Raw genomic sequence first — 72089 nt, forward strand, 5'->3', positions numbered from 1 at the left:
TAGCTAAATCCATTAGAGGTTAGGTCTGAGATGATTCGTTGTAACCCTAATTGAGATATTATGTTGTGAAACTCTATTTATTGTGAATGATATTCTAGTCTTTATTCAATTCAATTGTTCTTAATGCTTTTTATATCCTGATCAAATATAAATATGATTTTGTGAGAATGAATGACTACTGACCATAGCTTTCTACTTAGACCTATTGAATTGTTCTAATAAACATGGTTAGTCTAGGAATGGATAATCGTTTATTAGTGATATTAGGTTAACGTGCTTTAAACCTTCAAAGATTATTAGACCACCTAAGGGATTAGGGGCTGTAGTTTAAGAAGAGGGTCCTAACTCAAGGGATTGATTAGGACTATTTTGTTAACTATCGTGGGATTAGAAGATCATTCATACGAATAGGTGCAACATAACAATTAGGGGAACATAGATGATTCGAAAGACCTAAACTCATCTCTCTCTTATTCTTGAAAACCAATTTATTTTTAGCAATTACTTTTATGCAATCAAACCAATCTACTGCCTAGTGGCAAATCAAAATAACCTTTATACATCCTAAAATACAACGTAGTTGAATTATTGAGATTAAAAACAGTCCTCGTGGGATCGATATTTTTACTACTTCGATAGTATTTGGTGCACTTGCCAGAGATCTATCATCCTTCATGAGTTAAGTATATATACTACTCTCTAATTGGGCTAGGTTTGTTTACAATGGGCCTAAAACTCTTACTAACAAATTCTAAAAAATTACTACTCATTTATTCGCCAAAACACCGATTACTTATCATATCTAAATAATTACCTCAACTCACCAGTAACTTGGTAAAAATAACTATTCTCACAAAAACACCAAAAATAAATTTCTCAAATAAAATTCTAATTTACCCTTACTCACCAAATGACCAAAATACCCCTTAGTCTAAAAATGACTAAAATATCCTTCTAGGCCAAAATCCACTAATCCCATATCAAATACACACAAAGACGATAAGCACATATAACCACACACAAATACATAAAATAAGTAATTAAAATATCTCTAGATAAAAACGGGTTGTTACACTAAGTATTAAAATTTATATTGTGGCTTGGTTTGATTTTGAAAAAGTCATCTGAAATTCGATCCATACGATTTTTACAAAACAACACTCAAACGAATCCAAAAAAATTCGGTATTTTATAGTTTTCAATATTTTTGGATCAGTTTGCAGTTTTATTTTAAATCAGTTTTTATTTCAACGTGTCTAGTCACAACCCCAAATTTAAATAATTTGGGCACTCAAACAACTTGAAAAAGGTAAAGTAGAAAATAATTTAATAATGTGAGGTTTTTTTTTACAAGAGTAATGTAAGTTTTTTAAATAATTAAATGAAATATATTAATATGTGTGCGTCTAAATGATTTTTTGCCTTTGATTTGCTAAAAATATGTATTGGACAAAACAACACAAGACAGAATAGCACAACATAAGTTAGAACAACACGCGATAAACTTTTATGATATTGAATAATTTTTAGTTTTATACGATTTTTGGTCGACATATAGCTATTTTTGTATTTTAGATAACTTGTACGAGGAACAAAAAGTTGTGTTGTGGTTAAGCGAGGGACAAAAATTTATGTTTTTGTCCTATCCCTTGCCTCTAGTTTGTCATATTCCTTAAACAGTTTTACGAATTAAACACGGTACAACTGAAGTTGTCATGTCCTTCATTTTTTAGCAAATCAAGCGCACTGTCACATAAAAGTATTTGAGTATTACTTTTCCCACCCTATGGCCTCCTCGCGCACCCTGTAAAAATTCCAAAAATACCCCTGGTTCGGATTACATATTCCGAACCATATTGTTAGTGTTTCCGGATTATACAATCCGGACCAATTCGATATGCATATTTTGTGTCTTTCTTTGATGTCAAGGGTCTCTGTTGGCCGTTATACGACCCCTGCATAAGCTGCAAAGCAATTGCAGGGGTCGTATGAGCGGTCAACAATGACCATGACACCACAAACTCTCGTAAAAAACTAAATACATACGAAGAAAATTGAAGAAAAGTGGTGAAGTGTTTTCCGGAAAACTTAATCCGGACCAGATGATATACACTTTTTTGTGTCTTTCTTTGATGTCAAAGGTCTCTGTTGACCGTTATATGAACCCCACACAAGTTGCAATGCAATTGCAGGGTTCATAGGAACGGTCAACAATGACCATGACACCACAAACACTCCTACAAAACTAAAAATTTTTTGAAGAGAATGGAAGAAAATAGGTGAAGTGAAGAATGATGGTGTTTGTTGAAGATGGAAGCCTATTTATAGCCTTAAACAAGTCCTAGGTCATTAATACAGTCAATGAAAACGTGGTAGTAGTTGTAACCGTCCAACCACTAATTGATGGCACTCTTTGAAAAGAAGCCAAGCACTCTTTCAAAAGAAGCCAATGCTGAAGCATTCCGGATTATACATTCCGGAATGTCCTTAGCCCTACAAAGAAGTTCAAACGTTCCCCTCGTTCACCATAAGAGAACCATAATCGCACTAATCCGGAAAATATATTCCGGAATTTAAAGGTTCATTCCGGAACTCCTCGGTGCCATGGCCGGTGGTCTGCACCACACACATTTGTCGGTGGTCAAGTCAAAAAAACGTGTTTTACCACGTTTTTTGACTGCATTAATGGTTTCCCAACCATTTTTCACCCACCCCTCCCTATAAATACCCTTCCAAACCCCACCATTTCTCACACCATCCCTCTCCTCCTCTTCTTCCTTCTACAACCATGGCTTTCCATCGTTGGCCTTTCATAGATAAGGGCCTCGTTGAAAACTTTCAAGGTTTGTATGAACGGTCAATGAGGATGGAACCGCGCTGCAACGAAGGGCGGTTCATCTGAGGGTCGTGTGGGTCAGTGTGGTTATTAGCTTCGCTTGTCGGGGCGTAAGTCTGAGCACCCCCCACCTCCCTCAAAGGCATTGGTTTCTTCTTCCCGCCCTCCTTTTCCCCCCTCCTCCGGTTTTCCTCCAATAGCCAAGCTACTGCTATGTCCGATCACATAGCAGTGGTTAGGCTCTTAGGAGATTAGAATTAGGCTCTTAGGAGATTAGAAATATATTTAGGATGTTATGTAATAAGCTTAAAAAGCTTGAAAATTATTGTAATGTATTGTTCATATATTAATAAAATGAGTTGTTTTTATGTTTGTGTCTTTTTATTTATGTTTTTTATTTTATTCGCATTTTATTTTACGAATTGTAGAGCTTAAAATTGCAAAAGTTCTGTTAAAATACTATTCTGGATTTTAAAATTTGGAACTATCTGAAGAATACTAACAATAAGTTCCGGAAAACAAAATCCGGACTAGGGGTAAAATTGGAAAAAAAAAATAGGGCGCGCGAGGAAAGGCATGGGGTGGGAAAAGTAATACTCAAAGTATTTTCCATTCCAACAACTATTTTTCAAAAGTCGTGACTACTGTTTGATTCCCTTCTTGAAAACAAATTTTTTGTTTTTTTAAATTTTTTTTTGACAAATTTTAAAATTTAAAATTTAAAAACTTGTTTGACAATTCAATTTTACAAGAGTGTTTTTGGAAACTGTTTTTCATTTATTGGTTTTTAAAATGAAAAAGCAAAACAGGTTAAAGGTGTTTTGCTTCTTAATTTTTCAGTTTTTTTTTTGACAGAAATTTTTCAGTTTTTGAAACAAAAAAACACGGAAAAGAGCGCAATTTTCATTAATGACATTTCTATAATATTGTACAACCTGAAAATATAAGATGAAAAAGTTGATTTTGCTCTATGAATAAAAAAAAAAAATAGAATTCTGTAATTTGTGTTCTAGCTGCCTCGTGCTATGTACAATGAGTCGGCTACAAAACCATTTTTTAAAAAAATAGAAATTTCTTTTTTTATTACGCAAAAAAAAAAATCCTTGTTCCATTTATTTTTTGAAAACTTGTTCCATTTCTAAATTGAACTTTTTTATTTACATTTATTTCTAACTTGTACTTTTTTATTTACATTTTAAAAAAAATGACTTCCTATTCTTGGTTAAAATTTTAACCCGTCAAAGAGTGACTTAATTGGTAAAGATTTGACTCATCCGTAAAGTCGTGAATTTAACTCCCGCTGCTTATGTGAAGACCTCTTTGATGGATGATTTGTAAATGTTCTTTGAGTCTTGAGGCCTATATTATCCCTAGTGAGCCTCCAAATTTCATTTTCAATCACTATAAAAAAATTTATGTTTTAATTCCTTTAAAATTTCTATGGAATAAAAATGCCGACGAAATTGTTTTTCGGGGCTAAAAATGCTAATGAAAAATTCTAGAGGAACTGAAAAAATTGGTAGAAAATATTACAAGAAATAAAAAAATACGATTTTTTTTAAGGATTAAAAATGAAATTCGGGATGTTTATAGCGACATTTGTTTAATTAACCAAAAAAAACTAATTAATATCTCATGTTTTGATAATATAATAACTCAATTACACCTCTAAAAAAACTTAATTACAGTTTGATCCTTTATTTCTAGTCGTGGAATTCAATTGAGTGAGTTATTCAATTTAAGGAACTAAAATGAGATATAAAAACTGAAACATGTATTCAACATCATTTTGTAGTTTTCAAAAGATATTTTAAAAAGGCTTAATTAATACTTTGGTCCCTTAACTTATTTTTGGATTTCAATTTGGTCCCCTAACTTTAAACTGTCTCAAAGTGGTCGCTTAAGTATACATCCGTTTACTATAGTGGTCCCTTCCGTTAGTTTTTGTCAAAAAACTATTAACCTTTGCCACGTGTCAGTTTTGATTGGTGATCAATGGTTGAATTTGAAAAGCACACATGGCATACGGTGGACTCACAACATATGATAATTCTTATTCACCATCACCATTTCTTCACCACTATTTCTTCATCAACAACAATTTCTTCACCATCAACAACTATTTCTTCATCACCATCAACAACAACAACCTTTTCAACAACCACAAACATCTCGATCTCAATTTCAACAACAATTATTGTTGCTGCTGCTGTTGTATTCATCCATCTAAAAAGGAAGAAAAGGAAGAATTATTGTTGCTGTTGTATTCATCCATCAAAATCGTGAAGAAGAAAAGGAAGAATTTTTTTTTTTGATTGAATCCTTCACTAAAATCTCAAATTAATTGGATCCATCATCATCTTCACGACCCATATCCAGATCTCAATTCTCTCTTCCACAAAACCATCTCCACGTTTAATCCCATCACTCAAATCATCACCAACCTCACAATCCTTCTTTTTTCCCTCCAAAGTTTCAACCTTTAACCTTTTCTCAAAACCCCATTTCCCAATTCATGCTAATCAAATCCACCATTTCCAATTTCCATTTTCCAGCCTGAATCCGAATTCAAAGAGAAAAAGGGTAGAAGAGAGTCAAAGAGAAAAAGGGTTGAATTTGAATCTCTCTATTATGGTCTGTCAAAAATTCAGATAAGCCACACAAGCTTGAAACCAATAAGAGTGGGCTCAAGAAATGTGGAAGGAAAGTTGAAGCTAAAGAAGTTTCTGTTACTGTTAGTCCTACTACAAGTGCTGAAGAAAATATGGATGTTCGGTCCACTGATGATGATTTGATTGAAGTCATGTAACAAGTTGCAGTTCTGAATTTTGTCATTCTCAAACTTTGTTTGGATGAGTATTGATGACTGAAAAATGAATGAAATGAAGATGATGATGATTATGATTCTTGTTTTGGGTAGTAATTTCTTTTAAGAATGTTAAGGAAAATGAAAGGAAGATGGCGATGGTGTGTTTGTAATTTTCAGGTTTTTTTTAAGAAAAAATTAAAATTGTTTTATTATAATAATAATAATAATAATAATAATAATAATAATAATAATAATAATAATAATAATAATAAGAATTATCATATGTTGTGAGTCCACCGTATGCCATGTGTGCTTTTTAAATTCAACCATTGATCACCAATCAAAACTGACACGTGGCAAAGGTTAACAGTTTTTTGACAAAAACTAACAGAAGGGACCACTATAGTAAACAGATGTATACTTAAGGGACCACTTTGAGACAGTTTAAAGTTAGGGGACCAAATTGAAATCCAAAAATAAGTTAAGGGACCAAAGGTTTAATTAAGCCTTTTAAAAATAAGGAAAATGATAACAAGTGCCCTTGGGACATTGTTAAAACATCTTTTTTTTACAAGGTTTAAGCATAAAAAATTAGTACTGTACTAGTTTTTACCTTGAAAATTATGTAATTATGACTTTTATATATGTTTGACTTGTATTTTCAAGACAAACTTTCTTTTTGTAAATTCCTTAAACAATATCCTTAGGACACTTGTTAGCAAGACAAACAAGTTTTATCAATCTTTAGTCTCAAACTGTTTTCAAAACTATGATTGCAGACAACTTTTATTTTTCATTTTCTTCTTAAAAACAGTTTTTGAAATTGATTTATAAAATAGATATTAAAAACTAAAAATCAAAACACATTCAAACTTTTAAAAAAAATATAAAGTCGTGAATAATTATTTAAAATTTTCTTATAGCTTCGTGCCCGGCACATTTGTGAAGTCAAACTTCTTTCATGTGCATTTCTATCAATCCAAGATTTTCTACCAATAAACCTGGATCGAAACTTTTTTGAAGTATATTTATTGCTTGCATTTCTTGGATCATGTGCTATAATTATAGTTTATTCACCACTTGACTTAGTTGACCACTTTGAGTGTTCTATAATCCTCTTTTTTGACATAAGTTTTCTGTAATATTACATCTCATTTGTGTATACATTTTTCATTCAATTCAATGAAGCAGTTCTTCAACAGCAATTACTCTAATGAAGCAAGGAGCATCGTCTTGTCCTTTCTATTTCACTAGAAGAGAATTCGTTCGTGTTTCTTTTACGGTATGATGCACTCCTACTATTTTTCATTTCCTTCAATTGTTTGCTCCTAGTTTTTTATGTATTCGCAACCACAAGACGACTTCAATCTAATTTGCATCCTTCAAATTTGACGGTAATATCAAAAATCGCGATATAATGGGGAGGTCATGTCTTCCCAAATGCAAACCTGCAAGAGTGATGGGTTGGCTACAAATTATTTTGGGAGGGTTAGTAATCTTAGTAAGTATATTAAGCCTAACTAGATTCTACTATGCTGGTTTTTTCTTTCACAATGAAGAAATATGCCAACATTTCTTTACTATAAGAGATGTAAATGATGGTTTTGATGCCAAAGCACTCTCTGATAGAGTTGGAGAAGTATTGGATATGTTGGAATCTTTGCAGGGAAAACTTGAGTTAAAAGAACAAGAAATGGAGAAAAACAAGAGCATAACTTTAGATAAGAAATATTTAGAGGATGAAATAGTTAGGCCTCTTCATAGTGCTAATGTTGCTTTAAGACAGATTAGACTTCCAAAGTTTGAAGAAAGAGGGAACTCCACAGTAAAAGAGGATCCTTTGATTAATTTTTTTGTCACTGAGGAGATTAGAAAGTATATAACCCCAAAGGAGAATAGAGTTAGTAGGATTAATCTATATGGGTCAGACAAGGTTTATAACACAATTGGGCATGCATGTGTTTTGCATAAGAAAGAGCTAGAACAGTACATGGACTATGACATTGGTTCATACTGTGATGATGATTGGAATTTAGCTCAAAAGCTTATGCTTAATGGGTGTGATCCTTTGCCTAGAAGAAGATGTTTGACAAGAGCTTCAAAAGTTTACAGTAAACCTTACCCAATCAATGAGTCACTCTGGAGATTACCAGATGAAAGAAATGTGAGATGGGGGAATTACCAATGTAGAAATTTTGAGTGCTTATCAAGCAAGAATCCAAAGAAGGGCTATTCAAAATGTACAGGATGTTTTGAAATGGAAAAGGAAAAGCTGAAATGGGTTACTAATAGCTCACTTTCTGCAGACTTTTTGATCAGTGATGTTTTGGCTATTAAACCTGGAGAGATAAGGATTGGACTAGACTACGGAATCGGCACCGGCACGTTTGCTGCAAGGATGAGGGAAAAGAATGTAACAATTGTTTCAACAGCTTTGAACATTGGTGCTCCTTTCAATGAGATGATAGCTCTAAGGGGTTTGGTTCCTTTATATGTTACATTAAATCAAAGGCTTCCATTCTTTGATAACATTATGGATTTGGTTCATACAACTGGCTTTATGGATGGTTGGATTGATCTGCTATTATTGGATTTCATATTGTATGATTGGGATAGAATTTTAAGACCAGGAGGTTTACTATGGATTGATAGGTTCTTTTGTAAAAGAAAGGATTTAGATGATTATATGTACATGTTTCTTCAACTAAGGTACAAGAAACACAAGTGGGTTATTTCTCCAAAGTCAAAGGATGAAATATATCTCTCTGCATTGCTCGAAAAACCTCCAAGAGCCATATGAACACAATCAATTTCTTCTTTCTTTTCTTGTATTTCTGCTAATGGTGAATTTTAAAGTATAGATCGACATTTCATAATTATGTCACAATCATAGATTAATTTAGTAAGATTTACTTCCACATACGTGGCTTTGCCCGTAGTGAACAATTGCCTAATGTATTTTCTCTATAATATTACCTCAAATGATGTAAACGAGATCGGATACTTACGTTCTGAAGCTTGTTCTTAAATTGAAAAATGATTCAAGCTATTAGAATTTAAGTATACCTTCCATGTCTTTAAATTTTCTTTAAACATTTAGCAATTTATGTCTCCAGTTAAAACTTTTGTCTTTTCACACTCTACTTTTGAAAGGAATCTGTCAACAACATCAAATCAATGTTAAGTTTGAGATTTTTTAACAAATTAAGACGTTGTCTGTGAAAGAAAAATCGAGAAGAGACTTCTAACCACGCTTCACTGTCGTAAAGTCGAGTAGATCTGCAGATCCACACAAAATTCTAGCCACTTTCATCCTTTTCATGTGATCTTACTTCTGATAATGAAGGCGATTGATTTTAAAACCTTGTAGCTTGAGCGAAACCATAAATCCCCAAATGGGGTCTTAACTCTAGAAGTCGTGGATACCGGCGCATATCAGTTCTATTCAGAATCACATTTTTCCTCATAGCTCTCACTGTTCTCCAACACGATATTTGTCTTCACAATGGCGGTTGTCTCACTTTTTCGTCTTCTGTCATCACCGGCAGGTATTCGTTTTGGTTGCTTAGTTTTAGCAGGCTTGGTGCAGTTTGGACTTTCTGTTCTGTTATGGAGTTCTATTTTTCTCCTCCTTATATTGCCATGGCTGCCCCCGGTAAAGGACGATTGTTACCCCTTCCTTGGTCCTTTTTCTTTCTCTCTAATTCGATTTTGGCTAAGATCACTATCAAACCAATAGCTGGTCTAATCCACCCTCAACAAGGTGATTTTCTCCTCTATGAAAGGACCTAATACACTAATGAGTATTTTCAATGCTACCTCTCCAAACACCCTGAGTATTCATACATTGCCTTTCTCTGCTGAGTATAATTAGACAACCTCTCCATACCAAGTATTCTCTAAGCCTCTCCAGGCCGAGTATCTTCAAATCCTCTCCAAATAACCTTTCAACAAAGGTTGTTGGCAACTAATGGGCATATAGGAGAAGTGAGTTTGTATTTGATCAATAGTTCATACAAAGAGTCGTTACGGACTTGTAATATGTTCTAGTGATAACACCTCCAATGATTGTACCAAATGTACATAAGAGACATCTCATAGATTCCAACAGAGATATTCATATTATATTGTTGCTTCAAATCTTGTATATTCTACCTTTCGCGTAGTCATGTCTTAAATCTTCAAATGACTTTCAGCTCCTTTGTTAACCACTTAATCCAGAATAATTAACATCAAAGAGCAAGATGATTCATGCTTGAGCTTAATGACATGATAATTCAATAATGGACATGGATGGATGACGATAGTAGTGGATGTGGACGGATGCAGTGGTTATGCATAAATGTATTAGTTTGCGGATTAGATGCAAATGAATTTGATCTTTAAACTAATATTTTGTTAAAGGATGATTATGTTGATGGATGTATCCTTTGAGCTTGATCCATATGAGGTGTTCCGATCTGTGTACTGGATGGTCTTCTTGAGTGTTGATCCATATGAAATATCATGCCGTCCTTTTAGATGATCCTCTTGAACCTTCATCTAGATGGCAGATTCAATATGATCTTTTTGAACTCTATCCAGATGAATTGTCTTCAACACTAACCCACACGTACAATTTTCTTCCAAATGATGAGTTGATTCTTCTTATCCTCACTTCCAAGCACACACTTTTCTACCTTAAACACCTCCCACATTCGATGAATCATAGCTTGATAGCCGATGTGTTTGCAGGTTAGCCACCCCTCTTCAGAAAGAAGGAAATTGTTATTTACACTATGTTTGGTTGGGAGAAGAAGTTGTGAAGAGAGAAAGAGGTGAGAGAGAGTAAGAGAAGAGAGAAAATGATGAGAAATAGAGAAGATTTGATGTGTTGTTTGGTAAAAGAGAAAGAAGAGAGAAATAGAAGAGAAAGAGATGTTATTATGTTTTAAAAAGACAAAAATATCCTTGAGTTAAAGCCAACATACAATTTATGGTTTAATAAATAAATTGAAAGGTTTAATATAATTTAATTAAATTTTTAACAAACTTGTTTTATTTAATTTATTATCTATTTAATTGATTAATAATTCAATTTAATGACTCAATTGAATTTTTCTGATGGAACGACTCAATTGAATTAGTTCATGGTTAGTATTTTTAGCATCAGCAATATACTTCTTTAAAATAAAATATCTGCAATATAGTTATCAATAAAAAAAATACCAAGTATATTTCTACAATTTAGCATTGGCCAACAAAAAAAACACTAGAACTGGAAAGTCGATGCATGGTACTAATTAGGTAACAATTGTTTCACATTCTTTAAAAAATAAATAAAAAATGTTGCACATAATCAAGGGCAAAGGTGGAAATAGGAAAAAGTGCAGCCTTTCTTAGCTCTTTCTTCGCATCTTTGGGGAGAAGAATAAAGTGTGTGGGTCCCACGCTTTATATCTCTCTCTCCCCTATTTCTATTCAATCCAAACAAGAGAAATTCAACATTTCTCTTCATACTCTCTCTCTTCAACTTCTCTCTCCCCTATTTCACCCCTACCAAACATAGTGTTAAAGTATGGCGACTGAATGCTTCTACACTCGTCACAAGGTCGTTGATCTCTGGTCCCTATGGATCATATGGCGACTTCAATAACAGATGAACTTAGAATACCACTTTCATTCAACGAGATCTAATGGTCAGCACTCGATTCTTATCGATAGCAAGCTCCATTGTTGGCCACACCCTGCCCCAAAAGATGGACGGGACCAAAACTTCCTCGTCTCCTTCAGACCAAAATCAGAATCAACTCTACGATGGAACTATGATGGTACCCCCTCCCCCTTTGTCACGTCTTATCCTAGTCGTCGCGGCCCTTAACTCATTGAGTGTTTGCTCTTTTGTGTTCTTTGAGGTAAAAATCAAAGATTTATGTAATTTAGTGATGATATCTAACTTCGATGAGTAATGGAAACTAGTATTGATAGTAGAATCCTATCAATAAGTTTTCTCAAGAGCTGAAGTTATTGTATGATGTTCAAATTCGATGGAAAAGGCTCTGATTGTCATTCTGAAAGGCATTTATAGGAAGAGAGCTAGCTCTTTTTTTATTTTTCTTTTTTTAAGAAGTCAAACTAGCCCATTGAAATTGACACTAGGGAGAATCAAACTTGAGATCGTGAGAGGAGCACACTCCAAGGTCTAAAACTAACACCACCATGTCAACCCCAAGTGGGTTGAGCGGAGTTGACACTTCATCGTACGACCATACTGGGCGATCCACAACAATACATCTCCAGACATGCTCCCAACTCTGCATCTTCATACATCTCCGACCTCATATCTCATGCTATATCTTCTTGGATTTCCAGAACAAATATTTAAGCTGCTCCACAAAACAACAAAACGAGCATTACTCGTTCAAAATGACTAATTAACCATAAAATCTAATTAAACTCTTAATTTACTAAATAGTTACTAATTAGACGATATAGGCCATGCAACCACTCTATTTCTAATAGATTATGGGGAATAAGTGCAACGAAATAACCAATAATTTTGACAATTATCAATCCCATATTATTTTATAGTTAAAATCAGAATCAAAATCTTGATGCTAAATTCAAAAAGTTTGTCATCATAAAAAAATGAAGAGATTGTTGAGATAAATCACAAAATCCTTCTTATGTTGATATTTTAATGATAACAAACTTTATTGTATTAAAAAAATCAATATGATTCTGATATGTGTTTGATCTAACAAGTTTATTTGAGTGTTCTTTAGACCAAGATATTACAAATGTACATATATCCAAGAAACGTGAATCTTGACAACACAATGTGCTACTTCAGAATGATCAGAAGTACTTCAAAATGAGATCAAAAGCTGATCCATGTCAATTTCATGAATAAAATTCATTAATAAAAAATAAATTCACTAAAGACATCAGAAACACTTCATATTGCTGATCAGGAGATCAAATAGACACATTAGAAGCACTTTAAAATGGCTAAGCTAAAGAAGTTCTGAATTGGTTCTCACCAACGAATTTTCATTCAAGAGTTTGGATCATAGCTTTTGAAGAAAGGAATGAAGATCAAATGTACTTGAGGTTCGAGATCAGGTAGATTAGAATTGCAAGTTAAGGGATACATGAGATTGAAACTCCAAAGATCAGAAGCATATTAGACATGACTTCAGAATGAAAAATTCAAAAAACACCAAAACGAATGTTGACAAAAACATAACCAAAGGTGCACAAGAAGATCAAGAGTTGAGAAACATTGCACAATGACTAGGTTCAATACTTTCTTGGTCATCAAGGCAAAACACAAAAGAACAAAATAACGAGACTAGTTTTGTAACGGCTAGTTTCTTGTATGATCACCAAGATTAAAGCTCTATATATGGCAACATCATTCAAATGAAAACACATCTCTCAACTTTTTGATTTACTCCTTCTAAAATTTTCCTTCGACTTTAGTCTCTATAAAATTTTCAATCACCACCTTTGATCCATGTTTTTAAGTCAACTCATGTGTAGACTTTGTTATTTTTTAATGAAATTATGCAGACATGTGTACAATATTATAAAAATCTCTCACAATTTTTTTTAACAAATCATGAATTAAATATGGATTTTTATCTGCCAAAAATATAAAAATACGTATTTAATTCATGTTTTTGTTAAAAATTCTATTTTTTTGGAAGAGATTCTTATGATATTATAATCTTCTTTGCAAAAATTTATTAAAAAATATGAATTCTACATATTAGTTTACATTAAAGGAGAGACCTAAAGTGAAGATAGAAAACTTTTAGAGATTAAAAATCAAAGAATTTTTTTAGATGAATTAAAATAAAAAGTTGATATATTTACATGGATAAAAAACAAATTTCTTGCATAAGGGTAGGTATATTGAGGAAATTTCATTTCTGCCACTGTCTGTCTGTGTTGTTTTGGCTTGCTATAAAACCCTCTCTCCAACTCTCGGGCAAGAATCTTCCTAATTCTTCTCCTCTGAGCGGGAAAAAGCTGAAGCAACCTGAAAGCAAAAACGGCGTCGTTGGGTCTGGTCTAGGGTTTCATCATCAATGGCGTACGTTGTAGATCAAGATCAACAATGGCTTCTCAGTTGCTTATCTGCCACACTCGATCCTAACCACGAGATTCGTTCTTTCGCCGAAGCTTCTCTTCATCAAGCCTCTCACCAATCAGGTTCTTGTGATGATGCTCAATTTCCTTCATGGTTTCAGCAATTTAGAACGATAATTATTTATAATGTTAAATTTCCCTGAAGGTTTTGGCACTGCATTATCAAAAGTCATTGCAAACAAGGACATTGCTGTGGGATTGCGCCAGATATCCTTTTCAATTGTTAATAACAAATCTTTAATTTTGTTTGTTTTCATCCTTGCTTGGTAGAATGATAATCTAGCTTATAGCGGATAGATGATAATCTAGCTTATAGCTTATAGCAAATAAGTTAGCTGATTGAATTTGTAGTGTTTGTTAAAATTAGCGGCTGAACTAGCTTATAAATATGAAATGACATGAAAATGATATATTTAATTTTTTTTCAATTAAGATTACAAGGGTAAAATTGAGATAAATGACGATAAGCTATAGGTTACTTGGATTAGCTTATCAAAAACCGCTATAATTTAGTAAAGATAGGTTACAAACAGGTCTTTTCTAGTAAAATGAGTTTATAAGATATAAGCTATAAGCTCAAAATCATGTCTTACGAAAAATATCCTAAGTAGAAGAAAAACAACTGATTTGTTATAAAATAGTCCACATACTAAATGTTGGTGCCACGAAATTATTGATTTTCTTCCTTCCACGAGCTTATGATCTTGGATAATTTAACTCTCCTCTACTTAGCTGCAGTCCTTCTTAAGCAGTTAGTTAAAAAACATTGGCAGGAGGGTGAAGAATCATTTGAACCTCCTGTGGTTTCTGCTGACGAAAAGGTACCATATTCTTTTATTTCTATTTTTTTTTTACTATTATTCAAAACTCGATATCTACAAGGCATCACCGGAAACTATTATCGGAGCTTCTGTTGATTAAGATTTGATTTGGTTTTGGATACCTTACCATTGGATTTTAAACATTCCTTTTGCTTGTCATTTTGAGGCCTTAAATCATAATGTCATATATTTCCTTGTATTTTCTTATATGCTGGAGAATGTTTCTACCTTTTGGGCTTTGACAATGACAATTACTGTATGTAGTATTTGTAGAAGAATGTTTAGACTTCAACAGTTCAATTTTGTCCTCAAGGATCTCATATATCATGTATGTCTCTGCAGATAATGTATTTTCCTGAATATGGATTTCTGGAACACTTATTGATAGGAGAATACATAATGCATACTTTTAAGACTGTTTAACTTTCCCATGAGAACACTTATTGTTTTTTTTTCTTTCTTTCTGCCTGTTGAAAAAATTGTTCTATTCTGCAACTGGCCATTTTTCTTTCTTTCTGCCTGTTGAAAAAATTGTTCTATTCTGCAATTGGCTATTTCATGAATAGTATACTAAAACATGTTTCTTGTGATAATTTGTATTACATCTCCAGGATATCATCCGCAGAATGCTTCTATTGACATTAGATGACCCTCATCGGAAAATTTGCACAGCTATTGGTATGGCTGTGGCATCCATTGCAGTGTATGACTGGCCAGAGTTATGGCCAGATTTATTGCCATTTCTCCTGAATTTGATCAACAGTCAAACCAACTTGAATGGAGGTAAACAATCCATTCTGAGTTGGTGATTTGTAGGATTTTATAAGTTTGAAACTATGTTTGGTTGTGGAAAAGCCTTGGGTGAAAGTTGGGTTCCATTTCCTTATGGAGTGTATATACTAAACATTATATGATAAGGGCACTTTTACTTGAATGAGATAAGAAAAAACTGAATATTATTGATATATAAATATTATAGACTACTGTGCATCAACGCTGTTAATTGCTAGTCTAAAAAAAACGAAATTGAATTACCCTAATAACTGAAATAGTATCATAGCAGTTATGTATAGAAGAAGAAATGGAAAGTATGAAATATTTTATCTTAATGTAGTGCAATCTACATTATTCGCAACACTATATGATAGGAACCCAAATTCAAAGAACGAAAGAAACTGTTGAAAATAGTTGTATCAAAGAAGATAACCCCTGTAACTGTAATGCCAGAGAAAAAGTTCATTGGAGAAGAGACATTTGTATCTTCATTCAAACCATAAGGTGTCTAACTGGAGAACATTGAATGCACTTCCACTTGCTACCCTCTCCATAATATAACTGCATTTACTCTTAACAAATTTACCACATAAGCAGCTATTTAACAAATTCTCTGTTTGGCCCATTTGTTGCTCTAAAACCCAAACTTGACACATAACACTTTGAAATTCCCACATTGGATAATAGTATGGTTTGAGTAGTGGTTGGTTAGGCACCCTCATCTTACAAGCTGATTTTGAAGGGTTGAGTTAGGCCCACTCAAATTATAATATGACAGTAGAGTCTATCTTGATCCTTTTGGTCACTTGGATCACACTCCTCATGCTATGACTCCCACATTAGATAATAATATTTGTGGTGGACATCCTTTAACTTATACGTCGGTTTTGTGGGGTTGAATTAGGCCTGACCCAAATTCCGCGAATTGGGAAGTTGTTTGCTCTATGCTTTTCTTAGCATACTTATGTAACACTTGAATTTCTATATGCTAATCCATTTCTTAATTTTTCTTACAATTTTATTCTAGTGCATGGAGCTATGAAATGCTTGGTTCTTCTCTCAGCGGACTTGGATGATAGAACGGTTCCAACATTAATACCTGCTTTGTTCCCAAGTTTGCTGACCATTGTATCCTCTCCGCAGGTTATAATTTTGTATATTTTTCTGTTAACCTTCTAACTATGCAGTTTTATGCTTTATTTATCTTAGCATAATCTTAGATTTTTTTTTCCTTCCAAAGCTGATTGGCTTGGGAGGAAGTGCAAGTGTTAAGAATAGATGGAAAACAATCTACGAACTTTCTCGAATTCATTATACACATATTGACCCTGAATTTCCATAGTTCTTTTATAGGATATAGAATAAACGGGAATTAGAATAACTAAGATTCGTGGAAGAGAAGATATCTATGAACAATTTGAGTCTAATGATAAAACTCATTGAAGGCCATTTAAAGACTTGCTAACCGGCTGAACAGTCACATAACAAACTAACCAGCTAATTAACTAATTGTTTTAACAACTCATAAGTACTCTAGTTCCCCTTTATTCTATTTCCTAACACGCTCTCTCTTCTTCTTGATATCTTTCCCCTATATTATTTCTTCTTTTACATATTCACAACTTTCAACTTAAGAAAAGAAAGGAGCATCTGAATTGACATGTCCTGATTATAGACGGAAGTCTCCTTTTTGTTTTCCTTTTTCCATTTTTTATGAATTTCTAGAAGCAAATTTAACAATTTATAGTAATGCAATTTTTTTGATAAATCATTTCTGGACCTATGAATTTTTTCATAATAGAAGAACGAGAAACACAAGGAAATATAACCAATATTCTGTTTGTATTGTGAATCGTGCCTCTTCTGTCACATGACAAAATTTTCTTTTTTTCGTTCCTCTGTGCAGATATATGACACATACATACGGACCAAGGCCCTTTCAATAGTCTATTCTTGCACCTCTATGCTGGGGGCGATGAGTGGTGTTTATAATGTATTTTCTTGCCACTAAGTAACTTGCACAGTTCTCGTTCATTGGTTGTTTAGTGTATTTTACTTTTTAATTGTTAACATATATCATTGTGTACTGTTTAGGCAGAAACGAGTTCTCTAGTAGTTCCTTTGCTTAAACCATGGATGGAACAATTTTCTTCTATTCTAGAAGTTCCGGTTCAATCTGAAAATCCAGATGATTGGAGTATTAGAATGGAGGTTGGTCTGGTTTTTTAAAAGTTGATTTCTACATTTTTTCTTAGTTTCCTACGTTTTAACATGATATTACATCTTTCTTCTTTAAGGTTTTGAAGTGCTTGAATCAGTTTATTCAGAATTTCTCAAGCCTAATTAAAAGTCAATTTGAAGGTATGTTTGTTCCCATAGTTTGTTGCGTAGCCTTTGTCATTAGTTCTATTTTTTATTTGTTTGACAAGACGCTGTTCGCTGTAGTCATATTGGGACCACTGTGGAATACATTTGTCTCCTCTCTGAGAGTTTATGAGCAGGCATCTATTGAAGGAGCAGAAGATTCATATGAGGGAAGATATGATTCTGATGGCTCAGAGATAAGCCTTGATTCATTTGTTATCCAGGTGACAAAAGCAGCGGTTTTTGATGTTTATTACTTTGATGATTTGATAATGCAAGTATTTTCATGTCAGAGTCAACTAACATATTTTATCTGCAACAATTGATTTCTTCGATCAATAATGGTTCAATGTATTTTTGTTTCCATTTTACTTTATCAAGTTAATGGCCCGTCCTTGTTAATAATTGTCAGCTGGTTAATGTTACTGATTTCATTATGATTCATAATTTAATTGGGCTTCTATGTTTGATCTATATCTTTTAACAGTGTTTCATAATTGTTTCGAAAGTTACAATTTCTACACATTTTAATTTTAAGAGTAATTACACCATCCACTCTCCACCCTTAGAAGATGTCTAAGTTGCATTGTTGTCCTCTCTGTTTCGAAAAAAGGATACTCACTCTTGTAGATTAATGTAGGTCATAGCATTTTCATTTGAATGAGCATCTCTTTACAACTCTAAGCATCATCTAGGCTAGTTTTGAACTTTTATTATTGTCTTTAGGATTTTTGATGTATCAAAGAATTTTTTTGTGAAGTTTCCGATCCAATTCAATAGAAACGGTGTTCAAAACTTCATTTTGTCTCTTGAAGTCCGAACGTTGGTAGAAGGGTGTTCACATTTACCACTACTTGTGACGCTGAGAGTTGTATTGTAGAAAATGAAAAAATATCCCTGGCAGGCTCAAATGAAGTTAGGTGTTCCTCACTCCTAACAAGCATGTTTATATTTAAATAGACCGATGTTTCCCATTACCAAGAGGTTTGTTTCTGCATATGCATATGATTTGTGAAAGTATAATATTGCATTTTAGGTAGTGTTATGATCTGTGTTATGATCCTTTGGTTTAGGGTATTTTTCCCCCAGTCTGATCCTAGGTAGTTTTTTGATTTTGACTACATTGCCTTCCTTTATTAATCTCTTAGATAGGGTTGTGATTATTCAAAATGGATGACAGGTCAATGTAATGTTAGCATCTCATAGGGGATAGTGTAATTTACTTTTTTAAGTAATTAACTGGCTCAGGTCTGTCTAAACATGTATCGATCAGGGCCAAATAGTTTATTCTTGTGTGTAGTTGATTTCTTTATATAGCTTCGAACTGTTGTTTTACATCAAATTTTCTTAATACAGCTGTTTGAACTTCTGCTGACCATTGTCGGTAATTCAAGACTAGCAAAGGTTTGCTCAGACCATTCTTGAAATGTTTGTTTACTTATAGTTGTGTTCTATTGCACACTTATTTTGATGTGTGGTTTGCGCTTTTATAGGCGGTTGCAGCTAATGTCAAAGAATTGGTGTACTACACTATTGCTTTTCTTCAAATGACAGAACAGCAGGTACGTAAAACATTTTTGAGTCTCCTACTGCTCTTAATTTTTTGGCCCGTGAGACAATTGGTCCATCTTCGCTCCTCTTGGATCAACTCTCATATTCTGGTTATAAACAGGAGCAATCATATTTTCCCATGGATTGATGTAAAACATCATTTGGTACAGTGAGAAGTATGGTGATATATAGTAGTGCCATTATGATGTTCTACTTATTTATTTTCTGTTAAAAGTCCCACATTAGATTAGATATGACCTGAAAATGTGTTTATAAGTTGGAGGCATCCCTCACCTTACAAGCTTATTTTGTAGGGTTGAGTTAGGTCCAATCCAAATTATTTAGATGATATCATATCAGAGCCTATCCATGATTTGTGGGGTCACCTGCTGTAAAACCACTCCAGATGTCAAGTCGTAGGCGTTAAGGTTTTCTTCATTGTATGAGATATGGCTTGAGAATGTGTTTATAAGTGAAAGACATCGTTCACCTTACAAACTGGTTTTGTAGCGTTGAGTTAGGCCCAACCTGAATTCTAAGATTTTATAAATAATGGTGGTAGGCTCTACTAGCTGAACCATTATCTAGGGCCTTATCAAGTATATCTTCTAACCTTTTAGCCTTTGAGACAATTAATCTACCATCTCTCCTATAGGATCAATCAATATTTTCTTGTGGGTTGATGTAAAACATGATTGGTAAAGTGAAAATTATGGTGCTATCTAGTAGTGCCATTATGATGTTCTACTTGTTTCTTTTCTAAATTTGCTGCAATGGAATCCTTGATTATTTTTTTCTTGTTTTTTTAGGTTCATACGTGGTCTGCAGATGCCAACCAGTTTATTTCTGACGAAGAGGATGCCACTTATAGCTGCCGCATTTCTGGTGTGTAACTTTCCTCAATATTTTATGACAAATGCTAACATTTTCCCTTCGTGCACTTGTCAATAAACGAAATATATAGAAACATTGTATTGAAAGACTACAAGAGAAACTATTAGGAAAGAAGACGCAGAAAAACTACAAGAGAAACTATTAGGAAAGATTAAGAACTTAACGAGTTCGACCGAAATATGGTTTATGATAGAACATTATGGCGTGATTTGAATCATGCACTTAGTGGGAAAAGGCTTGGTTGTTGTTGAAAATTGTATATTTAATTTCTTGAAAGTTTAAAAATTGTGCTTTTCAACACAAACTTCTATTTTTTGATTCCTTACAGCTTTCCTAAGGGCAAATATTTGCAAGGGTCATATTTTTTTGCCATTTTCAATTTTTTTAAGTGATAGTTTATTTCAATTTGGTTAGGTTTGTTGATTGTTCATCATGATTATTTTTTCTATCGGTTATAATAGTGACTTTAATCCTTGTATGCACTACTGTTTTCAACTTTTTTTTTTTTTAAGAATTGCATCAGTCAAGAACATAGGGCCACTTATTCATCACCTCCCTTTTAGTTAGAAGGCAACAAATGGATGGATTTTGGACTGCATCCTTTTGGATAAATAAACTAGAATACGTCGATGCATTCAGCATGCATTACAAGTATAAATTTCATGAAAAAAAATGAAGTTAACTCTCTGGACTTTATGGATATCCGTTGGAAATATTTTAGTTGGTTCATTAGCAAAATCTGTTCAAGTTATCCAATATGTCTTGTATTGTACTGCCTGCACTCTGTTAACATTGGGTTAAGCGGATGAGTTATTTTTCTAGTTTGATTGTATTGTACTGCACTCTTTTTTCCATCACCATGGTTTTATCCCTTTGGGTTTTCCTGGTAAGGTTTTTAACGAGGCCGTTGCTATGTATCTGCTACTTTGTTTTCTTGGGTTTTGGCCTAGTTCCCCCAAGCTCCTTTTTCATTATTTTATTTTTATCTTAATATGTTAGAGTGCTGCAAATGATAGGTGGTGGTTTTGGGGAAGCCAACCTAGTTGGGATGCCTTTTTCTGCCATATAATGCATGTGCACTATATTTTGCTTAAAAAATAAAAATCTCTATTTTGCATTTCTGTTATTTGGGTTGTTTGTATGGATTTATATGTATGTTGTAGAGATGTTCGTGAGCTTCATCAAAAAAATTGCTTCTTGTAGGCGTGCTTTTACTGGAAGAGGTGGTCAATTCTTTTGATGGTGAAGGATTTCTGGCCATCATAGATGCTGCAAAACAATGGTTCACCGAGTCTCAAATAAGGAAAGTAGCAGGCAATGCAAGCTGGTGGAGGGTAAGTACTGAAGTTCTGTTTTCCTTGGATCTAGAATATTTGTAGTACATCTAGTAGAGTATAATTTAATTTTAATTGGCTTGCTGAGAAGGCTATTTTAAAATAATGCTGATTCCAAATACTCCTCTTTTTTTATTTTTTTTCTTTTCCTTAACTCTCTGTTAGGATCATTACCAAGGAAGAAAAAAATCGAGTCTAGCTCCTCACAACTGGAAAGTTCCTCTTTATTACAGACTCAAAGAAAAAAGGTCGAAATACCCTTAGATATTTGAGGGTCTACCAACCTGGCAACCTCCCTTTCCAAAGGGCCCCAATGTTTTCACTCAAATTTCTTGATGCCTCCTGAACTAGGATTGTTGAGCCTTTCTTATCCTTGCTCCCTCATGTTTACTCCTTCCTTTCTTTGCAAGATTGTTATGACCTAATTTTCCCTTTTTCCGCTAGTTGTCTTTTCCACAAGGCTCTTCATACTTTCCCTGGTGGTTTGAGATCTGTTTTTTCTGTATATCTCATTGTTAGTCGGCCTCCAATTGTGTGAGACACAGACCCAATAAAGATGTCCCAGCCTAGTTAGATTGTGTGTGTGGTACTGTTTTGCAACTAAATAAATAGAATAGGGTAGGGCATAAAAAGGGGTTGGCCAGTTTATTTCGTAATTGGATGATTTGAGAGAGGATACTCACTCTTATTACAAGGATACTCGTCTGTCTCTAATAATCTGTCTCATTGTAATGTTCTTTCCTCAAGTGTTTCATCAATAAAACTAGTGCTATTCAGTGTAAAATTACTTGGATTGAATTACCGGTTCTAACCTCTAATACTCATCTAAAGCGTGAAACATATGCTATATTAATAATGCCATGCTATGCAATCCAATGGTCCCAAAACTTATTTGTATCATGAGAATTTTGTTTGATTTTGTATAAACCATTTCACGGAATATATCATATCTAAGTTCTAAAGTCAATGTTACACATATCAATTTGGCAGATAAGAGAAGCTACTCTTTTTGCCTTGTCATCTCTTTCAGAGCAACTGCTTGAGTCAGAGGTATGGGATTTTGATTTTGATTTTCTCAATTCTCACGGGCAGATGATATATATGCTTAAATATTTTCATCTCCATTTTCAATAACTGGGCACTATTTTGGACTAGGATATACTTTGATATATATTTTATGTCCTTCATATAGGAGTCAGGGTTGAAGACAAGTAACTTGAAGGACATGATTGAGCAGATTGTTGCCGAGGACTTTCTAATAGGTCATTTCTCAATTCCTTCCTTATGCTTCAGTTGTGATACATGCATGCCTGCATATATGTGTGTGTGTATTTTTCATCTCACTTTCCCTTTTTTTTTTTGTGACAGATTCTCTTGAATACCCCTTTCTATATGCTCGTATTTTTACTTCAGTTGCTAAATTATCCTCTGTGGTAACCATTTTCTGTCCTGTTCTCTTTTCTTGGATAGTTTCTCCTTCTCTCTCTCTCTCTCTCTCTCTCTCTCTCATATATATAACTTTTTTTCTTTGCTTAATGTACAGATAAGCAGCGGTGTACTAGAGCACTCTCTCGATGCAGCATTGAAGGCAATTACAATGAATGTGTAAGCAAAATTGCGTCAATTTGTGTTCTTTGCACATCAAGCTTTCTTCTAACTTTTTATTTGACAGGCCTCCACCTGTAAAAGTAGGTGCCTGCAGGGCACTTTCTCAGCTTCTCCCTAAAGCAAAGAAAGAAATTGTCCAACCACAATTACCGGGTTTATTTTCATCCCTCACAGATCTTCTTAATCATGTAATGTACAATATAATCCTTTTGTCATATCTATCTATTATCTATCTATCTGTCTATATATATATATATATATATATATATATATATATTACTCCATCTAAAAACATGAAGGAGTAAGTTAGCAAACCTACTCCCATTTGCTTTTGACCAAAAGCCCAAATATTTTTTGGGCTTCACACTTTTGACCCTAACTTTCTAAATGTAGTGATTTTGGCCCCCTATTAAAAAAAAACAACATTTCAGCCCTTTAACTTCACCCGTTTTTGCAAAGGTGACCCTCCCCTTTAATTTTGACCAAGTCAATTCATATGTGGACACATCCTTAGATGACTAGGATGCCACATGTGTATATTTTTTTTAAATTAAAAAATATCCAACTCATCATTGATTGAAAAAATAATAATTAAAAAAATAAAAAACTCCTTTGTCTTCTCTCTCCTCTCGATCTCCTTTTTCTCTCTTCTTTCTCTTCTCTCCATTAAAAAAAATGAACAACAATCATCACAAATTAAAAAACCAAAATCATCACAAATAAAAAAGAACAACATGAGCCAACTATTTTCCTTGATTTTTGCTCAAAATAAGGAAACCATGAAGAACAACAACAATGCATTTGTAGCTTCAATTTCATCATCAAACCCATTTTGTATATCAAAAGGTGCTTTCACTGTAACTGAATATGCGTTCTCTGTTGCTTCCTTTCATGTCTTCAGAACTTTAATAATTCATTTATTTGGTTTTGGAAGTTTGGTTCTGTTTTTTTTTTTTTTTTGGTTTTGAAGATTTTAACAATAATTATGAAACAAAACGTTAATTTAACAACAACAACATGCAATCTTGGGGGAGATTAGGAGGTTACATAAGATGTGGTGTATAGAGTTTTTCCGGGCCGTTTCTTCCGTTTGGCGGCACGGTTGTTATAATTGTTGTTCAGCAAAAAGATGGTAGCTTTAAATCATCTCCTTGGTATGTTAGATTTGTGAAGTTTCAAAGAATTATGAAGGAGGCGAAAAGGGAAAAAGTTATGGTTAGTGTTCGTGTTAATGGGGTTGAAACGGATTTTCATGTGTTTGAATCCTAAAGGGGAAGCTTTTTTTCTTCATGGAAGACACAACATGCGAAAGAGGAAGAAGATGAAGGAGGTAGACAGAGAAGTGAAAGATCGTATAGCTATTTTTTTTCTTTCTTTTTGGGTTTAAGCCTTAAAAGGAAGAGGAAGGAGGTAGAATTGGAAGAATAAGAGTTAGCAGAACAAGTAGAAGATGAAGGAGGTAGAGAGAGAAAGTGAAAGATCGTAATGCTGAATTTTTTTTTGGGTTTGAATTTTTTTTTTCATTTATTTAATTCCTTTGATGTATATGCGGTTTTTTTTTTGTTTAATTTGAAAATGACCTACGTCACACGTGGTGTCCAACTCACTTAAGTGAGTAGCCACATAGGCTTTGACCAGGTCAAAATTGGCACTTGCAAAAGGGGGTAAAGTTAGGGGGCTGGAATATTGTTTTTTTCAATAGGGGGCCAAAATCGCTATTTTTGAAAAATTAGGGGGTCAAAAGTGCGTTTAAGACTATTTCTTTTTAACAACTACCTAATGAAATTGCTTTTGACAATTGCATTTTTGTTTTATCATGTCCCAGTTAATGTTTGTCTCTACTGTTTTTAATTAAGAAACCCTTGTTTTAAAAAAAAAAACGTGAAACATCCATAAAAAAATAATGAAAAACTTGAAACAAATATTAACAATGTTAAAAAACTTGTGTTTGTTCCAATAATGTGTTAGGTGGTTGATGAAACAGATCTTTTGTTTCGTGTGGCATACTGTGCTTGAACAATGTTTCCAATCTAACGATGATGGTTTTTGCTCCGTCGATAGTGGTCATGTTAGAAAAAACATGTTTCCACCAAAAAACTTACAAAAAGAAAATTACAATAATGTCCATCCATTAAATTAGTGTTTGTTAAAGAAGCAATGGAGTTTTTAGGAAAAATAAGTGGGGGTAGGGTTGCTAACTTACTCCTTCATGTATGTTCTATAGGCGGGAGTAAGTTAGCTGCCCACACACACACACACACACACACACACACACATATACTGCTATTGTTGCAAGATGTAGTTACCTTAATATGGTGTCCAGGCATCGGATGAAACATTGCACATGGTACTTGAAACATTGCAAGAAGCAGTAAAGGCAGGTTAGTTATATCTTTCTCTTGTATTTGAATTATTGATATATAGACCATTTCTGGTCTAGTCTTACTTCCACACACGTTTGTGTGCTGTGTTTAGTAGCTAGCCATTTGTTTGTATTTATCCCCTCATTTTATATTGTAGGCCATGAATCACCAGCAGTAGTAGAAAGTGTTGTATCTCCGGTAATCCTTAATGTATGGGCATCACATGTTTTGGATCCTTTTATCAGTATTGATGCACTTGAAGTTCTTGAGGTAATGGTTTTGATGCTTATTCTTTTGTTAATATTATTATCTGCATGAGTGTCTTGATTTTGTCAACATTTAACATTAGTTACAATTGAGATTGTAATTCGTATATCCAACAGACATTGCATTGAAGGGTATAGGAATGCAAAACATGAGATTGTGACATGAAAAGGAAGATATTATATATTATGTCTGAGTTTGGCAGAATTAATAGATAAACTGGTTGATAACATAACATATAAATTAAATATTTATTGAAATCTTATAACTGAAAAGTAACTCCCGCCCAAGACTGGCCATTCAGAGTGTGACCCAAGTGGCCTGGTAGCGGGTTGTCCAACAAATCCTGATTAGGGCTCTGACTGATATCATGTTAGAATTTTTGTTTTCTGGTGGAGAATGCAATGATTGACGTTTGTGATCATTAACCTGTTTTACATCCTCTAAACACCAATTCAATCTTAAACCACTCTTTAGCTGCAATGTTTAGCTTTCTATGATGTTTGTTTGATCTGAATTTATTACTGATTATGCATAAAATGGCAAGCTTCTACGTTCGTAACAATTGATTTGGCATCAATTTTTTCAATTGTTTATATGTGATTTATTTTGTCATCTGATGATATTTGTTTTTCAGGCAATCAAAAGCATTCCTGGATGTATACATCCATTGGTTTCCAGAATTTTGCCATATATTGGACCAATTTTAAATGAAGTACGACTATTTAAAGTTACTAAAAGTCAATATTAATTAATGATTTTAAAATAGCACTCATTGTTATTTATACACCCTTTAAATGTTCTTACAGCCCCAAGAGCAGGCTGATGGTTTGGTAGCTGGTTCACTAGATCTGGTAACAATGTTACTGAAGGCAAGTATAATTGCATGGATTGGTTTTTCATTTTTTATTTTTAAAATTAAATTATTTTATTTTCCAATCTCACAATATCATAGCTTTGTACAGAATGCCCCTGGTGATGTAATCAAAGCAATATATGATGTCTGTTTCGATGCTGTTATCAGAATTATCCTTCAAAGTGATGAGCACAGTGAAATTCAGGTCACTTTTTTTTTTTTTGATAAAAATATACATGTATATCTTATTTTATTTCTTGATTTTGCAATGATTTCTTGGCGCAACTGGTAAAGTTGTTGTCATGTGACTGAAAGGTCACGGGTTCAAGTCCTGGAAACAGCCTCTTGTGTAAAACAGGGTAAGGCTGCGTACAATACACCAAATGGTGGGACCCCTTCCCGGACCTTGCATATGCGGGAGCTCTAGTGCACCGGGTTACCCTTTTTTTTGCAATGATTTCTTATTGCAACATAGAATGAATTATTTGAATTGACTTTCATCTGAGCAGAATGCTACAGAATGTTTATCTGCTTTTATATCCGGGGGAAGACAAGAAGTTCTTCTTTGGGGACCTGATTCTGGATCAACTATGAGAAGCTTACTTGATATAGCTTCCAGGTAGTTGTCTGTTATTTCAAATTTTCTAGTACATTACTTGCCACCATTGCTTGATGCATCCTTTCTACCCCCTCTGTTTCAAAATGTACGTGGTTTAAGGTTCTTACACATATATTAAGAAATGCAATGATTAGAAGAAAGAGAATAATTATTTTACCAAATTATCCTCATTAACTATTGGTTTCTTTGCTATTAAAGTAATGATTTGGGAGTAATGTACATAGCAATAATTGAAGGGTACAATTGGAATGAAATAGTTATCATTGTATTGGAAACTGAAAATGACATTCATTTTGACACAATTTTTTTGTTGTTAAAATGACACTTATTTTGAAATGGAGGGAGTATAATAGTTTAACATTAAGAGCATCAGCAACGCTTGTTCTACCTATTGTTTATAAAACACAAGAACATAGAATTTTGCTCTAGGCATTGGAGGAGAATGACATGGAAGTACAGGTTGGAGAACCGTTCTTGTAGGGGAACACGTTCTTGCAGTGCTGTGTTAGAGAAAACAAAAACAAGGAGAGAGAGAGAGAGAGAGAGAAGAGGAAAGGAAAAGAAAATATAGTATGTGAAGTTCATGGTGGACCCCATATAAAACATTAAGAACTTAAATGCATTGTAGTGAAAATGAGGAAAGTTCTTGAATCCTATGTGGCAATTATTGGCCCACAAAAATTAACTTGAGAACATCAACATTGTTCTAGCGGTGGAGACGCTCTTATGTTCTTCCTATTCCAGACTGAATTATGTGGACTAGAATGTATATATGTATGATCCATCTAGCTAATTGTGAGTTCAACCATGCATAGTAGTTGTTAATAAAATACATTTTATTGATTGAAATTTATGCTATTCATATTGAGCTTTCCTGTAAGAAAAGAAAATGAGAAAACCAGTATAGGAAATGCTTTACTTCTAACCCTGACTACCATTTATATTTATTATTGAAAAAATGCATTTGTTGCATCATTTTATACAGCTGTATATCTAACTACACACATGCATCTGTGCATATATCTATCCAACACTTACAATTCAGGTTATTAGTACCTACTATTTGTCATAAGAATTGTTGTGTTCACATTTTTTATAGCTGGGAATGAGTGGACGATTCAACCATCGTAACAAAAAGTGTAAACTGATTAACTACACGTATATGAAAAAAGAAAATTAACTGCTGATTTGTAATGTGATAAAAATGGAAGAAGGCTTACTTTTCTTCCCGTGTTCTGATACACTCTACTTACAGATACTAGTAGATGAGTTTATTACTTTGTTTTTTTGTTTTTTGTTTTCTGCTTGTGTGTATCTGTGTGTTCTCTTTTTCTGCTTCTCATTTGTTGCCTGATTCGTTGTTAATTTGGAACAGACTGCTAGACCCAAATTTGGAAAGCTCCGGGTCTCTTTTTGTTGGGAGTTATATTCTTCAACTCATATTGCATTTATCATCACAAATGGCTGTACATATACGCGACCTGGTTGCTGCTCTTGTCAGACGCATGCAATCTGCTCAAATTGCTTCCCTGAGAAGCTCATTGCTAGTTGTTTTTGCCAGATTGGTAATACTAATATAACTAATTGTTTAGATTCATTTAATGATTCTATTGTTAGTTTTTTATGGTAATGGTTAATGGTCCCAGATCTCCATTGTTATCAATTGTCTATAAAAGTGGATAGCTAGTACTTAAGCAATGATCATGTATAAAACTTCTGTTTCTCTTCTTGCATCAATAATTATTTTGTTAGCTAGGTGTTTGTGTTTTGGAGTATCCTTTATATTACATTGTTTGCATTCTTGTCATTTTTCGTGGCATGTTTAGTACGGCATTATTTGTTTGGCTAGAAACCATCCACCTGTCCTTCGTCCAGAGATAATTTTATCAAATGTTTGGTTAAATGCAGGTACACATGAGTGTTCCTAATGTTGGCCAATTTATTGATTTGCTAATTTCAATTCCAGCTGAGGGACACAATAATTCCTTTGCTTATGTAATGTCAGAATGGGCTAAGCAACAAGGTGAGCATCCCTGCGCTGTTGTGTTTGCTAAGTAACTTAAATCAAGACTAGAATTGATAGAGTTGAGAGATCTTAGTTACTTGAATAAATAATAACCTTCGTACAGAAAAAATTCATTGTTTATAGCGATTGATTATGAAATTACTGCCTAAAATGTTTCCTAATTTACTATATTAATAATCTGAATAGAATCTGGAAAAAACATATAGGGAAATAGGAATTATTAGGAAACAGGATATTTGCATAGCTTAAAACAGGGAACAAATGAAGTTGGGGAAATATCAGAATTGTCAACAACACCGCTCAAGTTTGTGCATATATGTATATGCATGAAACTTGTTACATATACGATTTATTCTCGGTCCTGCAAAGTGCAAACTATCAATTCGAATTAGCAAAAGATGTAACAATCTCCACCAAAAGTATATTCTCACAGATAAAGTGACTATCGATCTGTCCACTCATCGAAGTCTGGAGGATTGCATGTTGTGCTCTTAACAGTAAGATTAGGATTGTTTATATAGAGATATCTTGTTTGTTGTTACTAATATAGTTTATACGCAATCATTTTTCTTTTATATGCGAACTCTTGGCCCTTACGAGACTTGTTGAAAATATCTGTGAGCTAATAATTCAAATTAACAAACCATGTAACAATCTCCATCACAAGTATGTTGTTAGGGCTTGAACAATAGAGGAAAATGAGTCTATTCTTCCCTGGTAGTTTTATTGATAACAAAGAAAATTGGTACACAAAAGAGCTATTCTCCTCTTCACACCAGAGCATTCTTCAGCTCACACTTTCAAGTAAAATGATTTCCTCATCCTCCTAAAAGAAGATTAGTCCTATTTATACTACATATGACTAACATATTACAATAAAAAAAACAGTAACAACTAACTACAGCTTTATATTCCTTCCGCTCTTCCTATAGACATAGTACACCTGCATAGACTTAGATTGGTTCCTAACAATATCTTCCCTTTTTAGAGCAACCTTGTCCTCATGGTTGAAGTCTGGAAATTGATCCTGGTTGGTTAGCCTATCTTCCCCAGTGGCATTCTGTGCTGATTTGCCTTGCCACTGTACCATCACCTGTGGGATAAGTGTATCTTGCTGTAGGACTTGTCTAGTATTCAGAATTCTAGCAGGTTGACAAGTCACCCTCGTCTACTTGAAATTAAGCAGGTAAATCTGCAGTGACAGCGAGACGTGGAACAACTTTTTCAATTGAGAAATGTGGAATACGGATGAGTTTTGGCACTAGAATGCAGTTGAAGTTTGGAAGCCACTGCCCCAATTTGTTTTAGGATTAAATAGAGATCATAATACTTGGCAGGCAATTTAGGGTTTAATCTTGCGGGCAAAGACACTTGTTTGTGTGGGCGTATTTTCAAATAGACCCATTCTCCCTCTAATGGATTCCTTCATGTATGCGTTGCCTGAATAGGTCCTATGATCCTGGGCTCGTTGCAGATGATACTTGAGTTAATGCAGGGCTTCATCCCTAGTCATGAGATCCGGAGCAACTTCATCAACCACTGTATTACCTGGAATAAAGCAAGTCAGAGAGGGAGGAGATCTTCAATAGAGAATTTCGATGGGGTGGGCGATGGGTTGCACTTTCAAAACTGGTGCTGTACCTGTACTATGTCGATGGAATAAAATCTGCCCATTGTTTTGGTTGTTCAGGGAAGAAACATCTTAAATAAGTTTCTTAAGTACGGTTCAACACCTCTGTTTGCCCATTAGTTTCCAGATGATAAACACTGCTAAATTTAAGGGCGGTCCCCTGTTATTTGAAAACCTCTTGCCAGTAGTGGCTAAAGAAAGTGGAATCTCCATCACTTACTATGGAGTAGGAATCTCTCTGATGAGGATCTCTGGCATGGATCTGGCAGAATAAGGGTGCTAGATGAGAAGAAAATTACAATATTTACTCAACATGACATCTTGTCCCTTAGATTAAAGCAAACCTGTGATGAAGTCTATACTAATTTCCTCCCAAATGGCATTAGGGATGGGCAAGGGTTGGAGAGTTCTTGCAGGTTAAGCTGCTAGATATTTGTTCCGTGGACAAATAGAACATGTTGAAACAATATCTGAAAAAGAGTCCCTTTCGACCTTGACCAGTATAGAGATTGAGCAGCCTGCCTATATGTCCTGTAAATTTCTGATGGCCTCCTGTAGGACTAGAGTGAATTCATTGAGTAGCTTAGGAATCCAAGATGATGAGGCTGGAACAACCTATTGGGTTTTTATTTCAGGCTGGAACAACCTAGTGATGGATGCCACTCATTATAAACTCATTTTCAGGCTTCATCTTTATTCTTTGTGGGACTTAGGTTTTTCCCAGTACCCTCACGCCGCTATTTGGCTTGGTGCGGGGATATAATGGTGGGTTGCCCGATTGATAGGCTCTAATACCATTTAGGTTTTTATATTGGGTCTAACTCATGCTCAAAACTGGCTTATAAGGTAAGGGGTGCCACTCTTTATATACTCATTTCAGGTTATATCTTTATTATATCTAGGACTTAGTTTTTTCCTGATACAACCAATCTGTCTTTGTTATAAAGCCCTCCATTTTCATGAGTGTAGAACAGTCCTAATTGAGAGTAAAGATGATAGAAGAAAGAGTAATATCTCTAACTTGGCTGCTACTTGACTAATTCACCTGCTGCAACAAATCTTGACAGGAGTTAAGATAAAACCTGTGATGCAACAATAAATGATAACCAATTCCAAATTCTGACAACCAAAGGACATTGGAGAAAAAGATGAATAGAGGTTTCATCTGTCAAACCACAAAGACTGCATTAACCACAATGCAACCACGAGTCCTCAAATGCTCACATGTGGGGATCTTACTGTACATAAGCCTCCAAACCAAATTTTTTTTTTTTTTTTGAGGGAGGGATGAAGGATTTCCAAACAGTCTTACACTCTTACCCCAGGAGACATGTTATCGCACATGATTTGAAAACACAAGAGCTGCTTTAGAAGATAACATACCATCACCAGTGCAAGTCCAAACTGTTTCATCAGCACTCAGCAGCAGGCAAGAGAGGTAAAACCAGGTTATTCAAGTCAGCCAATAAATTAGGATGCATGTCACACAAGATTTGAGGAATGGACCAAGTGGATCCCTGCAAAAACTCACCGACAGTCGCTGGCAAGTAAGCATGTAAATTAGGAGGAATTTGCAAAATGTCAACCAAAGGGGAATCATATATCCAATTATCCGTCCAAAAATTAACTTTCAAACCATCGCCAATGATCCACTTGTAATGATCTCTAATAGCAGCAAGATGATGATTAAAAGTAACTTGATCTATGTTTAAAATAGACTAACGAGATTAAAATCCCTTTTGATATTTAACATGACATTTTAGAGAATATAACTATACATGATATCATATTTATAACAACACATTTAAATACACAAAAATTTAATGTAAATTAATAAGCTTAAATTACTAAAAAATTTAATAAATTTATAATTTAATCTGAAGTACAAAATTTAATAATAATAGAAATAAAAAATATTCATACTTGATTAAGTAGGCCAGTCCGGTAGGCCTAAGAAGCTTTTTTATGTCCCGTAGCCTGACCTGTTTAGCTAAATAGGCTTCAAAAAATGGCTTAGTCTTCTCTATTTAGAAAAAAGCCTGGTCTAGCCGTAGGCCCCTGTAGGTCAGCTTGGCCTATTCCTGCCCATACTTGTATGGTTTTACCGAGAGCTTTCTTCCATTGAATAAAACACACAGATGCGCAAATGAGCATGATATATAAATTTTTTACACATGGTATTTGATTGTAGGTGAGATACAGGGGGCATATCAAATAAAAGTTACTACAAGTGCCCTGGCCTTGTTGGTATCCAGCAGGCACAATGAACTGGCAAAAATAGAAGTCCGAGGTCATCTGATTAAGGTATTACCATAATATTATTTGTATATAATTTATTTTTGGTTTTAAGAGTGCTTGTTGAGTTTCTTTTTAACTTACTTGTCATGTGAAGTCTTGCACAGGAATAACCACTAGATCAAAAGCTAAATCAACTCCAGATCAGTGGGTAATGTTGCCACTTCCTACAAAGGTAATTCCATTTTTATTCTAGCGGAGAGACAGACACTAATGTGTTCGTCAGTCTACCTTATTTATTGTGCTTTGCTGTTTGTATAGCATTTTTTTTAACAGACATGTTTTGTTTTATTATGTTATAATTTTAATTTAATTTGCCTGTTTTAGTTTCATAATGGCTATGTTTTTTGAGCTTATCTAATTTGTAGTTTCAACATTTATGTTGTCTTTTTTTTTCAACATTTATGTTGTCTTTTTTTAAATTTAAATTTGAAAATGAATTGTCACAAAATTTATACAGAAAGAGTTTTTACCAAAATTGGTATATACTTGTGTGGAGTTCCCTATAATTATAGTATTTACTTGTATTTTTCTGAATATTTGCAGATTGTGGCTTTACTGGCAGATGCATTAACTGAAATACAAGAACAAGTTTTGGATCGCGAAGATGAGGTAGGTTAGTGAATATTGATGTGTGTGATGTAAGACTAATTAATGATTTTACGGCATATAAACTGTTCATACAGGATAGTGATTGGGAAGAAGTTCAAACAGATGGCATTGAAAACGATAAAGGATTTCTTTGTTCAATGTCGAATCCAGGAAAACCCACGTATGAAAATCTTGAAGCAATGGCCAAAGCGTTTAATGAGGTTTGGTTGATTTACCATTATTATCACATCATAATCTCTTTATTATGATTGTATCTTGTCTGAGTTTTAAGCTGAACTTTTTATTTTATTCTTTTTAATTGCTGAACTTGCTTCAATATCACAAGGATCAAGATGATCAGTATGAAGACGACGTTTTAACTGTTGCCGATCCACTTAATCAGGTCTCACATTTGATTCTGTTTCATTTGTTTAATAAGATGCATTAACCTGCATATGTATTTGACATTTATTAACAATTGTGGTTGCTCTTGCAGATAAATCTGGTAAATTACCTTGTGGATTTCTTTGCTAACTTCTCACAGAGTGACAGAGAGCTCTTAGATCACATTTGCAAGGTTATGCAGCATTAATTTTCTTTAGCAAGTGCATGCAAATTTTAAGACATACAGATGAATGTTGCTAAACTTGTGCAATGTATTGTGTTGTTGCACTGCAGAGCTTGACTCAGCCTCAACAAAATGCAATTCAAATGGTATTGCAGAGATGAGAAGTGAGTGTCCCAAGGATACATCAATACCACCATGAACAGAGAAACAAAAATTATTGGAAGAGTATTTTGCCGGTTTTCAGGTTGGGGAATATGTTTTGTAGTCTGTAAGTTGTTTTCTATCTGCTGCCGTGTTCCCTCTTAGATCTTTATTGATTGTTTTTACTCCATGAGTTTTGTATGCGACGGCTATCAGTTTTGGTTTCTATGTATACCACCAATTGTGCAATTTATTGATGAAAAAGAAGCAACATACGTTGGTAGCATAGACCATAGGTGTACATAAGAATGTTAAATTTCTTCTTTTATACTCATTGGTAATTTGTGTATGGATAAGAATCTTATTGCTTACCTAGTTCCTTGGTTTGTATACTTGGATCTGAATGTGAGAAGTGCATCCGAATATGGTAAAGCTTTATAATTTTTGGTTTCAGTAAAAGCTAGTGTATGTAATGATTTTCCTCTTTTCTGGAAAAAAAAGGGACCCAACCAGCATGTGTTGTCTACAATTAATCTCCTTGTTATTTTGATAAAACCACAAATAAAGGACCTGTGTTGAAACTGTTTCCGCAATTTTTATATTTTTAGTGAGTACAAACAGTTTCAATGGGACTTACGGAAAACATTATTTTTAACCAAACAAACTTGACTTATTTCACTAAGCAAATACAAATGAATACGAAAAGGAGCACAATTAAAATCTTCACGCTTAAAAAATGGCCACTCTAGCTAGAGAATGAATAGTCATATTCGCTTGTCCCTTAACAAACATGCTAAGCATATGTGTTCAATGTGCATGACTATAGAATTAAATTTATGTTAAAACAAGTTTTGGTTTTGAAAGATAAAGATCATGAACATGTATATGAGGATTTGAAGCAAGTGAGAAGCCGAAGACTTGGAACGAGCCTCTAAAGACCTCAAGCATCTGAAGGTCAAAAGCGTATGAAGAAGTGAAGCCTCTGAAGCCACGTCAACATCATAAGACTTTGATGGGTTTTGTCGTCTTTTGAAGGAAGGTCGCTATCAGACTATGAATAGTACAATTTGTCGCCTTCTGACCACGTGCAGATACAGACAAAGAAATTCAAGGAGCAAAGGAATGAAACAAACCATTCTAATAGAAGCAAAGGAATTTCGAATGACTACTTAGAAACATTAACCAAATCATGCAATATTCCAACGTCTCTGATCAAGCTTCTCAATTACTCATTTGTTGCGTTGACATTCATCAACATCTCTCAAAATTTTCCATATATAAGGACCTGAAGACTTGAAGAAAAAAGAACAACACTTTGAATTATTACAAGTGTCCTTACTATGTCAAAATCAATAGCGCACAAACACTTGGAGAAATTTTTATAAACTTGCATATCTTATAAATTCTTAAGTCTTAAAGTCCATCTGAACCTTATTGTATTACACCTTTGATTGTATATCAAGTGTAAAACCAAATAATATGTTATTTGATTAAGTTAAATTGTAAAAGTCTCTCTCTTGTGGGTTTTGCGCAATATAAGTCTCTTGCTTGTGTGCTTAAGCAATTTATAATTTTTGAAATTATAGTGAAATCCCTTGGAAGTGTAAGGGGATTGGACTATTCTTGGTTTGTGAAAGGATCTAGTATAATCTCTCTCTCTCTCTCTCTCTCTCTCTCTCTCTCTCTCTCTCTCTCTCTGTGTGTGTGTGTGTGTGTGTGTGTGTGATTTTATGCCGCTGCATTCAACTCTGTTTCAGACTCTGAACAAACTCTATTTTGCTTCAGTCCCTGAATCGTTTTTAACAAACACTTAGAAAAAGTTTGAAAAAGCCAACACAATTCAACCTCCATTTCTTGTGTTTTTATCACCTTCAAGTGTTTTTCACATTTTCTGAAGTTTTTGTGCATTTGATTTGAATAAAAAATTCTCTGATCCGAATCATCAAAACAGAAGACTGATTTGATTCGCATCATGAAATTTGTGATTATAATCAATCTTCATCTAGGATCAATGATTCGAATCAAGAATTCTCAGATTCAAATCAAACTTCGTCATGATCAAAAAATGATTAGCATCATAAAACCTATGATTGGAATTATATATTCTTCAAACACACACAAAACTCATTTTTCACATATGATTCAAATCATTAAATGTATGATTTGAATCATTTGAGGGTTTTGAGTTTATTTAGTACTTTAACTTGCTATAAACCCACATAAATACTTCTTACCATGCATTTTCTCATTCATTGAATCAATTTGCAAAATCATTCTAAAGTCTTTTTCTCTATTTTTTTCTTATAAACTTCTTCAGATTAAACACTTTTTTCCAAGAACACTTTTAGGATAGGAGTTCTAGGTTGTTAGGGTGCTATAAGAAAATTGCAAGTTTAGTTTCAATCAATGATCTTGGTGGAGCATCAAGGATCTAAAACAAAAGGAGGTACTTTTCACCTCCAAAGGTAATTGTGGGAGTTGTTTCTCAAAAATCAAGGTTGAAGGGGATCGTAGCAGAGTCATAGTAAAGAAGATTTCTTGGGTAAGAAGATCGAAGGATTGCATGATAGCTTGATTCGAATACCTTGAGATTCATCTAATTTCAAGGAGCTTGAAGATTGGAGACATTGAATAGTGGTGATTCAAAAATTGAAGGAACCTTTGTAATTGACTCTTGTAAACTTCAACATTATAGAGGAAGCTCATAGAAGAGGCATTTTCTTCTACGAAGAGCAAATGTATTCTTAGAGACGATGAAAAGGGGGAACCTCTATAAATCGGGTGTTCTTCTCTCCCTTACTCTTTAATCTCTGTAAATTTACTTTGATGTATGATAGTGATGAAATAGTTTAATTGCTATATACTTTGTGATTGAATAAATTCTAGAACCGATTTTCAAGAACTTGTTGTTTCATCAATTCAACCACATTTCATTCTAGAAATTAACTTGTTGATTAATTTATCACATACATCAAAGTTGGGTAGTTTCTTAATATCTTGTTTAAGGTTAGGTTTGGTTTACAATAGTTATTGGTTTTGTGGATTATGTTGTGCATTGTTACTTGATTGTTGAGTAATAATTCAATTGTGAATTTCTTGTTCCTAATTGTGAATAACTTTCTCTCATACTCACATCATTTTTTACTTTATCTATTTATTCCTTTGGTTTTCGTGTCAATACCTATTTTTTCTTTGTAATTCTATAGTTGTCTCATAAATTATTAATAAATTGATTGTTCAAATAACACAACTCATATTGATATTGAGTAACAAAAACTTATATATCCGATAAAAGGAACAACTAACTAATTTACTAGTATAACTAACTTTTACATTTCTTTCATTCCAAATTATACGACGTTTTGGGTATTTCACACGTATTTAGAAATATAATTAATTTTGTATGAGAAGAAGATATTAAGAGTTATTTTACAAATTTGTCCTTAATAAATGGTATGAGAAAGATAAATCAAAGAATTGAAATTAGTGAGAGTAATAAATAGTAAATGGTGTAATAGGAAATATAACATTAATATTTCATTGATATTGTAAAACGACTTATAAATTAGGACAATATTTTTTTCAAATGACTTATAATCTGAGACAGAAGGAGTATCTACTAATATACAACTAGTGACTCTAATTGCATGACTTATAATTTGAGACGGAAGGAGTATCTACTAATATACAACTAGTGACTCTAATTGCATTAAGAGTAAATAATAAACTTAATTTCCTTTCCCCATGCACCGGGAACTTAAATAAGAACATTGTGGATTATGAATTTTCTCATTTTAGTTTATTTTTATTAAGTACTATACTATTTGATATCACAGTAGGTTTATTAAAATCATGGTGGTTTTACGTTGTTTTGGCAAATAAGTGAAATAAACGGGATGATTGCCCAACAATACTCAACGTAGCCACCAAGTGTCATTGGCATCATTTGCATGAACAGAACAAAACTCAAAAAATAAAACTTCCACTCCAAACTCACTAATAATCCTTCTTGGTCCAACTGCTTTTCTGCAAAGAGGACAAGTGGGATTTATTAAACTCACCCATTGATCTATACAATCTTTGTGAAATACATGTTCACACCTCAGTGCTCTTGTAACCTCTCCTTTTCCAATTTTCCTAAGACACACAGCACAATCAACATATTCCTCTGAGTCAAGAGTTGATTCATCATGTAACCTAGAAAGCTCTTCTCCAATGTCTGGCATGTGCTGATCATAGAGATTGTAAAAGGGATAGAATAGAAGGAAATCTAACACCCATTTCAAATGAGTGTAAACTAGAGTGAAATACTTCATGATCATGTTATATGTTTACTACAAGTTACTCAAAGGTAATCTGTTGTTTATTCATGAAAAGTTGGTATTGTATGTGGATATTTATAACCAAGCATTGAGTTTTTGAAATCGTTTTGGACCACACAATTTGAATCAGAAAATAATTGAAACTTCAACAAATACTTAGTATATTCCAAAACTTTGGTTGTTGAAGTACTTTTATTTTTTTAACGTGTTTAATATGAACTTTTCAAAAATATTGAAAGATGAGCCTTTACTACTTTTAATAAAAAATGAATTTTATAGACATAAGAAATAGAAAGAAATAATATTATATAAGAATTACTAAAGATATAATCTTAAAAAAAAAAAAAAAAAAGTAGTGAGATCCATCCTTGGATCGGTTCTATGTTAGATGTTTCGTTATTTTTTTTTTCTTTTGAAATTGAATGTTTTAGAAATTCAACACATTTTTTACAGTTATCTTTCAAATAATACCTACCGTATAATTAAAATTATTATCAAGCATTTAATGATCATAATACTTTTTTTTTTGGTTACGTTTAATGATTATAATACAAGAATATTTAAGTACTTATATTCATTCTTTCAAACAAAAAAAGTACTTATATAAAGTTTTTTCTTAATCTATGTCGAAATAACTTTAACGAACCAAAATTTTGGAATGGAGTAGAGCATCATTGAAAAACAAGTTGTCCTCCTTTAATTTGGAAAAAACGTGTGTTGTGAAATCCCACGTGAAGCAATATTATGATATAAGTCTAAAACTTATATTCATTCTTTCAAACAAAAAAAGTACTTATATAAAGTTTTTTCTTAATCTATGTCGAAATAACCTTAACGAACCAAAATTTTGGAATGGAGTAGAGCATCATTGAAAAACAAGTTGTCCTCCTTTAATTTGGAAAAAACGTGTGTTGTGAAATCCCACGTGAAGCAAAATTATGATATAAGTCTAAAACTGAAGAAGCAATATTTTGTTCTATACGAAAAGTGCTATCAATGAAATTTGAAAACTATTTATACCGATATATAAAGGAGATACGATATTTTGGACTAGACTTTTCCCTTTATTTAAACTATTTTCTATATTTTTAAATTATCAATTAAAAAGTTAGTTAGATCCCATTAATATAGTTACAATCAACAATAATAGGAACAATATTAGACGTTATTAAAAATCTACCTTATTTTGAACCCACATAAAAAAATGACGTATTTTGGTCTAACATTTTTCCTTCCATTTTACCGTTCCCTTAATTTATTTATTTTACCATTCATCATTTCTTATCAATAAAACCGGAAAAACGATCACATTAGTGTCTATTTTGACGCTTTTATATATATATATATATATATATATATATATATATATATATATATATATATAATGTTTTTCTCATGCCCTGGTCCTGCAATGGAGACTTCTAATACTATCATTGGTGCACATCAATTTGGAGGAGCCCACCTACCTGCTAGGTTGCCTATGGAGAACTTTTTAAGCGGACAGACAAATCATCTTCATTTACTTATCAAAGTTTGCAACTTTACATGGTCCAAAGAAAGAAGTGGAGTTCATCACATTGTGAAAAGACCAAATTAGATAGAGTCATATTTAACCAGTGTTGGACCAATTTATGCTCTTCTATATCTTGTTCTACTCTAACAAGGCATAAAATGAAAATTGTTGTTCACACATTTGATAGGGCTGAAAAACACATGTAAAAGATGAAAAGTTAGGGCGGCAGTTAACTGCCAAGGAAAGGAACCGGCAGCAGTTAACTGCCGAAGTTTCCTCGGCAGTTAACTGCCGATGATCTTGAAATTCTAGCGTACTTGTTTTAAATGTCCTGTCAGTTGTTTTAACGTTTGCAGTGTTCCGTTTAATGTTCCAACATCGCGCGATAAAAACATAAGTAAAAACAAGAAAAATAAACGACAAGAAAGTAAAGAACATAGTGAGTTTGTTGACCCAGTTCAGCACAACACGCTTACGTCTGGGGGCTACCAAGCCAGGAAGGAAATCCACTAGTGTAGTCCTTATTCAATAGCTCTCAGCAAACTCCTCGTTTACACTATATGACATAGGACCTACCTGTCTAGACTTCAACCTAGGAACTCCTAGATCTGAGATCCCATCTCACTATCCTAATGGCCAGTCACTGCCCCAGTGTCCTATCAGACCTCAACCAAAACAAGAGTAGAAGTTACCTTCCAACACAATCAACTAGAACCTTGTTTCACAACTTCGGTCTAGTGCACAAGAGTATCAAACTCACACACTCAGTCCTAAACAAGTTTCACAGACGACACAAGAAAGGTACACGGTAAGAGATTCTAGACTTGCATCATAAACGATACAAGAACAAAATGCATGAAGACTTAAACCCTAAAAATCTAAACTTTTTAGTATGACGGCTTGAATGAGCAATTAGGTCTTGAAGTCTTCCTTTTATACTGAAGCAGCTTGGGCTAAATAAATCATTGGGCTTCAGTAACTTGCAGATCGGTTCAGCTAACCTGCAAAACAAGAATCAGAAACTAATCTGGAAAGTCCTAAAATGTCGGAACATTTATAGGAGCGTTCCAAATAATAACAAATATTTCCTAAAATAAAATATCTACTTTAGAAATATTCCACAGCTGATTCTTAGATGATATGCGCGTTGCTTGATCAATAAGTAAAGGAAATATTGTTTCCTTAAACAATAAAGAGCGCACGTACATTTAGGCAAAAACCCAGGCACACTGAACCGTGCCAGGATTTTGGAACATTGTATCCAACATCTTACAGAGTTGCCTAACCACATGTTGGAACATTGGTTCCAACTTACAGAACAAGGATATTTGTTTTAGCAATAATGCAGCCAACACAAATACCCAACAATCTTCGCCTTTGGCAAATTTTTGGCTAAAACAAATTAAGGCCAATACTTATAAAACAGAGGGATACACATGACCATTTCTTCTCAAAATGACCAAAATGCCCCTAAGTCCAAAATGACTAAAATACCCTTCTAACACCGAATTTTACAATTCTCAACCAAAAATACACGCAGAGGCAAATATTCACACAAGAGCACATATAACACAATTAAAATAAATCTAATCGAAAAATCGGGCTGTTACAACTCTCCCCCACTAAAAAGAATTTTCGCCCTCGAAAATTACCTGAAGGAAACAACTCTGGATACGCAACCCTCATCCCACTCTCCGATTCCCAAGTGGCACTCTCACCAGTCGGTCCAACCCAAATCTCTTTAACCAAAACGATCTCCTTGCCACGCAAATGCTTCACTTCACAATCCTCAATCCTAACTGGCCAAGTCTCAACGGTCAAATTATCCCTTACTTCTAAATCATCCACTTGAATCACATGAGACACATCATACACATACTTCCGCAACTGAGACACATGAAACACATCATGAAGATTCGACAAAGATGGCGGTAACGCAGTCCGATACGCTACAACCCCAACCTTCTCAATAATCTCAAACGGTCCAACAAAACGAGGAGTCAACTTCCGACACTTCAAAGAACGACAAACACCGGTTACAGGATTCACCCGCAAAAACACATGATCACCAACCTGAAACTTAATGTCCTTCCTCCTCTTATCATGATAACTCTTCTGCTTACTCTGAGACGCTCTCATCTTCTCTTGAATCATCTTAACCTTTTCCGTAGTTTCTTGCACAACCTCTGGTCCTAACAAAGCACTTTCACCTGACTCTTACCAACACAAAGGAGTTCTACACCTCCGACCATACAAAGCCTCAAACGGTGCCATCCCGATACTAGAATAAAAACTATTGTTGTAAGTAAACTCAATCAACGGTAAACATTCAACCCAACTGACACCTTGTTCCAAAACACAAGCCCTCAACAAATCTTCCAAACTCTGAATAGTCCTCTCCGTCTGACCATCAGTCTGGAGATGATAAGCAGAACTCAACCTCAAGTTAGTCCCTAAAGCAGTTTGCAAACTCTCCAAAAACTTAGAAGTAAACCTCGGATCCCGATCCGACACAATGCTAGAAGGAATTCCATGCAATCTAACAATCTGCTCAATGTAGATCTCGGCCAACTTCGCCACAGACATACCGGTCTTGATAGGAACAAAATGTGCGACTTCGTCAACCGATCAACAATCACCCAAATCGAATCAAAACCCTTAACAGTCTTCGGCAAAGCTCCAACAAAATCCATAGAGATACTATCCCACTTCCACTCAGGCACAAACAACGGTTGCATCAAACCTGACGGCCTCTTATGTTCAATCTTAGACTTCTGACAAACCAAACAAGCATACACAAACTCTACGATCTCCTTCTTCATTCCAGGCCACCAAAACAACTTCTTCAAATCTTGATACATCTTAGTCGCTCCTGGATGAATACTCAAACTACTTCTGTGACCTTCATCCAAAATCCTTCTCTTAAGCTCAAGAACATCTGGTACACAAACACGATCACGAAACATCAAAACACCGTTCTTACCCAACCTGAAGTCTCCACCCTTACCTTGGTTAACTAACACCACACGATCTACAAGTTCCAAATCTTCCTTCTGACCATTCTTAATCTCTTCCAAAATATTACTTGTCAACTTCAACATTCCTAACCTCACACCATCCGGTGTCAACTCACTAGCCAAACTCAAATCTCGAAACTGTTCAATCAATTCCAACTCCTACACCATCAAAGTAGACATATGCAACGACTTTCTACTCAAAGCATCAGCAACAACATTCGCCTTCCCAGGGTGATAACTCAACTGAAAGTCAAAATCCTTAAGATACTCCAACCATCTTCTTTGCCTCATATTCAACTCCTTCTAGTCAAACAAGTACTTCAAACTCTTGTGATCACTAAACACCTCAGACTTAGAACCATACAGATAATGCCTCCAAATCTTCAACACATACACAACGACCGCCAATTCCAAATCATGAGTCGGATAATTCTTCTCATACACTTTCAACTACCTTGAAGCATAAGCCACAACCTGACGATTCTGCATAAGCACACCACCAAGACCCATCTTAGAAGCATCACAATACACAACAAAAGATTCCTTCGGATTCAGCAAAATCAACACTGGAGCTGAAGTCAACCTCTTCTTCAACTCTTGGAAACTATTCTCACACTTAGCATCCCAAACATAAGTTTGTCCTTTCCGAGTCAACTGCGTCAATGGCAACGCCAACTTAGAGAATCCCTCAATGAACCTCCGATAATATCCTGCCAATCCAAGAAAGCTTCTCACTTCAAAAACAGACTTAGGTGATTCCCACTGCAACACTGCATCAACCTTCGACGGATCCACCGCAATACCACCTTTAGAAATCACATGACCAAGGAAACTCACTTCCCGCAACCAAAACTCACACTTCGACAACTTAGAAAACAACTTCTTCTCCTTCAAGACTCCCAACACAATCCTCAAATGCTCGGCATGCTCTTTCACAGACTTCGAATACACCAAAATATCATCTATGAACACCACCACAAAACGGTCCAGAAAAGGATGGACTATTCTATTCATGTATTCCATGAAAACACCTGGCGCATTAGATACTCCAAATGACATCACATAATACTCATAGTGTCCATACCTCGTTCGGAACGCAGTTTTGGATATATCTTCTGCCCTGACTCTAATCAGATGATATCCTGATCTCAAATCAATCTTGCTGAACACTTCCGCACCAACCAGCTGATCCATCAAATCATCAATCCTCGAAAGTGGATACCGATTGTTAATCGTCACCTTATTCAACTGCCGATAATCCACACACAATCTCATGCTTCTATCCTTCTTCTTAACTAGCAACACAGGAGCACCCTAAGGAGAAACACTCGGCCTGATAAACTGCTTCTCAAGCAATTCTTCCAACTGCTTCTTCAATTCACCTAACTCTGATGCAGACATCCGATACGGCACAATCGAAATAGGACTCGTTCCTGGTACCAAATCAATTGCAAACTCAACTTCCCTCTCCGGCGGTTACTCGGTAATGTCGTCCGGAAAAACTTCTAAAAATTCTTGCACTACTGGCAAATCACCAACTCCTTTCTCACTACTTTCCTTCAAGGAAGCAAACATCAAGAACACACTAGCCTCGCCGTCCAAAGACTTCTTCACTTGTTACGCGGTCAAGAACCTTCAACCTTCATCAGCTACCGGCTTAGAAAACGTTATACTCTTGGTCAAACAATTAATGTTAACACCAAAAGTCAACATCCAATCCATACCAAAAATCACATCCATATGCTTCAACGGAAGACACACAAGATCCAACTCAAAATCAACATTGCCGAAACTAACAGGACACTTAGCACACACAAACGAAGTAGTCACCGAACCACTAGCTGGGGTGTCGATAATAATCCCTCGAGACAACGGAGTCACAACCAAACCCAAACGCTTAACACAACTATCTGCAATAAAAGAATGAGTAGCACCAGTATCAATAATTGCAATCAAATGAGTACTATTGATAAAACACATACCTCAGATGAGATTATCCGGATGCTCCACCTCTTCCGCATTCAATGCAAACACCTTTCCCGCCGCCTTATTCGGCTTGGTACACTTAGTACTGATATGCCCCTTCTCACCACCATTGTAGCAAGTGATCTCCTTCTTGCACTCAAAAGCCTTGTGACCTGCTTCCCCATACTTGTAGCATTTCTCACCACTCTTGCAATCGTTAGCAAAATGACCCAATGTGCCACACTTGTAACACCTCACCTCAGCAAAATTCGACTTAGAGCTTCCACCTGATTCTTTCTTCTTTCCCTTGTCCTTGCTATACGGTTTCCGGAATCCATGACTCTTTCCTTTCTTCTCATTCTGAGCCTTGTAATGATTAACCTTAGCCTTTCCGGCATCATCAAACATACGACATTTATGCACCAAAGTATCAAAGTCACGGATCTCCTGAATACACATGTACTGATAGATGTCGGGCCTCAAACCGCTTTCAAACTTCACACACTTAGAAACCATAGCATCCTCCGCATTGATGTACGGACAAAACCTCGAAAGCTCTTCAAACTTTGCAGCATACTCGGCCACCGAACGGTTCTCTTGCTTCAAGTTCAAGAACTCCACTTCCTTCTTAGTCCTCAAATCCTCAGGAAAGTACTTCCTCAAAAACTCAGTCTTGAACCTAGCCCAAGTCACAGCTCCACCAGCCTCAAGCCTTCCCTTAGCATTGGTCCACCAATACTCAGCCTCCTCAGCAAGCATGTGAGTAGCCAATCTGACCTTCTGATCCTCACTAGTAACCATAGCACGAAAGATCCTCTCCATGGCTTGCACCCATGTCTGAGCTCCATCCGGGTCATCCCTACGCTTGAACGTCGGCGGACTGTTTCTCAAGAAACGATCAGGCCTCCGCTCTCCAGCCTCACCAGGATCACGATGACCAACCGCCGCCTGCTCGTTAGCCTGAGCCAACACCTGAGCCATCGAAGCCAAAGCCTGCACAATCGCTGCATCATCTCTACCACCAGCCATCTCAAGACTACACAAAACCAACCAACGGATAAGAACAACAACACAACAACCAAGTATCGAAGGTAACTCATTACCATTCGCATACTAACAGGAAAAATCAACGAATACAAGTCCAGACAAGGACTGATCACAGCTCTGATACCAACTTGTAACACCCTACTTCTAATAAGCAGTAAAAAGCGTGAATATACAAATATATTCTAGAAATAGATGCTACGTCATCAAAACAAAAGCAACATTCATGTATAAATTGTCAAGTGTTATAAACATAGCAGCAGAACATATATATAATCATATGAGTAACATCTCCACATCTCATGACAATAAATACATCTCTCAGATACATCAAGTCTCAACTCCAAACTACATATCCAAAACAAAATACAACATACAAGAACTAGCCTAGATCAGAGCCCTAATCTAGACACTTGGATATAAAAAGGAGGAACTCCGCTCCTCGGCAACATCAAGCACACATTCTAAGCGCCCTGCACTCCATCTACCCGTCCATACGGAAAGGTAGGTGGTAAACCACTGAGGGTTAGCATTACATCATCATAATCCATATAAGATTTAACAAGAACATTGAAATGAAGATATATTCAAGAACGAAGGATAACAAGTCATACATATATTCACAAGTATTCACAACACACACATCATTCAGTATCATCATTCCAAGTTTGTATCAACAAGTGTATCATACACATCTCACAATTTCAACCATGTCAATTAACAATTAACAAGTTCAATCATCAAGTACAACTCAAATGTAATTCAATTCACCAACAATATATGCAATGGCTCTAGACTCATCTAGATGCATGCGGTACCATATCACCTCAAGGTCGTCACCTTCGATGCAACAAAAACATCGTAATCACCTCAATTGGATATAAAATCCACCACCATCAGTCATGAATGCATGAACGTATGACTCAACTACAATGCATATGTTCACACAAACTAATCACCTCAACGTCACCAATACTTGTACACATGCAATCAACAACAATTCACCACCACTTAACATATGTACAATCACCAACAACATTCATAATTCAAGCAACATATAGTTGTCACATATATACACCACCAATCATCTTCACATAAGGTATAACGACTATCCGTAAAGGATTCATATACAATTGGCTCTCAAAACTCAATTTCAATCAAGTTCGTCTCTCAAAGTCACAACATTAAAAATAATTGAGCAATTAAGCCAAAACAAAGTAAACAAGTTCAATTGCCTATGCCATGTACTCTCACAAGTCACTTGTGCATGCAATAGAGGCTACGAAAGCATTTCATCGGCCAAATACGACGACTTCACAAAAATCACAAAGTTCATCTCACCGAAACACTTTTCAAGAAATTTTCCATTTTCTAAGCAAAACAAGTTAAACCCAACACATCACAGTTTAAAAATTATAATTGAACTTATAGAACTCAAGTTTGAAAGTAGGAAACAATCCATAATGTTTGGGTTGACTTAAAAGTGGTTATGCGGAGTTTTCGTAAAATTCCTCTAAGACATCCTTAAAGTATCTTCCTCATAACTAAAAATCCAAGAATCATTTTCAAGTCAAACCAACGCCATTGGAATGATAACAAGACTATCTACAACTTCCAGGTTTACACCCAAGACCAAATCAAAACTGAAACGAGGGAAAAAGATGCAAGAACGCGAAACAGGGGTTGGTGCCCTGTGTAATTTGCCAATGCGAGTAACTTTACTCGCCATTGCGAGTTAGCTCCAGGGAGCCCCTGCTGCTCGCATTCAACTCGCCATTGCGAGCGCGGTTGCGAGTTGTGACAGTAGTTTCGGGAAAAAGAACCATTTTCACCCCAAAACCCCAATTTTGACTCCCCAATGCCCAAATTTGATTCCAAGGTTTGTCTAAACATTTCTAAACATGAAAAGACACTCAAATCCATATAAAATTTGCACCAAAACTCTTCCCACAAAATTCATCATTTGACCCATTTCATAAAACTTCAAAAATAACAAGACAAATCATCACAAGCTCAAAGATTTTGATAACCCAAGGTTCCATTCATCAATAACAATACCTCACAACATCAACAACAACAACTAATCATGAATTCATCACAATTCATCAACAACAACATCTCATATCAACAATTTTTGGGTGAAACACAAAGCATACATATGTACATGATTTAAGCTTGCAATTTCATCATCAACAACTCAATAATCATTCAATTTACATATCCAAACATTGCATCACAACATAAGCACGAATTTCACAATTAAAAATCAATTCATCAATTTCATAAAAATGGGTAAAACAGAAAAGTTATGAAATTATGAGTGAATCCTAACCCTCTTACCTCTTGCACCAAGAATTTCTAACCCAAGCCTCAATTTAGCTCCTAGATGATGAATTCATCTTCTAGCTCTAGTCTCCAACCCCTTCCTCTTGTTCTTCCATTTCAAACCTTTATTTCTCTCTATCTTAATTGAAAATGAAATGAAATGTTGGTAAAGCCCCAATTTCACTACCAACTAGTGTTTATATAAGCTCTACTCAATTGGGCTCAACTCACAATGTCCTAATGGGCCTAACCCATTTCTATTCTAACCCCAAAATGTTACTACTCACTTAACGGTAAAATATAACACTAACGGTCACTTAACGGTAAACTAAATAATTACCCCACTCTCCAACACTTAGTAAAATAATAACTCTCACTAAGCACTAAAAATAACCCTCAACAAAATTACAAAATTACCCTTACTCTCAAAATGACCAAAATGCCCCTAAGTCCAAAATGACTAAAATACCTTTCTAACACCGAATTTTACAATTCCCAACCAAAAATACACACAGAGGCAAATATTCACACAAGAGCACATATAACACAATTAAAATAAATCTAATCGAAAAATCGGGCTGTTACACTATATGCTTTGTGATTGAATAAATTCTAGAACCAATTTTCAAGAACTTGTTGTTTCATCAATTCAACCACATTTCATTCTAGAAATTGACTTGTTGATTAATTTATCACATACATCAAAGTTGTGTAGTTTCTTGTGTTAGTAATATCTTGTTTAAGGTTAGGTTTGGTTTGCAATAGTTATTGGTTTTGTGGATTATGTTGTGCATTGTTACTTGATTGTTAAGTAATAATTCAATTGTGAATTTCTTGTTCCTAATTGTGAATAACTTTCTCTCATACTCACATCATTTTTTACTTTATCTCTTTATTGCTTTGGTTTTCGTGTCAATACCTATTTTTTCTTTGTAATTCTATAGTTGTCTCATAAATTATTAATAAATTGGTTGTTCAAATAACACAACTCATATTGATATTGAGTAACAAAAACTTATATATCTGATAAAAGGAACAACTAACTAATTTGCTAGTATAACTAACTTTTACATTCCCTTCATTCCAAATTATACGACGTTTTGGGTATTTCACACGTATTTAAAAATATAATTAATTTTGTCAGATGTTTTAAATGTTCTGTCAGATGTTTTAACGTTTGCAGTGTTCCGTTTAATGTTCCAACATCGCGCGATAAAAACATAAGTAAAAACAAGAAAAATAAACGACAAGAAAGTAAAGAACACAGTGAGTTTGTTGACCCAGTTCAGCACAACACGCTTACGTCTGGGGGCTACCAAGCCAGGAAGGAAATCCACTAGTGTAGTCCTTATTCAATAGCTCTCAGCAAACTCCTCGTTTACACTATATGACATAGGACCTACCTGTCTAGACTTCAACCTAGGAACTCCTAGATCTGAGATCCCATCTCACTATCCTAAAGGAACAACTAACTAATTTACTAGTATAACTAACTTTTACATTCCTTTCATTCCAAATTATACGACGTTTTGGGTATTTCACACGTATTTAGAAATATAATTAATTTTGTATGAGAAGAAGATATTAAGAGTTATTTTACAAATTTGTCCTTAATAAATGGTATGAGAAAGATAAATCAAAGAATTGAAATTAGTGAGAGTAATAAATAGTAAATGGTGTAATAGGAAATATAACATTAATATTTCATTGATATTGTAAAACGACTTATAAATTAGGACAATATTTTTTTTCAAATGACTTATAATTTGAGACAGAAGGAGTATCTACTAATATACAACTAGTGACTCTAATTGCATGATTTATAATTTGAGACGGAAGGAGTATCTACTAATATACAACTAGTGACTCTAATTGCATTAAGAGTAAATAATAAACTTAATTTCCTTTCCCCATGCACCGGGAACTTAAATAAGAACATTGTGGATTATGAATTTTCACATTTTAGTTTATTTTTATTACGTACATACTATTTGATATCACAGTAGGTTTGTTAAAATCATGGTGGCGGTTTGACGTTGTTTTGGCAAATAAGTGAAATAAACGGGATGATTGCCCAATACTCAACGTAGCCACCAAGTGTCATTGGCATCATTTGCATGAACAGAACAAAACTCAAAAAATAAAACTTCCACTCCAAACTCACTAATAATCCTTCTTGGTCCAACTGGTTTTCTGCAAAGAGGACAAGTGGGATTTATTAAACTCACCCATTGATCTATACAATCTTTGTGAAATACATGTTCACACCTCAGTACTCTTGTAACCTCTCCTTTTCCAATTTTGCTAAGACACACAGCACAATCAACATATTCCTCTGAGTCAAGAGTTGATTCATCATGTAACCTAGAAACCTCTTCTCCAATGTCTGGCACGTGAGGATCATAGAGATTGTAAAAGGGATAGAAGAGAAGGAAATCTAACACCCATTTCAAATGAGTGTAAACTAGAGTGAAATACTTCATGATCATGTTATATGTTTACTACAAGTTACTCAAAGGTAATCTGTTTTTTATGGTGGGATTTAGAATGGGAAAGGATAGTTGTTTCCCACCATGGGAAAGTGTTTTTCAACCGTTAGATTAAAAAGAAGTATTAATTTTATCATAGACTGCTTACACTACATTTTTTTCCTTTCTCTTACACTCTTTTCATGGTTCAGATCTGATATTCGATCATTATCATTTCTGGAGATTCAATCTTCACGGACGAACTCCATCTCCAATCAATTTATCAACAAATAACAGAACCTTATGCTATATTGCTAGCCAATTATTTATATCTAATTGGCATTAACATAGCGACAATTTTTTCTAATTTCACCTTGATTTCCAATAAGAGGATTATTCTCTGATAAAAAGAACAGCCCTTGAGAATCGTTCATTGGGTCATCGAAAATAAGTATTTCTCTTGGTATTGATCTTGAACCATTAATAAAACAATGATGAACAAATCATCAAAATGATGATTTTTTTTTTTAATGCATAATCCAGAATAAATTTATTAACTTTAATTTTAATGGTTATGAGTTTAAAAAAGATTGGGGTTTCAAGGAATGAATGATTTTGTTTGGGTTAACAAATTGTTGATGTTGGTGTTTGATAAGTTTGTGATGTTTGTGGTGATGATGGTTGTGTGAGAACAAGAGAGGTTGGAAGCAAATGCTTCTGTTTGGTGGTGGTGGTGGTGGTGGTGGTGGTGGAGACATAGAAGAAGAAAGAGGTGGAAGATTATTTGATTCCGGTGAAAAATTCCAGAGCTAGAGGATGAATACAATACAGGTAGACCAGATAAGACCAGTACACCACTTTAATCTAATGGTAGAAATCCAACTTTCCCATGGTGGGAAAAAACTATCCTTTCCCATTCTAAATCCCACCGTTTTTTATACATGAAAGTTGGTATTGTATGTGGATGTTTATAACCAAGCATTGAGTTTTTGAAATCGTTTTGGACCACACACAATCTGTATCAGAAAATAATTGAAACTTCAACAAATACTTCGCATATTCCAAAACTTTGGTTGTTGAAGTACTTTTATTTTTTTGGACGTGTTAAATATGAACTTTTTTTTTTGAACGATACATGTATCAATTATATATATCAAAAATTACTTCCACATGAATAGAAGGAATAGAAGGAAAACTGATAACAAGATGTGTCGTTAGGTCCAGGGCCAAACCTAAGATTTTTGGTACCCTAGACGAAACGACAAATTGTGCCATTTTAATAATTCCAATTTTTTTCTTCTTGCATTTTTTTTTTGTTGCAAAATATTCATTTATAATCAAAGTTATCTAAAATATATTTTCAATAAAATTAATCAAAACGAATTAAAACGAAATAAATTTATATAATATTAACTACTAAGTAAAAATAATAATTTTGGCGCCTCTAAAAAAATGGTGCCCTGAGCTACCGCCCCTCCGCACATCCTCAGGGCCACCCATGGCTAGGCCTTTTCACCGTTGAATGATGAGCCTTTACTATTTTTTATGAAAAATGAATTTTATAGACATAAAAATAGAAATATAAAATATTATATTAAAGTTTATTAAAAGTAGTGAGATCCATCTTTGGATCAGTGTTATATTAGATGTTTCATTATATTTGTATCGAAATTGAGTGTTTTAAAAATTCAACACATTTTTTACATTTATCTTTCAAATAATATCGTATATTTTACATTTATCTTTCAAATAATGCCTACGATATAATTAAAATTTCCACGAGCATTTAATGATTATGGTACAAGAATATTTCAGTACTTATATATACATGAATTAAGTTATGGGAAATACTCAATCTTGCGAGAGATATCATCGCGAGAGCATCACGAACCACATGGTAAGACAAATTGTCTGTTTTATTTTTACTTTCCTATGACACATCTTGGATTGTGGTTCTCTCTCTTGCTTTATCTCTGTTTTCTTCTGCCACACAAGCCCACAACCGCTTCACACCGCTTCATCCTTTATAGGCACAAGTGTGTCTTACTGATGAGAAGAAACTTGGTGTGTATGAGAAGTGGAAAGTATATCTCAACATTTAAAAGGTTCATCAATCAAGGGCTTCAAATCCAATACTAGTAATGGTTCTATTATTAAAAGTACTTTTGAAAATAAATAAAAGCGTGAGGTCGTGAAAAATTTGAGTGAAATGCAGTCGCTATATATAGCACTGCTCGTTATTTATTCCTTAATCTACGTCGAAATATACTTTAAAGAACCAAAATTTTGGAATATAGTATCATTGAAAAACAAAGAACCAAAATTTTGGAATATAGTATCATTGAAAAACAAATTGTCCTCCTTAAATTTGGAAAAAACGTGCGTTGTGAAATTCCACGTGAAACAATATTATGTATGATGTAGCCTAAAACCGAAGAAGCAATATTATGCTCTACGAGAAGTGCTATCAATGAAATTTGAAAACTATGTATACCGTATATCAAAGAGACATGATATTTTGGACTAGACTTTTCCGTTCTAATAATTCCTTTATTTAAACTATTTCCTATTTTTTTAATTATCAATTAAAAAGTTAGGCAGATCACATTAATATAGCTACAATCAACACCAATCCACACCAATATAAAAAACCAGGGGCGGTTTCACCCCCCAGCTAGGCTGGGCTAGTGCCCAGACTCTGCTTCTGCTTTACTTGCAACAAGCCCAACCCATTAGTCGCGACTCCAAGCTTCTGCTTCTGCTTTACTTGCTTTTGCCCAGGCTCTGCTTTTCTCTCTATACAAACATTCACTGTGAAATATAAGCTTAGATTCATGGTCAGCGTGAAAATCCAAGCAAAATGGTATTTTAGTTTGTGAGATTTGGTGAAGAATTGAGATTTTAATTTTTGAAGCATGATGGTGTTTTCATGTTGTTGTTCAACGTGAAGAAAGGAAGAAGAAGGAGTTGACCTCCTTCCTTCCTTGTTGACCGCGGGTCCCACCTGCAGTTTTGTCCTATATGCTGTTGCTTTTGCACCCCTTTTTCATATCTGCACCCTTGTTTTTTTAACTCTTTGATTTAGATCTTGTGGCTGTGATGAACCCTTTAGTGATTAAATTTGGACCCCTTGATACATCAATTGGTCCATATTTAATCCAGCTGAGCCAACTTTAATTTTATTTATTTCTTCACCATTTTTATTATTTTTTACACCATTTTTGGCACTTTAATGCCTCTTTTTTATTCGTAAAAATTTATGATGTGAACTAAATGTAGTTAATTGATCATGAACTTTGTTTAAAGATATGCTATGAATAGTTATTTATTAGTTAATTTCTTTTCAATCTGTCAAACATTCTATCTTTACTAAATGTAGTCTATTTTTATTATTATATTTACTTTAAACATGTTATAATTATGAAAAAAAGTATTAATCTAAGTTATTATACATTATATGATAATATAAATAGTTTTAATACGTTTTGTGAAACGTTTTGATTAATTCACACCGCGAAGACCGTTTTGTTGAAGTACAAGGGCATTTACCTCCTAATTTTATTTAACACGTTATTGTCATGTTATATTTCTTCTCTCTTATTTCAAATTGTACTTTTGTTAAAAAATAATGAACCTCTTTTATTTCTATTTATGACTATATATATATATATATATATATATATATATATATATATATATATATATATATTATGTCATATATGAATTCGGGATACAAATTTCGCCCAGGCTCTAGAAAAATCCTGGCTCCGCCACTGTAAAAAACTAGATTGATGACCCGTGCGGCGCACGGGTCATATGGGCTAAAATCATTTCAAAATGTATTTTGTTTTCGTGGTGTAGTTATAATGAAGATTTGAAAATACATAAAACCCAATAAATATTTCAATAATCAAGGACGAACGGGTCTCATCGGCTATAATAGAGACCAATAAATTATATTGTATTTTTATTGATGTTAAAATATAATCTGACATCAAATAGTATAAAAGACATTGTCATCAATATTACTTATTGACATAACTTTTAATTCAACGACATAACTTTGACCAAATACATAGATTTGACCAAATCCATAGATGATAATACAAACACTCTCTTTGGACTTATATATAAGCAAAAGGTCAAATTTATTTGATCCAAATATGGACCAAATAAATTTAACTTTTTACTTATATATAAATTCGGAGTGAGTACATAAATAATTATGAGCAATTTCGTTAAATCACCATTCACTTTATTTAAATTTGCAATTTTTTGACAAAATTTACCATTCTTTTTTAATGTGTGAAATAATCAAATACAAAAAAAAATCTTGTGTGATTTTTTTTTTTTGAAAGGTAAAATCTTGTGAGACTTGGTGCTTGTTTGGGATGGAGTTTGCAAGCAAAAAAGCAAGATTGGGGGATTTCCAAAGCAAATTTGCCGTGATTTTTAAAAGCTAGCAATTGGAGCTTTTGGGTTAAAGTGGGTTCTGCCGTGCTTTTACAGAAAACGTGGGTAGAAAAACTCTGTAACAAACAGGCTATTGATCGATCATATTTGCTGTAAGTGCATTAATATATGGATTCAATTACCCTTATTCTAGCATTTACATGGGTACCATGAACAACTTGCAAATTGTTCCCTTCATCAAATATAAATCTGTATTACTATCAAGGGGTATGTTTGAAGAGGAAAAAATCAAAACACATATTACGTTTAAAAAAATAGGGACTTATATTTAAGAATGCAATTCATCATAAAAAAAAGCTTATAATTAGAGACAGAGGGACAAAACATAAGCTAAATCACATTAGCATTTAGTACAATTGGTTTAATGCGTTTCCTGTTTAGCTATCTATATATTTTTTTTTACATTGCTATCTAATTATAATAAAATGCAAAAAAAGTTATATATCAGAATTCTAGCTTCAATGTGATCATTTAATTCATTTCTTGACTACACCATAGAAACTCCCCATGTATATACCATATTGATGTAGTAAAAGTAGTTACAGATTATCACATAACTAATGGATTTCAAGTGGGTTTCCTCGAAGGAAAAAAAAAAAAAGGATTTCAAGTGGGTTATTTATTTGTGCAAACAAAGTGATTGATAGTACTCAAACTTAAAAACATCAAAATCTCTAATATCACGTTTGATCTAGCTTGTTGTTCAACTTAAAGCTCTTTTTGTAAGGCTTTTACTTCATCAAAACTCAATCTTCTTTTCATCTCCAACATTAAGCTACCATCTTCATTGCGTTATTATCTTGCTCCAAGCCATTGAACATTAGCCGAAACTATTCACCTTAATATTGTGCTTCATTACTCCGATTCACACCTACATTGGTAAGGAATAAAACCAATTGGAAATTTTGAATCAAACATGAAGCATAACTTAATTGTTAAACCAATGTAAACCTTTTGCGCTACAAAAATGTACACAAAAAAGAAAAGAAAACAATTGGATTACATGACTAAATTTCAATTTATAGTTTTCTTCTTGAAAAACAACATCCACAATAGATTTTTATCAATTGGATTTACCAATTTTAACTCATTACCATTTAACCAGACTTCTTTCACTCAACTGCAAATTTGGTTCTTCTCTAATTCGAGTGAAATGCAGTCGCTATATATAGCACTGCTCGTTAGTTATTCCTTAATCTACGTCGAAATATACCTTTAAAGAACCAAAATTTTGGAATATAGTATCATTGAAAAACAAAGAACCAAAATTTTGGAATATAATATCATTGAAAAACAAATTGTCCTCCTTGAATTTGGAAAAAACGTGTGTTGTGAAATTCCACGTGAAACAATATTATGTATGATGTAGCCTAAAACCGAATAAGCAATATTATGCTCTACGAGAAGTGCTATCAATGAAATTTGAAAACTATGTATACCGTATATCAAAGAGACATGATATTTTGGACTAGACTTTTCCGTTCTAATAATTCCTTTATTTAAACTATTTCCTATTTTTTTTAATTATCAATTAAAAAGTTAGGCAGATCACATTAATATAGCTACAATCAACAAAGGTAGAACGGCCAATCCACACCAATATAAAAAATATTAGACATTATAAAAAAAAATCTTATTTTAACCACATAAAAAAATATATTATATTTTGGTGTAATATTTTTTTTTTCCAATCTTACCATTCATTCAAACTTTTTTTTATCTTTTATCATTCATTGTTTATTGCTAGTAAAAACGAAAAGACGAGCACGTTTGTGTGTCTTCATGCTAGTATGTATAAAATGTTTTTCTCATGCCTGCTCCTGTATTGGACACTTGAAATTGAATACTATAATCGGTTCACATCAAATGTATAAAATGTTTTTCTCATGCCTGCTCCTGTGTTGGACACTTGAAATTGAATACTATAATCGGTTCACATCAATATAGAGGAGCCCACTCACCTAGTAGATTGGCTATGGATGAGTTTTTGAACCGGATAGACACAAACCATCTTCTTCATTTACCTACCTAAGGTTGCAACTTTATGGATAATATTTGGGTGATATTGCGATATTGGCTAACTACAATATCACAAATGCAAAAAAAAAAAAAAAAACTAGCTATTGCTCCAACGTCCCCCCTTTTGTTTCCTCCTATTTATTATATTTAGCTAATATTCTAATGAATCCCACAACACAAGGAAAATATCAAAATTGCTTGTTCTACTTTCAGGATATTTTTCATCATGATAGAAGCCAAATCTGGTTAAGATGAGTGAAATAGAAGTTGTACGAAAATTTGTTCCCGTTCTAACGCATCAAAGAACATCCTAATTGGACTTTTACAACTTCAGATATAACTAAAATACGGCATATGTGTCATTACTTTGTTAGCTTGTAAATTCGACAGGCTCATTTAATATGGTTAACATTTGGTTGACCTTTAACTTTGCAGTAATCGAAGGCTTTCTCATTTCAACTTGAGGATTTTGACAGAATGGCAAGCCTAGAGCGCATAGTCAGAAGTTCGACAGAGCAAGGCTGAAAGAGCGATCGCGTCGAAGTCGAGTACTCTAGGCGGGAAAACCCGATTTCAAGCTCAAGAGCGGTTCCCTTAGTAGAAACGTGGGGACAAGCGGTTGTCCAAGATGGAGAAAGTGTTCATCATGGGATTAGTGTTTTGCCAGTTATTTTCTTTAGGTATAAATAAGAGTTTCCAAGTCGGAAAATGGGTTGCAAATCATTTATAGAAATTCTACAACACTCAAACTACCGGCGTCTAGGAAAACCAGTTATACAGAACATATGTAAACTGATTTGTAGACCACTATACTTTTAATGCAATGCATTTTACCTTTTTCCTTTAAGTTTATGCGTTTAAACTTTTACTCTTTACTTTGATTTTGTCTTGCTTTTACTTGCAATCTCAAACCTGTCGAGAGACAGTGACTTTCTTATTTCAAAACTCGTCCTGCTCTCTAAGTAACTTGAGTGCATTTCGTGGCCTTTTTCAAACCGTTTTCGATCTAAACCTTTGCACAACATGTCCTGAGATTTCTAGTTCGGTCTCGCTTGTAATAATCAGAACTAGCCCGTAGTTTGCCGAAAACACCGGTAAACAAATTGGCACGCCCGGTGGGACCCTGTTTGTGCAATTGATTTTCAAAAACTTTTTCATAAAAACTGTTCTTCAAAAACTTTTTCAAAATCCATCTCCTTGTGAGATCCGTTTTTAGAATTTTGTTACTATTTCCGGGTAACTTTATTGCTAAAGACACCAAATTGTTTGTGTATGCATTTGAGAAGTGGTAAATCTATGGCTCGAGCCAGTTCATCCTCTTCACAATCGTCTTCATAAGCACAATCTTTACAAGCGACTTCTCCTTTGGGAGATATAAACGTGCCAACCCCTGTGGAGGCAACCATGGCTATGCCAGTTTTGACGGAAACGGGAGTAACCTCTCCCTCAACCGTTTCGACGTCCTCTCCAATTACACGACTAGAAATGGGAACCTTTGTGCCCCCATTCACTGCTGGTGTTCCTTCAACTACCAGTATTCCAAGTTCTCCTTTAGTCAAGCCTAGGCTTGATGATCGAAACATATATGTGCAGAACCTTTCTAGGGAACAATCGTATGGTATGCCAAATTTCGATGATGACAAATGTACATAATATTGCGTCCGAATTTGCAGACCAAGCAAATCCGTTCACAACCCACAACATACATAGTCCCTCAAGTTCTAGCATTTTTGGTCGAAATACCAGTCTTAATGACAGATTCGATGAACTTGTTAAGACAACAAATGGATGAGATTAATCACGAAATGGTTAATTTGTTGACACAACAAATTTGTACTGTGTTTAGTCCTTTGATACGGGACACAAACCGGAGTTACCAAGCCTTAACCACATAAATAGGGAGCATAACAGATTTCTTTGCGCCTCCACAACCTGTTTACCAACCGGTTCTAAAAGTCCAAAACCAACAACCGTTGCGGTTGGTCGAACCAGTGGTTCAGAGGCCACAACCTGTGCCTCAACCGGTCGAACCCATGATTCAAGGTCAGCCTGAGGTGGTCTTGGTGGATAGAAATAGTGATGCTGATGAAGTTGTTAGAAATGTCCAACAACAAAACATAGGAGCACATAACAATATAGCCAATTTGGTCGAAAATATAATGGCTCAAAATGGTTTAATATTGGCCTACATAGGCCAAACTTTGTTTCTCCTTTGTCGGAAGGTATTAAAGTCTGAACTTCCTAGGGACTATAAAATTACTAAGTTCACCAAATTTGCAGGTGATATCAGTGAGTCCACTGTCAAACACATCGCACGATATTTGACAGAGGCAGAAGATCTACCAAATGATGATAATTTAAGATTGAAATACTTTCCAAATTCTCTAACAAACAATGCCTTCACGTGGTTTACTACTCTTACAGCACATTCGATCCAAAGTTGGACTCAATTAGAGAGGTTATTCCATGAACACTTTTACATGGGTCAATCTAAAATAAGTCTAAAGGAATTGGCAAGTGTCAAGAGAAATCACACTGAATCCATTGATGATTACCTCAATAGATTCAGGTTGTTACAGACAAGATGTTTCACTCAAGTGCCTGAACATGAGTTAGTCGAAATGGCCGCTGGTGGCCTAGATTATTCCATCAGGAAGAAACTAGACACACAACACTTTAGAGATATGGTCCAGTTGGCCGATAGAGTTTTACATGTCGAAAGACTAAGGGCTGAGAAAGCCAAAACTCAGAAATATCACAAAAGAGAAAAAGTTTCTTATATCGGATCGGACGAAAGCAACCAAGAGTTCAACATAGCTTTCGGTGATGTCGAAACAAACAGTGGCGAAGGCAGAAAATATATCTGGGGTGGGCCAACAAAATTAACTTTAATATATAAACATAAAATTTATGTTGTAATAAACGTTGAGCACAAAGTTGTTCAATCATGAAGTAAATTTTATTCCTTTTAGTTACAACCAAACACGATCTTAGTTCAATTCTTGAAACTTTAACAGGTTGAGATGTATAAGTTATTCCTTGTTCATCTCTTTCACTCCACAAACTTTCCTCTTAAAAAATGATCAATTTTTCAAAAAAATCAAATAATTCCATAAGTCAATAGCAATCTAAATGAAAGAAATTAAGCATTATTAAAAGTTTATGAAAAGGAAAAAAAACTAGCAAGTATAAGGAAAAGCCATCGTAGGTAAACATAAACTACAGTATGCATAAGTTGAAAAAAAAAAAAAAGTCTTCTTATATGCATACGTTAAACATAAACTACTTTTAAAATGATAAAAAAAAATTGAACTACAGTATGCATAAGTTGAAAAAAAAGTCTTCTTAGTTAAACATAAACTGAACTTAAATTGAACTACAATATAAAAAAAAAAACCTTCGTAGCAAATAAGAATGATTCAATAAACACTAACAAAGTGACAAGTCATATGCATAAGTTGAAAAATCCATCTTATGGTCCTCTAATCCTATAATCTTATTCAATTAAGTCAATTCAATAAATAAGATTGCAGTTTTAAAATTCAATTACCAACTATCAACAAACAATAACAACAAACAAGATAATGAGAAAAGAATGAGAGAGTGAGAAGAGAATGAGAAGTTTATATCTAACAGAGGAAGTGAAGAGGTTGGGTGGGCCACAAGAAAAAACAAATCAATCCAAGGGTATTTTTGTAATTTCCCTCTTGAAAAAAAATTTGATTTTTTTTGGGGGTGGGCCGTGGCCCACCTTGGGCCCTACTGTTCTCCGCCTCTGGAAACAAAGGAGATTGACATTGCTGAACTAAGACCAGGGCCCCCTTATACGTGTAAATCGTTAGGGCCCTTAGAGGGGAATAATCCCGTCGAATCAAGCAATGAAAGATATATTCCCAAAACATATATGTTTGACGTAACAAAATGCGACGAGATTTATGATCTCTTAGTTGCTGATGGTCAAGTGGTGGCACCTAAGGATTTAAGAATCCCACCACTAGAGCAACATAAGCAAAGAAGTTTTTATAAATACCATAATTATTTGGGACATAACACCTCACAATGTTCTCTTTTTAGGGATTTGATTCAGAAGGGTCTCAATGAAGGCAGATTGAAGTTTATAGGCAAACCAAAGCCTCAAATGCAAGTACACTCTGATCCTTTGAAAGATGCTAGAATGATGTACACTGATATTGCAGGCTGCAACATGGTTGAGGCAATTATTGATGTTGTCGAAGGTTTGTCTGTCAAAGCAGAAGTTGAAGCAAGAGCTGATGTTGCGGAATGTCAAATGGTGGACATTACTAAAGATGCAAAACATGTTGAAGAGACTACCCCAGAGTCTCAGTTCGACGAGAAGTTAAAGACAACCTATCCTACAACTGAAGAAGAATTGATTGACTTCCTCAATTGATGCAGGCTAAAGAATTCGGAGGTAATGATTTTCCCTAGATGTAGTGTTGTATTTGAAAAAGTGGCAACTAAAGGCCTTGAAAGTTCTATCCCAAAACATAAGAAAAGAGGGAAATGATCTTATGATCATAGACCTAAGTTTTTCTTTACAAAGAGTCATATTCCTTTCACCAATAACTCTTCGACCACCAATTATGTCAATAAAAGTGGTCAAGGAAAAGCTTTTGTTCCTTATGCACCTAACCAAAAATGGGTTCAGTCGACCCATAAGAATGTGCAACACGAGAAAAACAGTGTGGTGAAAGGAAGCACCAGTACTGCTGATAACAAAAATGGTATTGCCTTTAAGTCAAAGAAGTATGCGTACAACAACAACTACAAGGGGAAGAATCCCATGACAAGGACTCAATGGAGAAGGTGCCAGAGGTCCAAAAATGGCGTTGCTGTAAGCCTTGAAGACAAAACTACTGACCCAAGTGATGGTCAAAGAATGGTCGAATCAGGAAGAAGACCAGCGAAAGAAAGGTTGTCTCCTCCCCTAATCAAAGAGGATCCTGATGAAGATGATGAATTGGGTTCAAAGTTTATTGTTTTTGAACCGGCCTTTCACGTCATATGCAATGTGGTTTCTATTTTGCCAGCTGAATATGATATGGTGTATAAGTCGAGTATTCAGAAGAAAAGTTCGATCCCAAGGACATGGAGGAATAAAAACCCATGTGCTACTTTGTAACAAATGATGGCTCTAAGGGATGATCGAAAAGCCATATTCGAAAAACTTGATGATTCGAGGAAGAATCATCATAAACCGAATCATCATAAACCTTTGTTCATCCAAGCCAAAGTGGATGAGATTGGTATCAATAAAGTTTTGTCGATGGTGGTGCTGCTATCAATTTGATGCCTCAATCCTTACCCAAAAGGATTGGTAAGACCGACAAAGATTTGAAGCCTCATAATGTAATTCTGTCAAATTATGAAGGAAAGGTTGGTCATTCCCTTGGTGCTCTCCAAGTGAGTCTAACGGTGGAAACTGTGGTCAGACAAACTTTGTTCATGGTAGTCCCATCGAAAGCTAACTTCAACTTGTTGTTAGGAAGAGAATGGATTCATGGGATTGGTGTTGTTCCCTCATCCATGCATCAAAGGATTTCAATTTGGAGAGATGATGGTACAGTCGAAAACATTGAGGCTGACCAAAGCTATTTTCTTGCTGAAGTGAATCAGATTACAAGAAAGACTTTCGACAAAAGTCTAGCAAAAATTTCTCCATGTTCATCTGCAAAAGCTATTGGTGCTAATCAAGCAGATACGAGTTCTATAAGACTTCATCCAACTCATGGTTTCATGTAGGAATGGGAGACTCTCGACACAGAACCTAATGTGGAAGAGTTGAATTCCCTAACCTTAGGGAATGACGAAGATGATCTTCACATCTAAGCAAAATGCTTAGAGCAAAATCACGGTTGTTTAACCGAAACATGAGGTTAAGTAGGCCTTAGTGGCCGGCATTTAACAAAATATGGTTGAGAAACCATTAGTAAAGATACTATCAAAACACTTAGGTTGAAACTTAAGGAAACTTTGGTCAATAGGACATGAATTTGATTGTATCTATAATAAGGAATTTGTATGATTCCTAATTGAAAATCAAATGGTAAAATTGGCATTAGTTGCCATTAATATTCAAAGTTTTGGGTAGAAACCAAAGGAAGTGGTTGAAGCCACAATAGATGTAATTCTTCTTTAATGCCCTTTTTGAAAGGCTTGTCAATAGCAAAACGCGGGGGCAAAGAGTTATGTTTATTGAAGTTTTCATTACAAACGTTGGTTTATGTCTCTTTGATGCAAATAATTTTTACCTTGAAAATTGAAAATCTTTACCATTTACAATTTGTCAAAGGAATAAATTTCTTTGATTATATGTCGAAATGAAGGCATGTGCTGAAAGTATAAGCCTATTGTGTGAAAATAGAAATAGCACAAACATGAGAATTCAACAAGAAACAAACATTGGGCTTTGAAGTTAGCAAAACAATACAAAACATTGTCGAAACGTTACAAAGAAATTGGACATTGTTTTGTCATAAAGTAAAGCATAACAAAAACCAAAAGAAAAACAAAAAGCAAATGGCAGTTGTTCTTGAGTGAATCAAAAGCCATCCAATGGGCTGGAATACAAAATGTTGAATACAGTTCTACGCCTACCGGTAATTTGACACATTAGTAGATTCCGGAAACCCTAAGCAAAGCTAGAACCTTGCATCTTCCAAGAAACAGAAATGAACGAGGAACCAGGAAATTTCGACATCGAGGCGACATAGAAGGCAGAGGTCCGTTGTCGAATATTCTTCGTCATCTCCAGGAGGATTCCAGAAGATGTTGGGCCTCCTCCCATGACCCTTACCGGTCCCCTTAGAGGTGCAAGTGGGTCTATACTTCAGGCCTGGAGGCAAAGGCCTTGTTCAGTAGTGTTCCCATAAGAAAGGAATGCCGCCAATATTATCCAAGGCTCGACCGCATTCAGCGAGTTGTTTGCGTTCAAAGAGGTCCCTGAAGACAGGAAGAACTTTATACAGGGAAAAACTCTCTTCAGCCAGCACCTTTAGTATAAGGCCAAAGTACTTAGCACTATCAGACCTATGAGCAGCTGCTTCTCTGAGAATGAGATTTATCTCTTCCAAGTCAGGATTATCTCGCTGGAGCATTTGGGCCGCTGATGCCACACCATACATCGCATTCCCACTGTGAGATATTTGACGCATGAGCTTACGCTTTCCTTCACTGGGAGAGTGATCAGTGAGATACCATAAGCAACTATGAGGTAAGGCCCTAAGAACTGCCTTGTCACGAGTGAGGTCCTGGTAAAAAGGGAAAGCAGACTCAAACATGATAAGGTCTTTAGCCCCAAATGCTGCTACTTTCTTGATGATTACAAACAACACATCTCCTGGAAGGGTATCCATCCTCGAGGAAGGGATTTAAACTGAGAAGGATGCAAAATGTTTGAAGAAGTGGAGGGTTAAGAAATGAAAGTAAATGCACAAATGAGCTTTATTATAAACAAAAGAAGTAAGCGGGAACTCTTCGCTTTCTTTAAAGATATTAATTGTCAAGGAGTCGGATAAGTTCATGGGGTAGTGAACTTGAGGAGTCCCGAGAAAGACAAGTTAATGAGCGAGGGGCTCCATGATGGCGGAAGTGGGAAACCGCACGAAAGCTAAGGACAAATAAAATTGGGACGCGTGGCGACCGAAGGTACCACTAACCTTTTTTAAAACTGCTGAAGTGATGGCCCACAAAACCATGAAGTAGTGGAATCCAAAAAGGGACATAAAAATATTATGCCCAGAAGCCGTGATGGCCATGACGTCATAAGAGTGGAGAGAGAAAAGTGTTTCTCAAAAATGCTAATTTTCTCCTCTTTTGAAGATTTTTTCTTCGAAAATGGCATTTTTGGGGGGGCATTTTGTCAGCCTGTAATTTCAACAGGCTAATTTAATGTGGTCAACATTTGGTTGACCTTTAACTTTGTAGGAATTGAAGGCTTTCTCATTTCAACTTGAGGATTTCGACAGGATGGCAAGCCTAGCGCGCATAGTCAGAAGTTCAACAAAGCAAGGCTGAAATAGCGATCGTGTCGAAGTCAAGTACTCAAGGCGGGAAAACAAGATTTCAAGCTCAAGAGCGGTTCCCTTAGTAGAAACGTGGGGACAAGTGGTTGTCCAAGATGGAGAAAGTGTTGATCATGGAGTTAGTGTTTTGCCAGTTATTTTCTTTAGGTATAAATAAGAGTTTCCAAGTCGGAAAATGGGTCGCAAATCATTTATAGAAATTCTACAACACTCAAACTACCGGCGTCTAGGGAAACGGGTTATACAAAATGTATGTAAACTGATTTGTAGACCACTTTACTTTTAATGCAATGCGTTTTACCTTTTTCCTTTAAGTTTATGCGTTTAAACTTTTACTCTTTACTTTGATTTTTTCTTACTTTTACTTGCAATCTCAAACATGTCGATAGAGAGTGCCTTTTTATTTCAAAACTCGTCTTTCTCTCTAAGTAACCTGAGTCCATCTCGTGGCCTTTTTCAATCAAAACTTTTGCACAACATGTCCCGAGATATCTAGTTCGGTCTCGCTTGTAATAATCTGAACTAGCCTGTAGTTTGCCGAAAACACCGGTAAACACACTTTAGAATCACATCAGTTAGGAAAAGTAATAGCCTATAGGATTATGGTCTAGGTCTAATCAATTAGTGATATAATTGTGAGAAAATTTCTTTTCTGACATCAAAAAGTTCCTAAAAACACATGAAGTTATGAAATTGCCTCCAGCGGTAGTTAACTACCGCTGACTCCCAGTTGCAGTTAACTACCGCTGGCTTCAGCTGTAGTTAACTACAGCTAGCTTTGCTGCACTTAAGTGCAGTTCCTGTAAGATAATCAATTGTGATTTTACGCGTTTCGGTCCAAAAATCAAAATAAATTGAAGCTTATTCAGAAATCTACGAAACTTTACAGACCCTCTATATGTATTTTTATAGAGCTTTCTGCAAAAAAAACTAGCTCAAAATTCAATTTCTAGGTCGACGTTTTGATGTTTTGGTTTCTTAAGTTTTTTGCGCATTAAAAATTCATATTTAATCCATCCGTTGTCGGAAAATTCTAATTTTTTGTGGAAGATGCTCTTTTTTAGTCCTAAATATAAGTGAAAAAAATCATGAAAAAATTCAACATCTAGGTCACTTTTCCGGACTCGCACTTGAAAAAAAATTACAATTTTGCACGGTTCGGTCGAAAAATCAAAATAAATCGAGACTTAGTCGGAATGCTACAAAAATTTACAGACAACTCTATAAAAATACATATAAAGGGTGTGCAATGTTCCGTAGCATTCCGAATAAGTCTGGATTTTCTTTATTTTTTCGACCAAAACGTACAAAATCACAATTTATGCTCTGCCAGGAACCGACCTTAAGTGCAGATGAGTCAACGGTAGTTAACTCCAGCTTGGAGCTAGCCAACGGTAGTTAACTGCAGCCGGAAAGATTGAACAGTAGTTAACTACCACTGTGGGCAATTATGGAATTTTCATGTGTTTTTAGGAACTTATTGAACACAAACAAAGCAATTTTCTAATTGTGATGCTGAATTCAGAGATGTCTGGGCTTGATTCGTGTTTTTATTTATTTCTTGGGTCGTGAGCCCCTTATTATTTATAAAGAAAGAATGAATTACCGCTTAGAATAGGAAACATACCTATTATACTATTAATTTTTCCACCATCCTCTCCTCTCGTGCGTCCTGCAAAAAATACATAAATACCCCTGGTCTGGATTATGTAATCCGAACCAGATTGTTAGCAATTTTGAAAAATGAAATTCGGACAGTTTATAAATGTGATTTTTGATGTTTTGTTTGACGTCAAGTGTCTTTGTTGACCGTTATATAACCCCCGCATAAACTGCAAAGCAATTGCAGGGGTTATATGAATGGTCAACAATGACCATGACACCACAAACACTCCTAAAAAACTATTTTTTTTTTGAAGAAAATGTAAGAAAAGAGGTAAAGTGAAGAATCAAGGAAATGGTTGAAGATCCAAGCCTAATTATAAACTTAAACCAGTCATAGGTCATAAGTGCAGTCAAATAAAACATGTTCCACATTCAAACCATCCAAAAACGCATTAATGGCTCCACTAACCGGCCAAACCTTTGGTGAAACGCCACCGTCCAAAAACAACTGAGGGTTTCCGGATTATATAATCCGGAAACGACAAAAACATTCCGGATTATATAATCCGAACAACACCAGAATGCCTATGTGAAGGTTTTTTTTTTTAGATTTTTCATGGAATATGACATAGAAAATAATTAATAAATGCATAAAAAAAAACAAGTAAGCAACTTAAAACAAACATAAACAGCAAAATATTCTAGGATGGTGTTCGAAGAGGTGTTTTTGAACTTGATGCATCTGGCCTGTCAACTGACATATTTCTATCGGCAGACCAACTGGATCGAGTTCATAAAAACCTTTTCGGATTCAGATCTGCAACATAACGATGAAAGACAAGGTAGGTGTTTCAAGAGGATTGTTTTTTGAGTTAGATTTTGCTGCCTTGCCAACTAAGATATTTATGTCGCGAAGACACCAAGATCTAGCTCATAGCAACCTCTTGGTATTCAAAGAGGAGAGGATTGTTTTTAGGTTTTTTTTTGTTTTGCAGCAAATAAACCAAGGCAGCAAGATCTATCTATATATTTTTTACAGCATACTGAGGATCTTTATCATGCAGTCAAATAAAGAGCTATCTATTTGCGACCACATGAGAAAGATCCTCAGCATAATGACAAAAATATTCATGGTTTCTTTGGTGTGTTTGTGTGTGTTTTTACTGGAAATGAATATGAAAACCAGAAACACTTATTTATAGAGGTCTCTGGACGTTGTGTACCACATAATCTGTCGATGCATTGTGCTCCATACAAAGAATCCTATGCTGAAGAAATTTTGATTATGTAATCCAAATTTCATTTACACCCTATAAAATTGAGTTGAATTCTGATGATTTTAGCATTTAAATGAACATCTTTGGCGTAAAGCAACACATAATGAAAATTTAGATAGTATATATTATTTAAAACATAATAAAACATCTTAGTTGAACAACATATTACTAACACATAATTAAATAAAACATAAAACATGTAATAAAATAAAATATAACACATCATCATTGATCATATAAATTAATGTCTTCGTCTGGTGCATCCATCAGTGCCATGATCTCTTCGTAGTTCCTTGGTCGGATCAAACTTCGTTCAATATGTTCAACATATCTGACTAATGAAGCGTCCAACTCGATCGACCCTCTAGTATTGAACTGACCAAAGATGGAGAACATTGTTCTCACATCTTCGTCGTTCATGAGCTTCATCCGGGTGAACTGCACACTCTCGGCTGAGTCGGTCGACAGACGTCGATACCCAACACCATCCACCCTCCGTGTGTCTCTGTAGTTGAGTTCAAGATTGATTTGATTCTGCTGACTCTTCAACCCGTAGAGGGTGACATCGGTGGGAATCTTGAATGTAACACCCCGTTTTCCCAACATAAAAATTTCTTAATAAAATCAGAGTAACTCATCGTGAACGGAATGTCACATTTCCTAAAAATCTTAAATGGATTAAATAAATATTTTTCCTTCAAATTCAATCAACAAATTACTTAATATTTCGCAGCGGAATTTATCAACGTCTAAAAATAGTCTTAGGCACCAAGGCCTCATCACAAAGGTCTCATAAATAGTCTAAACATAATAATAAGTTCAATTTCAACAACTTCATTATAAATTCTCATAAGACAATATGTAAGGAATAGAAAACAATGTCAAAACTCTCATCCCGTTACGTATCAGAGCACCTAAAGACACACTAGTGAGGAGTCCACTCACGACCACGCCTAATCTTGATTACCTGCAAGTTACTCATACGAAGAGCAACATTTTTAAGCAGAAGGGGTGAAATTTCTCAAACAATAATATTAAGTATATAAATCATAAATTACATTTAACAACATAAACATCATATAATTCAACAATTATATTTAAATACATAGACATCATCAATTCATCTTAGCAATATATCATCACATAACAGTCATAATCATCGTCACATAACATCATCCAAATATTTCATCATTAGGTACTTCGTTAAAACATCACAACTTAAAGACTCAACTCGACAATGCATTTAGACTCGTCTTATGCAACTCTTATCGTCTTAAATCATCTTGAATCATCATGAAAATGCAAATGCATGTGGTACCAATCTAGGGCATAAGCCCTCGTCGCTTATGAGTATAAATATACTCCTAGGGCATAAGCCCTCGTCGCTATTGAGCAAAAGCTCCTAGGGCATGAGCCCTCGTTTCTGGTTGAGCAAAAGCTCCAGGGCATGAGCCCTCATCCTTAAATGAGTATGCATGGACTCAACATCTTACGTCTTAGAACTTCATGAACATCTTATAACTCCTTGACTTAGACCGACACTTACATCTTAAATAAGACTCAGCAGTATATGCTGCATATAAATAATTCATCTCATATCAGCATCATAGTACAACATCATCAAATGATAATCAACAACATCTTAAACATCACATCATCATAAGCATCATAATTAGCACATATAGTGCATAAATAACAAGATCACATCTTTATATAACCCATCTTTAAATCACACATCGTCAAATAACACATCTTTATATTAGACATCGTCAAATAATATATTTATTTTCACATCTTAAAATAATATATCGATACACATCTTTAAATAATTCATCGATTCTAATTCTCGTTACACATTATTAATTAATTCATCTTCTAATACATAGTATTTCAAACATACAATGTAATGTAATTTGATTCAAGCTACTAGTCAACTAATTTCACTTACACGTGACTATTATTCTTTGAGCATATTGTCATCTAGTCCATTGCCATTCTATCATTAAGTGCACATGGCTACTTCCTATAGATTACAGTGACACCAAAACATTAGTGCATTATTGTTAGTCCAATCTAACCGAACCCTTACAACCGAATCCTACTTCTCTTAACTCTATCATGCTATTTTCTTTCCCATCAAATGATCTAATATAGTATAACTATCTCTGAAACACAGAGCATGCACAAGTGACACAAACAATCAAATTTTATAGGTTAGTCAAAACCATAAACCAGTGGCGGAAACTATATATATATGGAACGAGAAAAGAAAATATATATGATACAATAATTATTTTCTCAGATGATAAAACTCGTTCAATAAACATGATTAAAAGTTTCACGTAATTATAACAACGAAAGAATAACCCTTGTATTCATGTGCCGAATAGCACCGGAACATCAAAGGAAAACAAATAAAATCACGAATTCATAATTAATCACATAATCAAAATCACAACAACAAATTAAAGCATAGCATGAATTCATTAAAAGATCACGAAAAAGAATAATAGAAACAAAACCCTTCACTACCCACATGTTCATACAACCCTAATTTCTCATAATCTCACAAACTCATCCTAAAGCATGTTAGATGCAATCTAATGATTCACAGACCTAATATTAGTGAAAGATAGTCTCACCCTTACCTTAACAATCGATGCAGCCTCTTCTCTCTTCTCTTTGTCTTCTCTTCTCTTCTCTCCTTGTTCTCATATTTTCCAAAAAGCGGTTTAACTTAAAAACTCTTTCTAACCTAAGCTTCCTTATTTATAATACTAAATACTCTTCCTAAATCTGTTTAGGCCCAATAACTCTTTCTTCTTTCTATTCTAACCCTCAAATTTACTTACTCGAATAATTCTCATATTCTAATAAATAATAGAATAAAGCCACTTAATAAAATACCAACACCCCACATATTTAAAATAACTCGCATAAATAGACTCTAAATTAATAAAAATAATTAAATATCAAAGTGGGCGTTACATTGAACAGATTGGATGGTTTCCCCCTGTTGTAGTAAACCGCACCTAACTTAGTGTTCGGATCAAAGACAAAGTTTTTCATGTTTTTTTTTAGGTTTCTGGTTATGAACACATGGACAACTATTTATAGAGGTCCCTCAGAACCACAAAGCAATGTGGACCACATGAAAAAAGTCATGTTCCGGATTGTATAATCCGAAATATCCCTCACTTCACAGAAGGTTCGCAGCTTCCTTCAGTTTGCCCCAGTATCGTAAAAATTCGGATTACAAAATCCGGAAACCATGGGAGGTTTCCAAATTATATAATCCGAACTGTGTCAGTTTATACAATCTAGACGAGTTTTTTCCCTATAAATAGCCTCCAAAACCTTCCCATTTCTCACACTCTCTCCTCCTGTCCTCATCTTCCTTCTATATGTTTCCTGTAACACCCTATTTCCCGTCGATAATTATTAAATAATAAGAATAAATTTAATAATTAGGATATTACAAAACTTCACATGATATCACATAATAGCATAAATTTTTCTTTTAAATAATAATTTCA

At 34.6% G+C, this 72089-nt stretch overlaps 4 protein-coding genes across 4 annotated transcripts; 2 read left to right on the forward strand and 2 right to left on the reverse strand.

Moving 5' to 3' along the window:
• Positions 1-6627: 6627 nt before the first annotated feature.
• On the forward strand, positions 6628-8767 carry LOC146922219 (S-adenosyl-L-methionine-dependent methyltransferase). The gene has a single exon (XM_085715258.1). The coding sequence runs from the start codon at positions 7063-7065 to the stop codon at positions 8443-8445; it is 1383 nt and encodes a 460-aa protein (XP_085571384.1). The 5' UTR covers positions 6628-7062; the 3' UTR covers positions 8446-8767.
• A 4859-nt stretch (positions 8768-13626) lies between these two features.
• Positions 13627-34939, forward strand: LOC146922220 (ARM repeat superfamily protein). The gene is made up of 33 exons (XM_085715259.1): positions 13627-13844; positions 13927-13988; positions 14510-14602; positions 15214-15385; positions 16404-16519; positions 17283-17369; positions 17471-17587; positions 17674-17737; positions 17822-17964; positions 19097-19144; positions 19234-19302; positions 20101-20176; positions 21389-21519; positions 22510-22569; positions 22712-22781; positions 22888-22952; positions 23063-23124; positions 23192-23315; positions 25451-25508; positions 25648-25760; positions 26392-26469; positions 26564-26626; positions 26720-26815; positions 27120-27229; positions 28605-28794; positions 29138-29252; positions 33077-33189; positions 33278-33355; positions 33727-33792; positions 33867-33992; positions 34118-34174; positions 34268-34348; positions 34450-34939. The coding sequence occupies exons 1-33, from the start codon at positions 13721-13723 to the stop codon at positions 34498-34500; spliced, it is 3078 nt and encodes a 1025-aa protein (XP_085571385.1). The 5' UTR covers positions 13627-13720; the 3' UTR covers positions 34501-34939.
• Positions 34940-50747: 15808 nt separating this feature from the next.
• Positions 50748-51155, reverse strand: LOC146922221 (brassinosteroid-responsive RING protein 1-like). The gene has a single exon (XM_085711494.1). The coding sequence runs from the start codon at positions 51153-51155 to the stop codon at positions 50748-50750; it is 408 nt and encodes a 135-aa protein (XP_085567620.1).
• Positions 51156-68778: 17623 nt separating this feature from the next.
• LOC146922222 (uncharacterized) lies at positions 68779-69159 on the reverse strand. The gene has a single exon (XM_085711495.1). It carries the CDS (start codon positions 69157-69159, stop codon positions 68779-68781), a length of 381 nt encoding a protein of 126 aa, XP_085567621.1.
• Between the last annotated feature and the right edge of the window lie 2930 nt (positions 69160-72089).

Source organism: Medicago sativa, chromosome 5, assembly GCF_051527215.1.
Source record: "Medicago sativa cultivar Bolivia chromosome 5, Bolivia_mono, whole genome shotgun sequence".
NCBI lineage: Eukaryota > Viridiplantae > Streptophyta > Magnoliopsida > Fabales > Fabaceae > Medicago > Medicago sativa.

Excerpts from the sequence above, each read along its gene's own strand:
- LOC146922219 (XM_085715258.1), top strand. The coding sequence starts at position 7,063 with ATGGGGAGGTCATGTCTTCCCAAATGCAAACCTGCAAGAGTGATGGGT.
- LOC146922220 (XM_085715259.1), top strand. The coding sequence starts at position 13,721 with ATGGCGTACGTTGTAGATCAAGATCAACAATGGCTTCTCAGTTGCTTA. Across the intron at positions 13,845-13,926 it reads TCAAGCCTCTCACCAATCAG|GTTTTGGCACTGCATTATCA; the intron begins GTTCTTGTGATG and ends ATTTCCCTGAAG. Across the intron at positions 34,175-34,267 it reads TTGCCGATCCACTTAATCAG|ATAAATCTGGTAAATTACCT; the intron begins GTCTCACATTTG and ends TTGCTCTTGCAG.
- LOC146922221 (XM_085711494.1), bottom strand. The coding sequence starts at position 51,155 with ATGATCATGAAGTATTTCACTCTAGTTTACACTCATTTGAAATGGGTG.
- LOC146922222 (XM_085711495.1), bottom strand. The coding sequence starts at position 69,159 with ATGTTGGGAAAACGGGGTGTTACATTCAAGATTCCCACCGATGTCACC.